The sequence below is a fragment of the Leptodactylus fuscus genome, chromosome 11 (genome assembly GCF_031893055.1).
Source record: "Leptodactylus fuscus isolate aLepFus1 chromosome 11, aLepFus1.hap2, whole genome shotgun sequence".
NCBI lineage: Eukaryota > Metazoa > Chordata > Amphibia > Anura > Leptodactylidae > Leptodactylus > Leptodactylus fuscus.
Genome location: NC_134275.1, coordinates 25,381,984 through 25,454,072, shown reverse-complemented (window position 1 = coordinate 25,454,072; position 72,089 = coordinate 25,381,984). Strand labels below are relative to the sequence as shown.

General features: G+C 43.4%; 1 protein-coding gene across 1 annotated transcript; it reads right to left on the bottom strand.

Moving 5' to 3' along the window:
• Positions 1-14,822: 14,822 nt before the first annotated feature.
• On the bottom strand, positions 14,823-64,131 carry KLF8 (KLF transcription factor 8). The gene is made up of 6 exons (XM_075259389.1): positions 63,641-64,131; positions 30,491-31,004; positions 21,386-21,499; positions 18,894-18,993; positions 17,589-17,731; positions 14,823-16,147 (listed from the first exon to the last, which is right to left on the bottom strand). The coding sequence occupies exons 1-6, from the start codon at positions 63,659-63,661 to the stop codon at positions 15,966-15,968; spliced, it is 1,074 nt and encodes a 357-aa protein (XP_075115490.1). The 5' UTR covers positions 63,662-64,131; the 3' UTR covers positions 14,823-15,965.
• Positions 64,132-72,089: the final 7,958 nt, after the last annotated feature.

The following is a 72,089-nucleotide window of genomic DNA, read 5'->3' as shown; positions in this document are numbered from 1 at the left end:
ATCTTTCACATCTCCATCTGTAATAAGTGAGAAACAACAATCTGAATCACCAACATTGGGGAATGATCCAATAAGCCTCTAACTTGATGAGACACTTTCTTCACCTGAGGCAATATTTGGAAACATGAGGGCAATACAAAACTAGAACTAGAGTAGCATGAGTAATAACATGCTTCTGGATTGCTCAATCTCCATTAATCCTTAAATGGGTTTTCCCAACCCACCCTCTCACCAATTTGCAGGCTGTATGCTCTGTTTACTTCCTCGTTTTCCTGGAATCCCAAATCTACAGGACTAAGAGTCAGCAATAAACTCAGTTTTAGGTCTGTGTTTACACACAGAGGTAACAGACTCCCTGTTTCAGCCCATATCAGCAAAATTCAATTAGCAGACTGATAACTGGAAGAGGAAGATAAAACAGCTCAGAAATACAAGCACCAAGCACTCAGCTCCCCTCCTGAGAGTAGTGAGCTGTGTCACTTGTCCTGGGCAGAGAGATAAAATCATCCCCAGGTCCATGGTTATGGAAACACAGTATAAACAATAAAGTGAATAATCACAGATAATAGCCAAACAAAGCAGTTTTGTTTTGTATTTAGGGAAAGTCTTGAATCTTGATCCAAGATAGGATCCTTGAGATGGGACAACCCCTTTAAATGCAGCTTGTCACCAGAACCCAGCATACCAGCCTAACCCAGCAGATAGGTTATGGTCATATGAAACTGTTTTTCCCTTGTTATCTTGTTGCCGAGACATCGCTGCTAGAGATGAGCGAACACTAAAATTTCCGAGGTTCGAAATCCGATTCGAACAGCCGCACACTGTTCGAACGGATTTCGAACCCCATTATAGTCTATAGGGGGAAATGCTCGTTTCAGGGGTACGCAAAATTCGATAAAATTATACTTACCAAGTCCACGAGTGATGGTCAGGCTGGATTCTCCTTGAAGTCTTCTCCCGGCGCAGCGTCCCCACGTCTTCTTCCGGCTGGAATTCACTCTGCCTAGGCATTGGGGCCTAGGCAGAGCTGACTGCGCATGCGCGGTCATGCGCGGACATGCGAAGTCGGCTCTGCCTAGGCCGGATGCCTCGGCAGAGTGAATTCCAGCCAGAAGACGCCGCTGGGATGCTGCACGGAGAAGACTTCTAAAGGTAAGAGAAGAACCAGCATTGATTGGCAATGTATAGCATTCTGCCAATCAACGCTGGTTCTGCATCGAACCTTAAACTTCAAACAGCTAGTAGTGTTCGATCGAGTACGAGTATTTCGAATACCGTAGTATTCGATTGAACACCTACTCGATCGAACACTACTCGCTCATCTCTAATCGCTGTGTTTCTTTATATACAAACAAGCTCTTTCGAACAACAAGTGTATTGCTCAAAAATAAATTGACTAACACTGACTAACATGGATTCAAGGATCAGTAAGGGTTGGTTCACATCTGCGTTTGGTAATCTGAACCCCCCCCCTTCCAGAATGGACTAACGAATTCATTTGCAAGTGGTATGCAATGAAAATACACGGACCAATTTTTTTATAGTCCTGTATGATGGAAATAATTCTCATTGTGTGGTCTTATTCAGTAAACAAGCTTTTGCTTTGATTACTGCTTTGCACACTCTTGGCATTCTCTTCAACAGGTAGTCACTGGAGATGAGCGAGTACTGTTGGGATCAGCCGATCCGAACAGCACGCTCCATAGAAATGAATGGATGCACCTGGTACTTCTGCTTTGACGGCGGCCGGCCACTTAACCCCCCGCGTGCCGGCTACGTCCATTCATTTCTACGCGAGCGTGCTGTTCGGATCGGCTGATCCGAACAGTACTCACTCATCTCTAGTAGTCACCAGAAATGGTTTTCACTTCACAGGTGTGCCCTGTCAGGTTTAATAAGTGGGATTTCTTGCCTTATAAATGGGGTTGGGACCATCAGTTGTGTTGTGCAGAAGTCAGGTGAATACACAGCTGAATAGACTCATAGAATTTGTATTATGGCAAGAATAAAACAGCAAAGTAAAGAAAAATGAATCCAATATAGGGGAGATGGAGGAGTAGAGGACTTCCATAGCCCTGGGATGAAGGCCGAGCCACATTGACCAGATGCTTCAAAGAGGACTTGCAATAAGCCTGGAGGTCTGAAGGAAGGTGTTTTAGGGAGGTAACCTGATAGACCTTACAGATAGTCCAGTATACCTCACCCCAGAAGTCCCTCAGCTCCGCACTGTTTCTAGTATTGTATGGCGAGTATAATTCTCCTTGCTTAATCAGACACAAGGAGTAGCTACTACAATAACTAGGCTACTACTCATACCAGTTTGTAGCCAAAATCTAATATTTGTACATGTGAAAGGAATCATTACTGGTCTTACTATACTTACATTTTCTGTTGTCTCTGAGAGAAGATGTATAGCTTTGGTGCCACCAAGTGGAACATGAAGGGAGCAAAATTTACCCAAATTTTAGTGCGATTACGTTTTGACATTTTATTTTTTTTAAATTCGGTGGAAGCATGGGTGAAAAGTTATATCTGACTTTCATTTGTTCATTTTCATTGAATTTTTATGTTTTATTTTTTTTGCCAGATTCACGTTATTTCTGTGACCATTGTGGGTTTTTCTTTCATTAAACAAGGAGTACCAACAATTTTGTCCACGTGTATAAGGGGTTACAAACTACTGTTTGGGAATACACCAGGGAGCAGAACAGAAGCAGTGCTATTTAGGTTTTGAGGATGGTTTTTGCAGAGTTCCTGGAATGACAGCAAAGCAGAATCCGCTGACATATGACCCCATTTTAGAAACTACATCCCTGAAGAATTTACACAAAGTACAGTGAGCATTTTTACCCAAGTGTTGCATTATTTTTCCCCACAAATGAATGTACTGTCAGCTGAGCAGACAGTACATTCTGTGATTCTGACAGTACAATATGTGATTTCCAAGAATATGTGATTTCAATGCACAATATTTGTGTCAGAGACAAAAGTTCCAAACATGGATAACCCACTTTTTGGAGTGTGTGTCTCTGCTGTCACAAGCTGGGCACAACATCTCCAAAAAAAAATCCCAGTTTTAACTTTTTATTTCTGGGAAAATGTAAATTTTCATTTTGCACCACCAGCTGTGTATTTCTTTTTGGAAAGCAACTCTGGGTTCAAAATCATCACTATACCCTTTAAGGGAGCCTACACACGGGGTATACGCTACACTGATTCTGAACATAAAACATGTTCAGAATGAGCGCGTAAAAACCAGCTCCCATTGACTTGAATGGGTGCCAGCATACAAGCGCTCCCCATTGAAATCAATGGGAGGCTTTTTTCCCTATTGCTTTCAAAGTGATGCCGGAACCCATTCAAGTCAATAGAAGCTGGTTTTTACGCACTCATTCTGAACATGTTTTACGTTCAGAATGAGCGGAGCGTATACTCAGTGTGAAGGCTCCCTAAGGGTGCAGTTTCTAAAATTAAGTCACTTCTTGGTACTCTCTACTGCATTAGCACCTTGGGGCCCCCTGAAAATGATTCTGCCCTCGAAAAGCCTAATGGCGCTCCCTGCTTTCTGTGCCCTGCTGTGTGTGAAAACAACAGTTTTCATCCTCATCTGAGGTATTTCCGTAGTGAGGAGAAATTGTGTAACAGATTCTTGGATACATTTTCACCTTTAACCCCTTGTAAAAATGAAAAAATTATGGCTGACAACATTTTAGTGCAAAATGTTGGGCATTTTTTACATCATCTGTGCGATGATTTGAAGCGGGCTGTCCATGCTCGGCGACCATCAAACTTAACTGAACTTGAATTGTTTTGTAAAGAGGAATAGTCCAAAATACCTTCATCCAGGATCCAGGAACTGATTAAAAGCTACAGGAAGTGAATAGAGGCTGTTATCTTTGCAAAAGGAGGATCTACTAAATATTAATGTCACTTTTCTGTTGAGGTGCCCATACTTTTGCACCGGTCAAATTTTGGTTTAATGCATATTGCACATTTTCTGTTAGTACAATAAACCTCATTTCAATCCTGAAATATTACTGTGTCCATCAGTTATTAGATATATCAAACTGAAATGGCTGTTGCAAACACCAAAATATTTAGAACTAACCCAAACTTTTTCATAGGACTGTAGAAGAACAGTGCACTAATTACATCCTGGAGAATAGATTTGCATATTTTTTACCCAGAATCCCTAGCGGAACAGAAATGACTTGTAAGTCTCCGTACTGCCTATGTAGGCACACACTCTCCCTGATGTGTACGATTATCCCCTGAGCATGTTACAGCAGCATAGTAATACAGATACAGGATAATACACAGTAATATATTACAGACGTAGGCACATATATGCTGAGAAGAGAAGATATACTAGGAGTCCATAGCAGCTAAGGAACAGAAGAAGAAAGAAGGAAGACTTCATAATCATAATCATTAGTTTTCTGTGCGGAGTGATCTTCGTTTAGACTGTTTTAGATTATACAGCCTGGTCGCGGTTGGAAGGAAGGACTTGCGATAGCGCTCCTTCTCACACTTGGGGTGAAGCAGATGGTCACTTACAGTACTGCCAAGTCCCATCAAGGTCCCATACATGAGGTGGAATTTGTTCTCCCACATGGAGGTCACCATGGACAGCATCCTTCTGTCACCCACCACCTGTACTGGGTCCAGGGGGCTTCCAAGGACAGAGCTGGCCCTTCTGATCAGCCTGTCAAGTCTATTTCTGTCCCTGGTTGATACACTGCTCCCTCAGCAGGCCACACCGAAAAAGATGGCTGAAGTAACCACAGAGTTGAAGAAAGCCCTAAGAAGTGGCCCCTGGACTCCGAAGGCCCTTAGCCTCCTGAGCAGGTAGAGTCTGCTGTTGCCCTTTCTGTGCAGCACCTCCAGGTGATCAGCCCAGTCTAGTTTATTGTTGAGGAGCACACCCAGATACTTATAGGTCCTGACTATCTCAATACATGTCTCTTGGATCTCCACCGGGGTCGGAGCACTCCTCCTTTTCCCAAAGTCCACCACCATCTCCTTGGTCTTCCCAGCATTAATCCTGAGCTGGTTCTGCTGGCACCATTCAACAAAATCCCGGATTAAGTCTCTGTATTCCCTATCGTCGCCATCAGTGATAAGGCCGACTATAGCAGAGTCATCGGAGTACTTCTGTAAGTAACAGCTGGATGAGTTGTGCCTAAAGTCAGCAATGTACAGTGTGAAGAGAAATTGGGAAAGAACTGTACCTTGTGGTGCCCCCGTACTACAGATCACAGTGTCAGACACACAGTCCTGGTCTCTCACATACTGAGGGCGGTTTGTCAGGTAGTCTAAGATCCAGTTGGACAGGTGATGGTCCACACCACCAAGGTTCAGTAGCCCTGGCTGAATGGTGTTGAAAGCACTGGAGAAATGATATATACACTGGAGAAGTCATATATACATTGTCTACACCTTAATCCATTATTTTAAATGTATTTTGTATATGAATCTGAGATTGAACATGAGTTTTAGGTGCAAATAGGTGTTTAAGGGCATTTTTTCAAAAAATGATTTGTGTTTGTCACAAAGTGACATGGTGGACACTTTGACATGGTGACAAAGGTGGATGTGGCTGTTGATTACCCATTGAGACCTATGTAATCTTCAGGTTGTCTACTTTCAAAAAATATATAGGGTTTAGGGGTTCTTACTTTTCATGGTGTGTAATCCCTACGTTTTTTAGGATGATATTTTTTTAACATTTCCAGCTTCAAAGCAGATTTTTGTTCCTTCCAGTTCCAGTGATTTTCTGAAGACTCGTGCAGACAGGTGTAGGCCTTAATGATATCAATGAACTCTGCACATGTTGAACTCTTATTTTTAGGAGGTTTGGTGCATATAATTTATTGTTTGGTTTCCGCTTCTAACAACTAATATACACTCACCGGCCACTTTATTAGGTACACCTGTCCAACTGCTCGTTAACACTTAATTTCTAATCAGCCAATCACATGGCGGCAACTCAGTGCATTTAGGCATGTAGACATGGTCAAGACAATCTCCTGCAGTTCAAACCGAGCATCAGTATGGGGAAGAAAGGTGATTTGAGTGCCTTTGAACGTGGCATGGTTGTTGGTGCCAGAAGGGCTGGTCTGAGTATTTCAGAAACTGCTGATCTACTGGGATTTTCACGCACAACCATCTCTAGGGTTTACAGAGAATGGTCCGAAAAAGAAAAAACATCCAGTGAGCGGCAGTTCTGTGGGCGGAAATGCGTTGTGATGCCAGAGGTCAGAGGAGAATGGCCAGACTGGTTTGAGCTGATAGAAAGGCAACAGTGACTCAAATAGCCACCCGTTACAACCAAGGTAGCATCTCTGAACACACAGTACATCGAACTTTGAGGCAGATGGGCTACAGCAGCAGAAGACCACACCGGGTGCCACTCCTTTCAGCTAAGAACAGGAAACTGAGGCTACAATTTGCACAAGCTCATAGAAATTGGACAATTGAAGATTGGAAAAACGTTGCCTGGTCTGATGAGTCTCGATTTCTGCTGCAACATTCGGATGGTAGGGTCAGAATTTGGCGTCAACAACATGAAAGCATGGATCCATCCTGCATTGTATCAACGGTTCAGGCTGGTGGTGGTGGTGTCATGGTGTGGGGAATATTTTCTTGGCACTCTTTGGGCCCCTTGGTACCAATTGAGCATCGTTGCAACGCCAAAGCCTACCTGAGTATTGTTGCTGACCATGTCCATCCCTTTATGACCACAATGTACCCAACATCTGATGGCTACTTTCAGCAGGATAATGCGCCATGTCATAAAGCTGGAATCATCTCAGATTGGTTTCTTGAACATGACAATGAGTTCACTGTACTCCAATGGCCTCCACAGTCACCAGATCTCAATCCAATAGAGCATCTTTGGGATGTGGTGGAACGGGAGATTCGCATCATGGATGTGCAGCCGACAAATCTGCGGCAACTGTGTGATGCCATCATGTCAATATGGACCAAAATCTCTGAGGAATGCTTCCAGCACCTTGTTGAATCTATGCCACGAAGAATTGAGGCAGTTCTGAAGGCAAAAGGGGGTCCAACCCGTTACTAGCATGGTGTACCTAATAAAGTGGCCGGTGAGTGTACATTTATTTGCATTTCTTTCATAAAACATTCACTTTAAATAAAAATTGCATGAAGGTGCCTGTTCGTATGCAGTACCAAGTGGCATTCTGACAATGCTGCAGGTGTCTACTTTAAGAAAATATATAGGTATGGGGGGGTTGGATGATTTTTTAATGTTGCAATTTAGGTTTGATTTGTCCATCTCAAAACTGTGAAAATTGCTCTGGCTATTGGAGGTGCAAAATTTCCAGAGAACCTTGGCAATGAAAGGGTTAAGAGAGAGTACCCAAAGAATCAAGTAAGACAGGCCATTGAGAGGGCTAAGCAATTGGATTGAAATTAATTTTTAGAAGATGGAATGAAGAAAAAGGAGAAATGTAATGATTAGATCATTTACCTTTAAATTTAGCCCACAAGCATTGGAAATTAGGTTGGTGCTATCGATAAAGTATAGCTTGCCTGCTCAAAGAGCTGCATGATGGGTAATTTCTTGCAGAGCAAATTGTACTTCATAATAATACCATAATATATAATATTCTGTACGATGTACTGCAAATAGCAGAAGAATATACGAGGATAGTTTGAAAAGTTTCTAACCTCCACATGTACGTACACATATAAATACATACCAATGCCAGTATACATTGGTAAATACTCGTACACAGACAACAGAGTTATCATTATTGCATATCATTTCCTAATAAATATAGTTGTGTATTCCAAACAGCAAAGCATAAATGCAGATGTTATACCAGCGCCAGGATATTGGTATGTGCAAATGTACTACAATTAAAATCCAACTTATCCTCTCACAGCACTGTATCCATTGAATTTACTCACTAGTACCACGTAATAAGGTCCTGACTCTGGTGAGACTCTTATTCTTGTGTTCATTTCCAATGATCTTGATGTGATAATCACCACCTCTATAGGGTTTATATAGGCTTTCTTTTCCCATAGCAAAAAACCTTTATATTGCCTCCATGAATTTGGGGTGCATGCAAGAGGGGGGAATGGGGGTGCAAGCTGTGTGCACCCCTATTCCCCCTTCTTTCTCACACACAGCCTGCGACCCCCACGTCACCCTCTTTGCTCACACACAGCCTGCACGTCCATATACCCCTCTTGCTCGCACACAGCCTGCATCACCCATTCCCTCCTCTTGTACACATAGAGCGGAATGAGGGGTGCAGACTGTGAGCAAGAGGGGTACATGGGTGTGCAGGCTGTGTGTGAGAAAGGAAGGAATGAGGGTGCAAACTTTCTCACACACAGCCTGCAAACCCATGTACCCCTCTTGCTCACAGTCTGCACCCCCCATTCTCTCCTCTTGCTCACAGCCTGCACACCCATGTACCCCTCTTCCTCACAGATAGCCTACAACCCATTCCCCTTCATTGTACACTGACCTGTACAATCCAGATAGCTCTACCCACAAAAGACACTGATTCTATCTTAGTAGGTTAAAGGACCTTTGATGACATCATGTCACAGGTCCTGTAATCTACTAGTATAGATGCCGGCACAGGGCTTGGGGACAGCGGGACGGAGATAGAAGTTTCTCCTGCCCGCTGTCACCATGCAAGTGCCAGGAAGCAGGGGCCCGGACAGCAGGTGGCCCCTCCTTTGGTACAGTAGTGAAGCCAGGTAACGGCCTATTAAAAAAAAATAAAAAAAATCTGCTGTAAATCCGCCCCTGTGTATAGCATGTATTTCGTACAATTGATGGTAACTGGTACAGACGATAGATCTAAATAATGCATCAAATTTCATCAGACTGTGGCCTCATGAGAACGATGGCTTTTTTGTTCTCTGCTATTTCTTAACAGATCACTACATGGCAAAGCTTTAGCCCTAGATTTATCTTTTTGCATAAATGTGCTCAGAATATAACCTGGATTTAACACCGACATACAAGTCTAAAGACTATTTTTAAAACCCATTCACCATATTGAATGTTGGCAATAACAGGTCACGGATGGCATGAGATTGCCAAAACTGAACTGCCCAGTTTGCTTCCTTCCTGCACTTGATCTTTCTCCCTATAAAAGATTGCAATCTGGAATTTAAAGCTGAAAATTTTGCTTCCGAATGAAGTAGATTATTTCTGCTTGTCAAAAATAGGCAAGGATTTTGATGCTGAATTAGGTTCTCAACGCACAGCAATATCTTGTAGCATTTAATGTGTACTCCACATAATACAGAAACAATATATTTTGAGGGATACATAAGTGTATTACTTAGACTGTAGGAGATCAAAAAGAAAAAAAATGAGAACACAGATTTATGACAGTTTAATTTATAAAACAATGTTCAAACAGTGCCAAAGGCTGTGTCATAATTCCATTGTTAATTCACCAACATTATCACCATTGCAATATTGGCAGAGCCTTGTCACAGTAAAGTGTTCCGCAAAAGTGTCCCTTTCTTATGCATTCCTTAAACAATTCTCGACAGAAGGCAAACAGAAGAAATATGCATTTGTATAGTAGTATACCAGGTCATAGCAGGGAATGAAGGTGTAAAGACAAAATAATATTGGAAAGGTACAAAAATTCCTTGTAAAAAGGGAATTACATTTTTTAAATATTCTGACACATTCCACAATTTCTAATGTTAGAATCTCAATTGTGACTTAAAATAAGAGAGTTGGCAAAGCTTCTTATTTGTGGGTCAGTCTTAGGAAAAGTCTTGTATCACTCCTGATACGTCCCATTTACTAAACATTTGTATTCCCTGTATAATAACAACTCGAGAGCAACTTCTCTTATGGTGTAGTATGTAGTATTATGATGTAAACTGTGTATATAAGTCGGCAACTGGGTGTCTGCACATAGACTGGACTCATTGAGAAGAGATGCACTGTGATACATTGCCCACTAACACTGGCGGTGTCAGACTGTGCATGGATGGGTATTAATCAGTAAGCAATTGCTACATATATCAGGAACAGCATAACACAGAGTTTCAGAGTTTTAAGAACAGATGCTTAAGAATTGCTAACTTATGAGAATATGTATCAGTAGAGATGAGCGAACACTAAAATGTTTGAACAGCCGCACACTGTTCAAACGGGTTTCGAACCCCATTATGGTCTATGGGGGGAAATGCTTGTTTCAGGGGTAGGCAACGTTCAATCAAACTATACTTACCAAGTCCACGAGTGAGGGTCGGGCTGGATCCTCCGAGAAGTCTTCTCCTTGCAGCGTCCCCGCGGCGTCTTCCGGCTCTTCATTCACTCTGCCAGGCATCGGGCCTGGGCAGAGCCGACTGCGCATGCCTGCACTACAAGCGGACATGCGCAGTCGGCTCTGCCCAGGCCCGATGCCTGGCAGAGTGAATGAAGAGCCGGAAGACGCCGTGGGGAAGCTGCACGGAGAAGACATCTAAAGGTAGGAAAAGAACCAGCATTGATTGGCCGACTGTATAGCATTTGGCCAATCAATGCTGGTTCTGCATCAAACTTTTCCATTCGAATAGCGAGTGGTACTCGATCGAGTACGAGTATTTAGAATACCGTAGTATTCGATCGAATACCTACTCGATCAAATACTACTCACTCATCTCTAGTATTAAGCAGTAAGCAGTTGCTACATATATCAGGAACAGCATAACACAGAGTTTCAGAGATTTAAGAACAGATGCTTAAGAATTGCTAACTTATGAGAATACGTATCAGGGGAGTTGACAAGACCTCTTTGACTGACAATACAGAGTTTCAAACTTAGAAATGAATAAAAGTGGATACAGCATTTGTCACTCTGCAGGATTTTCTGGACAATTCTCGTATAAATCCTACAGAGAACCTCGCTGTTAATTTCCTGCTGATCTGTTCCATTTTGGCTGGTGAATAGCTGAAAAGCAAAGCTTATAAGGGGTTATCCAGGGACGGTTTAAACACTTTCTCCAGGTTTTATTTTATAAAAACTCTGGTTTCGTGTGATCGAAACACATGCCTATAAGAAGGATGGGTGAAATGGCTCATCACCTGGGACACATAGATAACATTACTTTATAGATCTCTCAATTTGATTCAGTGAAGAATTTAGGCAGGGTTCACACTACCGTTGGATTCTGTTATGTAGGTGTCCGTTTAAAAGAAAAAAAACTGACACCTATCATAACAGACATTAACTGACACTAACTGATGTTAATGTGTCCGTTGTTTTAACTGATCCATTTAATGGATTTGTTAGAAAACAAAAAAACCACACATTAGTATCAGTTAGCATGCCATTCAGCTCGAAAGGAAAAGATCTGATGAAGGGGTGAAGCCTCTTGTGTGACTTCAGCACCCCAAAACGCGTTATCTTATTCCTAATAAAGCTTATTCTACAAATTTATTCTGAGTGAGTGTGTAACCTCCTAATTGCTTGGATATAATCCATGACTTACCTGTGACCCTGTGTCGTATACTGGTTTACACTGCCATCCACAACTAAGTTGTCCAGAAGCACATTTGTGCATACGTGCCTCATACCTGATGTTTGCCTACAACTAAATCCTGGAGAAGCGTGGTTACCCTTGATCTAGTTTCATTTTTCATAGCATTTGTTTTTCTTTGGAGAGTGTTGGTGTTCCTTTCAAGGTGCCTATTTATATGTGACTTAGCGCTAGTCAATGGGGTTGTCCTATACAGAACCAGAGAATCAGGGGGGGACTGGTTGAGTTAGTGTTAAAAGAATAAAGTATTGCGCCATAATTTGTGACTTTTTTTTTGTTTTCTTCAATATTTCACAAATTTAGTGGGGTATAGCAGAAGAGGATGGGGCCATCCATGGACTAACAAATTTGCCTGTTCACAGCTAAAAATGTACTACGTCTATTAGGAGGCAAGCACGCCCATTAGCCCCACAATTTAAATAGCAGAATTTGCAAGACATCTGCTGTTGGTAGAAAAACACCCAGAAGTGAGATCTTATCTCGGCTGAATATTTTTACAATCAAGATACAATCAACGCTCTGGATGTGAACAATAAGGCTCCCAATTACTGACAAAGCGAAGACCTTGAAAATGATGGGAAACTGCCTTAACGGGTATAATACTCATAGGATAGAGAAGAGATACCTGATTGTTGAGGATCTGACCCCTGAGACCATCACCAATGTAGAAAAAAGGAGGTCCTTTTATCCCATTGTGTAGTTACCCTGTCCAGAGCCAGACTGAATATAGTCATGTCTGGTGATAGAAGGCACCCCCATCTACTTCACTGGTAGCTCTGGGGAGTGTCGTACTACAGCTACTCCTATTTCGGGGAATGGGAGCACCCTCCACACCAACATTCAGCCTGGCTGCACAAACCATTGAATCCTAACAGCATTTCACTGTCAAGGGTTTACGTCCTATTTATACGATCCAGGAAAAATCTGCATGGGGTTGTGTCAAGGTTGTGGTTTTTTCTCCTTTGAAAATACAATTATGCCAATCAACATCAGAAATCTACTTAAATATGTATTCAGTAAAAGAAATCCATCATAAGTGCAATGAATTGGGCTTACAAACATGGTTGAAAATTGTTTTTCATGTTATTTATATAAAAAAAATTCCTAAAATATTCCTCATTTCACACTAGCCACTGGAGGAGACACAACAGGCTGATACACTCTATAATATTACAGTGCAGGGGTATTCATGATGGAGGTCTAGGATAAGGATAGCAAAATTATACCCACAGACAAGGTACCGTATGCAGCTCTCCAGTCACTCCATGGTCTCTGGATACTGTGTAAGGTCAGAGCCACGCAACACATATTGCAGCAGGTTAGCTACTAAAAATTGCTGGTGGCTATCCTGCCATGATTGATAGTAGCAGGCTGGTGGAAGAAAGCTTTACAAATCTCATCCACATGCTGCAGCCTGCACTGCAAAGGAACTGCTTGTCAATTACACTATGTGTCCCAAGTCTAAGGCTAGATAAACACTATGTTTGGAGTCTACATTCGATACTCAGACAGGAAAATCTGACATACACATCTAATATGTCCACAGTCTTCCACTGGAATACATTTAACAAGTGTCCTTTTGTCATGAGTGTGGCTGGCATAATCCAGTATACCTGATTTTCAAGTTTATTGACAAGAGTGGTCACTTTCTTTTCACATGCATTTTGCTAGATAATTTCAAAAATCCCTGCTAAATGTAATCCCCCAAAAAAGTGTAAGGCTGGGACCCCACGTGGTGTAAAAAAGCAACGTTTTTGTTCTAGCGAATCCCATCCACACATTGCAGAAAAATATGTGCAGCGGAAATGCTGCAATTTCCAAAACTATTGCGTTTTTAGAAATCGCAGCATGTCAATTATACCGATGGAAAAGCCAGTATAATATAGGTATAATTGAAGCAGAAAGTCCACAGAGAAAACCTCAGCGGACTTTTTTTTGTGAAAAACGCTGTGGCTGGCTACGTGGGGCCTTAGCCTAAACCTAGTCTTGAATGCTTATCTGACCACCTCAGCTGTCACAAGGTACATGCACTTTGCTGCACTCCATACACAGACAATATATTAGAGATGAGCGAGTAGTATTCGATCGAATACGACTAGGGTTAAGCCGATCCTGACTTTTCAGGATCGATTTTAAAATCCGATTTCCGATCATTTTTCATTCGAACCCGATCTCGATCCCAATTCCGATCCCAATGCAAGTCAATGGGATTTTTTTTATTAATCGGAGATCGGATTTTAAAAACAATCCTATTCACTATACAGAATGGAATCTAACAATTGCTAGAATCCACGCTGTGTAGTGAATCACTAAGTAGCCGGAGGATTTTTTTTTTTTAATCCTCTGGCTACTTAGTCCCCCCTGGTGTCCACTTACCTGCAGAGATGGCTGCTCCGGTGACCGGTGTTCTTCACCTAGCTGCCGCTCCAGCTGCAGTCTTCTTCTCCCTTCGCTGCCAGGTTAGGAGAGTGGGGGCGGGTTAGGAGAGTGTGGGCGGGTACTGGGAGAGGAGACGTGACGTCTCCCCGCCCTGTACCTGCCCACACTCTCCTAACCTGCCCACACTCTCCTAACCTGGCAGGGAGGGGGCAGCGAAGGGAGAAGAAGACTGCAGCTGAAGCGGCAGCGAGGCGAACAGCAGTGGAGCAGCCATCTCTGGAGGTAAGTAGCTACGAGACATGTTAGTTTAGTCTCCCATTAGAATGAATGGAGGCAGCCGGCGCGCAGGGGGTTAAGGCTGTGTGTTGGCTGCTTCCATTCATTCCTATGGAACCGCAGCGGAGCCTTCACACGGAGTATACACTATATACTCAGTGTGAAGGCATTGTGGGAATTACTACCGATCCCGATCCCACCTAAAAAGAACACGATCGCTCAACCCTAAATACAACTATTCAATCGAATACTCGTATCGGTCGAATACCACGCGGGAAAATTCCATTGAATTCAATGCAAAAACCTCCTCGTGCTCCTTGTCCTGCTACTTCCGGAACTTGGAGGATCCAATGTGTCGAACTTTGCTTTCCATGGAAACCGGAACAACATTCCTATTTTTTCCCATAGACTATAATGTTATTCGATATTCGATCGAATACTACTCGCTCATCTCTAATAAATATATAAAAATCACAGAAGATTTTCGGTTTATTTCACCTTCCTCAGCAAATATTTAGGAGTGCATGGGGAAAGACCCAGGATCAGTAATGGTTATTAGAGCAGGACTTCACTAGTCGTTCCCCATGCATTCATAAGGAAGTTGAAATACAATGAAATGTTCACAAATACTGAATATCTTCTATGGTACTTCATGTCAATAAAGTGATCACATCTTTGCACGTATCTGATAAAGGAGTACAGCGATTTCTTGTAAACATTGGAATGACTGTGAACCATCTTTCACTGGCACCCTATATAATAGGAAGGTGTACTTGAATACTACGAGTGTCCCTTGAATATGGCAGACCTTAAAAAAAGAAACATTTATCTTCTTCAATTAATGGAGGACATTAATATGAAATAAAAGATACAATCCCTTTAACTTAAAAAAGGACATAAAACTGGAAAGCCCCTTGAAGACATCAGGTAATGAAGACCACCATCATATTCTGAATCTGTGACTGTGTTGAATTTCTCATGCTTGTTTATGTGTGAGGGTCTGTGCATTTGTGCACATGCATATAATACATGTCTATACACAACCTTATTTTCAGAGATACATACACACATTTTGCAGTCGGTAAGGGTAAAACAAAAAAAATAAAAAAAACCCTAAAAGTAAGAATACTAAAAATTAATATGTTAAATAAGGGAAAAATCCCATTTCTGTTTAAAGTGACCCTAAATAGAGGCATGTAAGATACATTTTGCATTACCTATATATTGCAGCCGTTCCAAATGAAGTACAAAAAAATTTCTCTACAAAAACAGCTTCTGCCATTCCTCGTGTGGAAAGTAAATCTTCCAGCTTCACTCGAGTGAGGACAATACACAGTGCTTTAATTCCTCCGACGACATATCACTTTAGAGAAAAAGTTTATATTAACTTCATAATGTCCCAAGTCAACATGATGCAGGGAAGTACATTTCCATAATATCCTTGGAGGAAAAGGGGAACACAAGATGCTGGTGGAGTAGAAACATGTCTCTTCAGTACTGTGCTTTCTGTTGTAGAAGGTGACTGGAGAGGACAGGATTTTCAGCATACAAATAAATAAGAGAGCAGACAACTAGAGCAGAAAATAAAACATCAAAAAAAGATATACATGACACAGGTCGGATGCTGAAAAGAAAGTGAGCGGTAGAAGCTGCAAGAGATACTAGCAAAGACATTTGAGCAGATAATGCAATGAGAGGATTACGTCATGAATCTGAAAGAAATGAAATATCAAAGTTTCCTTCGGTTCCACCATGTCCATAAAACACTGTCACATCATTATGTGCCTCCTACGGTGAAGGGCCAAATGATCTGAGCGGGAAAAGGTTCGGTCGCAGTCCGAACAAATGAAAGGCTTAATGCCCGTATGTTTGCGAAAATGTCGAGTCAGCTCATCTGATCTAGCAAATTTCCACGTACATCCTTCCCATGTACATTTATACGGCTTTTCTCCTAAGAATAAAAAAAGAAGTATAAGTATTAGACGTGGGCAAGAACACTGAGGTTGGAATTACAGACAAAGAAAACATACAAGCTTTACATTTACAGTCACGGAATGCGTTGTAAAATGAATATTGATGTGCAATGATATGCACTGAGCTCCTCCCAAGAAAGTGGTTTGAAGGAGGGCAACCCCCCTGTCATAGTGACTACTGTGTTGGTGGAAGCAGATTGGGCTCCTCTCCTGAATACCATTTTGTGAAAGGAGAGGTCTGGAGTCCAGATGGGACTACTGTGTGAACAAAAGGTGCTTTTGGGGTTGTCCTCCTGTGACTACCTGCGAGGAAGGTGTAGGTTACCTGCAAGTATGTGTGTGGGTGGGTGGGTTCATGAATGGGGAGGGGGGGGGGCTAGTCCAGCTACCACATCCTGCTAAGATAAGGAAGGAAGAGTTGAGGCCTGGTTTAACTATAAGGGTGAGTTCACACTAAGTATACGCCAGCTTATTCTGAACGTAAAACACGTTCAGAATCAGCGGCGTATAAAGCAGTTCCCATTCATTTCTATGGGAGCCGGCATACGAGCGCTCCCCATAGAAATGAATGGGCTGCTTTTTTCACTACGAGCACTCCCATTGAAGTGAATGGAAAGTGCTCGCATGTACGGCTAGCTCTGCTCATGCTGAGCCGTACACGCGAGCACTTCCCATTCACTTCAATGGGAGTGCTCGTAGTGAAAAAAGCAGCCCATTCATTTCTATGGGGAGCGCTCGTATGCCGGCTCCCATAGAAATGAATGGGAACTGCTTTATACGCCGCTGATTCAAAACGTGTTTTACGTTCAGAATAAGCTGGCGTATACTCAGTGTGAACTCCCCCTAAGAGGGCGTTCACACTACTGCTACTGTCCGCCTCAGGGTCGTAAACCCCGGGGAAACTTGCCGGCGGTAAGCTTTAAAACCCATTCATTTGAATAGGTTTTAAAGCTAACCGCCAGTGTCCAGCCTCTCAAACAGAACTCAGAAAAATTGTTAGTTTGAAAGGACCCTTAGTTGGCCTACTTTAGGCAAGAATTATCACTTAAATTGTCACATTTAAACCACCTCCATTTACTGAATAAAAAGAAAAATTTGATCTGACACTAGATGCACCAAAATGTGCTATGTTTTGGTGCAGTGTATACCACAGTTAAGTAGTATCCACAATGGTAGTTCTGATCCAATGTGTAGGTAACAAAAGATAGGTTCACACCTGTACTGGGCTCTTCAAGCCAGACCGCTAGAACAGTGGTTGTCTATGAACACCTTAGACTATAGCGGGGTCCGCCGATTTTCTGCAGTGTTGTCTCCATCAGAGACTCAGGGCAGATGTGAACCTAGCTTAACGATTGAATGTACAAATTTAGCTCTGAAGATGCAAAATTGCAGTACACAGTTTACTATCTGAAAAGGTACCTGTGTGTATCCTTCTGTGGGCTTTTAGATGTGAACTCTTGGTATATACTTTATTGCAGCCTTCAAAATCACACTGATGAACTCTCCTTTTTCTTAGATCTGGCGAGCCTGAACCACTGTGCTGCATCCGAATGATGCGGGAACTGCTTAAAAAGCAGCAATTTTGAAATCATGAACAATATAGAAAGAAAAAAAAACTAATTAAAAAATTAAAACAAAATAAATAAAGGTGAGATTCACTAAAGTTTATTCTTTAATCACTATGGGAGTGGCAGATATATAGACACTTCATTTCACAGGCGTTGACTTAAGGCATTGTCAAAAATTGGACAACCTTTTAAAGGGATTCTACCATTAAACTACTATTTTTTCTAATGAACACGTTGGAATAGCCTTAAAGGATATTAGTCTCCTACCTTTAGACGTGGTCTCCGCTGCGCCGTTCCGTAGAAATACCGGTTTTAACCGGTATGCAAATGAGCTCTCCACAGCAATGAGGGCGGGCCCCAGCGCTGAAACACCGAAGAGCGCGTCCCCATTGCTGCCCAGAGCTCTTTCCTGCGCCGCCTCCTTGCTCTGCAGCAACTCTGCCTCTTCTGGCTTCTCTTGCTCTAGTAGTTCGATACAGGAGCATAGAGAGGCCACCCCAAAATGGCCGCCAGCCAGCTCCTGTATTGAACTGCAAGAGCGGCTACCAAGAATGGCGATTTTTGGGTAGCCGTTCTTGCAGTTCAATACAGGAGCCATCTAAGAAGTCTAAAAATATAAAATGTAATGCACAGTGAACTTCATAATGAAAAAGAAATTACACAGCCTGATGAAATTTTTTTTGTCAACTCATCAGAAAATAAAGAAATATAAAAAGCAATGTGAAAATGTTTGCAAAATAATAACTCTAAATAAACATGTAACTCAATCAACGGCATGAGCCAATGTTATATAGCATTTTCATGTGCGCAGTATATATCTAGTCTTACTGGAGAGGTATGGGCGTTAAAAGTACATTGGTGGGGATACATAAAGACTGTTGTATTGTACAATTGTCTGCATCGGTGGAGGATGCGCCTAATTCATGACAAATCTCATCATGAATTAGGAGCATCCTCTGGAAGCACATGTGTAGTATACGGTTGCCATTTATACCAAAACGTATACATGATAGTGAAATCAATGCAGCCGATGGCTCCATCCAGAAATGTTAGTGAGGCTAGTGCAGATATGGCACTGCGACCATTTTACACCATTTTCTATTATTTACATCATAAGTGGCATAGATTCTTAGTGGATCTGTCCTATTATTCTTACCTGTGTGTTGTATCCTGGAAGGAGGATGATGTCTCCACAAGGCTCTCATCACTGTCGCTGTTTATTTCAACTGGAGACATTGAATCTGGATCCGGTTTTACTACAAAAAAAAACAAAAAAAAAAAAAAAACACAACAGTAAAGATTAAACTATTGACTTAATTGATCACATACAGTTATGCAGCAGTTATACAGCTATTATAAACCACAAATACACTTCTTGACAAAAACAATAATGTATCCAGATGTGTTGGACTGCTGTAAAACTACTGGATCTTGCCTCAAGAGTATGTAAAAGTGCTTTCACTTATGTCCTATAAAAAGGCTACTTTTGGGTAGTGAACCTCTTGGTGAGCGATTGCTGACTTCTAGACATGCCTTTATGACCCACTCGGAAACATTTTGCCCAGTTGACAGATGGTGCATCCCCAACTGATTTTGTGATAATCTGGGGAGCCCTACGTGGGACTCTGTTACAACCTGGGAACCTACCATCACCCACCTACCCCATGAGTTTATGGAAGCTTGGCAAGAGAGCAGCACCCTGTCTACCTGGATGGCTTCAGACTTCTTTGGGCAGTAGAACACAGTGGTAAGACGAAAGGAGGAGGAGGGCTTGTGATGAAGGATATTTGGGGCATTTTTTTGTGGTTAATGGACAATAGCGCTGATGCAAGATACCGAACTATCAGCTGTGAGCATGAGATCTCACCACCTACCAAAGGAATTGCCACATGTTATCATGATAGCTACATATGTCCCCCACCTCTCCAAAAAAAAACGTTTTTTGCCTGTTGTATCTACATGCTGTGACCCCCCCTCCTCATGTCCTCCAACCACGGTCGGGCTGTATTATTAACATCACTTCACACAGAGAACTAAATGATTCTGCAGTGTGTCTGTGTTTCTTTCTTTTTAGTTGCTATGATTCCTAGGATTTCTCTATCTGCCATGAGCTTGTATGTGTTTTCACTCGTGTTATATACTACTGTACCATCTATGAAACTGTATCACTGAAATTTCCCCATTGTGGGACTATTAAAGGATTATCTTATCTTATTTCTAAAGCCTCCTTTCAATTGCATGAATTCCCCCAATAAATGTATCTATTATTTGTAATATTGTAATCACTTACATTTAGCATTGACAGAAATATAAAGTTTGATTTCACTCTAACCCCCCTTCTCCCTGGTGCAAATTCTACTCTAAAATCTTGCCGCAGATTCTTGCCCGATTTTGACTCCCATTGCTTTTGTGTCATTCATCCCTGGCTAGTAATGGGTGGGATCGCTAGTCTTAGTTACACAGAGAGGGTGGGAGGGGCTAGGCTTAGTGGGACAGGGAGGGTTTTGTAAGGGATTGAGAGAGGGGGGCTGAGAGAGAGGGGGGCTGAGTGAGAGGGAACTAGTGTAGCAGCAACACAGGAACCTGGACAGCAGGACGCTACACAAAGTAAATAAAGGCAGAGGATGCAAGTAGCTGCCAGAGACACTCAGAAATGACTCCAAACACTGCTAAAGGTATTTTACTTATTAACCCATCACTAGCCCTAACAGACCCTTCAAAACAAAAGATTTTCTGTCTGGAACACCCCTTAAAAAAAAAAAAGTACAATAGGTTAATAAAAAGCAAAAAAAGTGATTCACGAGACTGCGACTGTACCAAGAGGGCAAAGTTCTGCAAATTTTGCATAATTTTACATAAATGCAATGTACTCATACCATGTGAGTAAGAAGTAAATGTCATAGTTGCAAATGGTGTGTGCATGAGGCCCTGTCCACAACTGTATTGGAAACTAGAAGAATATACCACTACATGCAGAGCTATTTTCCTGGAAAAGCAATGGATACCTCAGTGGAACCACGCAGATACCATTATAAGTCAATGTGGTCCATCAGTCACAGTTGGGTTGGGTCATGCTGTAAACGGAAGCCACAATACAGATTTGAAGTTCCTATGAAATCTAAACGTTTCATAAAATGACAGAAACATTTATAGACTCCAGGAAAAGAATGAGCAAAAGTTGCTTCCCTAGAAACCAGGGAGTGGCAGTGAAGTTGCACAGGGCCTTATCTGTTTTTCTAGTGTTGCTATCCTGCCCCATCTACTACAATATCCGCTTTCTTTACATTCCCTGAATTCAAGATCACATTGATTCTCTGCAGACAACAGATCAGACAAAGATAACTATCTGTAAGCAAATGTGTTATTGTAGGTCACTGAAACACACTAGGATACATTAGTGTCAATGGGAACAGACATAGAATCAGTCTGTGAATGTTCTATGTGACAATTTAATGTCCATTACTGTCATCCTATAATGGAAGACAGCAACGGCCCATTAGCAACCGTAGTGTGAATGCCCCTTAATGTGTAAGGCTAGCATGGATCTTGTCCAATATCTGATAGGGTAAGCAATGGCTACCAAAGTTACAACTAAAAGGGGTGAATATAAATGAAAATGATTTGTTGTCATGTTTAAGATCATTTTACCTGAATTATGTGATAAGCCAACTTGTCCAAGATCACACGGTAACTGATCAGTTCTTGAGTCTGAATCTTCTACTTCAGGCGCTGGTGACCGTATCATTAAACCCGGAGTCCCTCCTATTTTTAGATACATAAAACACATATACCACAACAATCAGCTTTTTTTAAGTTTACATTTTCTGCATCATTCAAAATTTCAAGTTATTAAAGAGGAAATGTGATATATCTCATCTCCATCTTTGTCCATTAAGATGGACCTTTTATTTTCAGAAGATTCATCCTGCCTCATCTTGGCACAGATTCCATGGCCGATTTGCCCCATTGTACCTGAGGCTAATCGATGTGCAAACCCACAGTATATTAGGAGGCCGCATCTGTATCAGATACAAATCCATTTTCATATTTCTAGGACTTTTTGTACACCCCAACCTGATACAGATGCGGCCTCCCAACACTACTTACTGTACTCTGAGGCGTATATAAATGTGTGATGTTACGGAGATACTCCGGCCACTTGTATTTTTATTTTTCCTTTTAAAAATGTGCATCAATCACTTTTCAACAAAAATTTCAAAAATGATGCACTGTTCCAAAGAACAGTCCTATAAAACTAAACTTGTAATGTCAGTCAGCAGCAGGGGGCAAGCTAATATTATCATATTGCAAACACACATCTGAACTGAAAGCTGTAAGTGGATTCAATCTTCATATACATGATGACTTTTACTGCAGCTAGTTATTTATCCACAAATTGTTTAGTAAAACACATATTAAAAACTTAGCAATCTAAAATAATCATCATCACCAGCGCTTAGCATATCAATCCAGCTCCACATATGGATAGGTTACACTCACCTGATTCCAAGTATTGTCCCTTTGTGAATTGGTGCTTTCATTGAAAAAGATATCGCCATTTCTCTTAATATGCAAATTAGCTCTTTGGAGCACTGAAGGCCCTCTCACTTAACTCTTTGGTGCAATTGTGACACCCTCATTCCTGCATATAGCTCATAAGCATTTTATCAGTCTCCGCCACAAAGGCACCAATTCACAGTTTTCGATTCGGGGGAATTTAACCTCTGGAGCTGTGTTGATGTGCTCGGTTCTGGTGATTAACTGCCTTTTAGTAACTAAGGCCATCGTGACAGATGACCTAAAACATTACCCATCAACGTCCCATTATCTGTTCTTCAATTTCACAGCAAGAATAGCCATGCATACAGTCCACAAAATATTTAGCTAGTACAGCCATATTCACATAGTAACTTCATTTTTGTTGGTCTCACATCTAGAGATAGAACAACTCAGGAACAATACTCAGACTCTAGGAGTGGCAAAACTGTCCGAGCTCCCTGTTGAGGTTCAGAGGAATGCTTAGGATACTTATTAACCCTAGGGGTGGTAAGTAGTGTATTCTGTTTCAAAAGTACATATACATAGTGGAGATATATATTATTAATATAGCTCCAAATGGACGGAATGAGGATATTACCGTATATACTCGAGTATAAGCTGACCCGAATATAAGCCGAGACCCCTAATTTTACCACTAAAAACTGGGAAAACTTTTTGACTCAAGTATAAGCCGAGGGGGGGAATGCAGCAGCTACTGGAAAATTTCAACAATTAAAATGGTCGGAGTTTTTGGGTGCAGTAGTTGCTGGGGAAGGGGAGGGGGTGTTTTGGTTGTCTGTCTGCCCCTTCCCTGAGCTTGAGGACTGGGTTCCCCCCCCCCCCCACGTTGAATTCAGCTTGGCTGAATATAGGGTATCTGCAGTGCTCCTATTAACCCCTTCCCGATGGAACAGGAGCACTGCAGATCCTATATTCAGTAGGCACTTTCAGACACAGGGATACCTAATGTGTATGTGTTTCACAGTCTTTTTGTACTTTTATATGTATTCTAGGGAAAGGTGGGATTTAGAACTTTGATTTATTTTATTTTTTTAACGTTTTTTTTTTTTTTTTTCGCTATTTTCTGGGAGATTCTATATATTACTAGAGATGAGCGAACACCAAAATGTTCGAAGTTCGAAATCCGATTCGAACAGTCGCTCACTGTTCGAACGGGTTTCGAACCCCATTATAGTCTAGGGGGAACATATACTCGTTAAGGGGGAAACCCAAATCCATCTCTGGAGGGTCACCAAGTCCACTATGACACCCCAGGAAATGATGCCAACACCCTGGAATGACACTGGGACAGCAGGGGAAGCATGTCTGGGGGCATATAAGTCACTTTATTGCATGGAAATCCCTGTCAGCTTGCGATTTTCGCAAGCTAACTTTTTCCAATAGGAATGCATTGGCCAGCGCTGATTGGCCAGTTTACAGAATTCGGCCAATCAGCGCTGGCTCTGCCGGAGGAGGCGGAGTCTAAGATTGCTCCACACCAGTCTCCATTCAGGTCCGACCTTAGACTCCGCCTCCTCCGACAGAGCCAGCGTTGATTGGCCGAATTCTGTAAACTGGCCAATCAGCGCTGGCCAATGCATTCTATTGGCGTGATGAAGCAGAGCTGAATGTGTGTGCTGAGCTCAACTACACCGGTGGTGTAGCCAAGAGTTCATTGCTGAGGGGGAATCGAATTTTTTTGGAGTTTGCCACGTGATATTCGATTCGAATCGAACAGCCTAATATCCGATCGAACATGTGTACGATAGAACACTGTTCGCTCATCTCTATATATTACTATTGCGGCTGGTCATAGACTCTCCCTCCCCAAAAAAACAAACAAAAAAAAAATTACTTTTTTTTGCTTGACTCGAGTATAAGCCGAGGGGGGCTTTTTCAGCACAAAACTGTGCTGACAAATTCAGCTTATACTCAAGTATATACGGTAGCTTTGTTCTATGTGCAAGCTGTAGGAGAGCTGTGGTCCTGTTCCACTGTGTGCTTGCATCTTCATGTATCTACAGTATGAATTGTCTCCACGCCTCATAGATATTTATCGGTTTCCAGTCGGGACTGGGTATGAAATTATATTAAGTAACTTTTCTGATGTTCATTTTTTGTCGAATCTAGATATGCAACTTATTGTGGGGAAAAAATAAAGACAAGAATGGCTGCAAGAAGAATGTAAAATATATATGAAGTGCTTAAGTCTTCTAACTTTGCTCTAAACTTCTACATTTGGCTCAATTCACTCATGGGTTTAAGTAAAAAAAACCACAACAAGATTTGCAACAACAACAACAACAACAAAAAAAGCTGCGTACAGTACCTCCAAAGTCGATAGAATGTGGCTAATCCCATTCACACATTGCAGAAGAAAAAATCAGCAGAGGAAAAGATGAGTTTTCAAAAATGCTTGTGCTTTGTACATCACAGCATTTCAATTATACGATGGCGCTTTCCCTATAGGTATAATAGGGGCAGAAAATCCGCAGAGGAAAAATATATATAATACATACTCATTAATAGAGGTGAGCGAACACTGTTCGATTGAATAGATCAGGGGTCGGCAACCCCTGGTACGCGTGCCAAGAGTGGCACGTGAGGCATATTTTGTCGGCATGCCAGCCAGCCCGCAACCTTCATGCACTAAATTGAGAGAGAGCGTCCCTTTCAGTGCTCTGCTAAAGCTGAGGTGTAGGACACGCCCCCTTCTCTCCCTGCCACCAATCAGAGGTGAGCCTCTCACTGCACAGGATAAGGGCTCCCTGGACCTGCTGCTACACGTGAGGAGCTCCTGCTGCCTGCAGCCCTGAGGAGGAGAGGAAGCAAAGTGAAAGCAAACATAACACCAGGTACGTGTGTGTTACTAACTATTCTTATTACTGTCAGGCATTTGGGGTTATTACTTTAGTTTTAGTAACTCCATGTGCCTCACATTAATAGCAGTTAACCCCATCATGTCCCTCACATTAACCCGTGTGGCTCACATAAGGGTTACTGAGGTGTGAGACATATGGAGGTACTAATAAGGGACCTATATAATGAAGATATTCACTTATTACCTCCATATGGCTCACATATCAGTGTCCCTTATGTAAAGCACACAGGGGGTTAACGTGCGGAACATGATGGGGTTAACTGCTATTAATATGAGGCACATTGAGTTACTAAGCTGTAATGTACATGACCGGACTTTTATCCACAACTTTGGATAAGAGTACAGACTTATACATTTCAAATGACCCATATATACAGCCATTTTTTGTGGCTGTGTATCTGGGCCAAAATGAACAGGTTTTGTCGGGTTTTGCTGTCCGCTCGAAAAGTCAGACATCTTTACAAAGGGACAGTTAAGGACAGGCACGGAGTGCAAAAGATTGCAACCGATCGCCATTTAAATGAATGAAAAGTATCACAGACACAGCTAGTGTCCGCTGCTAATGTCCATGCGAGATTTTGAACGGACACTAGCAGCGGACACTACCTGTCGGACAATGACGGTAGTGTGAACGCTCCCTAAGAAGCTTCCTATATAGTTCCCATTCCTTCTGTAGCCATTCTTGGCTTTGACGGAAAAAACACAGCTAAATCTGCAACAGAAAAAGCTGCATTTTTGTAATGTTGGGCCTCAGCCTTAGTGTGATTCTATTGGGTGGTGACACTGTAACTAGATGCAATTATAGCCAGTTTCTGGGCACCAGTGTGGTCACTTTGGTGTAAGTGTGACAGCCATTAATTCCTGGCTGGGGTTTTGCGGTTACTGCACCGCCAGGAACTAAAAGTGACTGAAATTAATCTGCGTTTTGCTTACAGAAAACTGAAGTTACTAACGGCCGAGGACTGGATGCAGTATCCAGGTACATTGTGTGTCAGCGCTTTACAGGTGTTACCTCACTCTGCTTGTAGTCACATACATTACCACTAATTGTGGGTTACGCATGTACTTACATTGCTTCTAATGGAAAGGAACATGTATATCCAGGCAAATACTGGTAAGCGCATGTGGCTGGGAGCACAGAATGACAGCACCCCTATGTTTATGCTATATGACTTTAGTGTAGGTGTCGTCAGCTTTACAATTATTGACCGGCACTCCGAAGACCTCATCTTTGATTTTTTAATTTAAATTGGCACGCCGAACAAAAAAGGTTGCCTACCCCTGGAATAGATATTCGATCGAATATCAGGCTGTTTGAGGTATTTGATTCCAATCGAATACCACGCAGCAAACGCACTAAAAATTTGTATCCCCTCCCACCTTCCTTGGTGCTTTTTTTGCACCAATAAGTGTGCAGAGGAGGTGGGACAGGAACTACGACAGCAGAGGCATCGGAAAAAAAATCGGAAAAAGTAATTGGCTGGCTAAATCAGGTGACCTCCACTTTATACGAATGGTGGATTTAACATTCGGTTAATTTGAGACTGTGAACTAGACAGGGATAGATGTACAGGCAGGGTTAGCTAGGTATTACCTTTATTTAGGTGGGAATGTTACTCACACAACTCTTTGGGGCTCTATCTGGTCGGGATCCCTGTCAGCTTGCGATATGCGCGAGCTGACTTTTTCCCATAGGAATGCATTGACCAGCGTTGATTGGCCGAATGCCATACAGAGTACAGCATTCGGCCAATCAACGCTGGTTCTGCCAGAGGAGGCGGAGTCTAAGATTGGTCCACAGCGCACACTCAGCTCTGCTACATCTCTTGATGTAGCAGAGCTCAGTGCACGGCCAGCTCTGCTACATCTCTGGTGTAGAAGAGCTGTGTGTTCAACACTGCTACATCTGAGATTGGACTGTGGACCAATCTTAGACTCCGCCTCCTCCGGCACTCAGCTCTGTACATCTCTGGATGTAGCAGAGCTCAGCGCACGGCCAGCTCTGCTATATCTCTGGTGTAGCAGAGCTGTGCGCTCAACGCTGCTACATATGAGATCGGACCAGAATGGAGACTGCTGTGGACTGATCTTAGACTCTGCCTCCTCCGGCAGAACCAGCGTTGATTGGCCGAATGCTGTACTCTGTATGGCATTCGGCCAATCAACGCTGGTCAATGCATTCCTATGGGAAAAGTCAGCTCCCGCATATCACAAGCTGACAGGGATCTCAAACGAGATAGAACCCCACCTAAGTAATCCCTAGCTAACCCTGCCTGTACATCTATCCCTGTCTCACAGTCACATAGTTCACAGTCTCATATGACCCGGATATTAAATCCACTATTCGTATAACTTGGAGGTCACCTGATTTCGGCAGCCAATGGATTTTTTCAATTTTTTTCAATGCCTCCGTTGTCGTAGTTCCAGTTATTGGTGCAAAAAAAGCGCCAGGGAAGGTGGGAGGGGGATACAAATTTTTAGTGCGTTTACCGCGTGGTATTCGATTGTAATCGAATACCTCGAACGGCCTGATATTCGATCGAATATCAATTCGATCGAACTACGTTCGTTCATCTCTAGTAATAGTGCATCAACGGCACTACCTAAACCTACTGCTACACACTGTATGGAAAGCGACCAGCATGGCTCCTAGAAATGTTACCATTACCTGTAGCCATGTTGTCCTGGAAGAGCTGATCTGTAGAGGTCCTGGCTGTTGTATCATCACAGGTGTAATATTGATGGCCTATCCTAAGGACAGACCATCAATATTACAGATTTGTCCAGGAATTGGAGCAACCCATGTGCTGGGAGGGAGGTGTAAAATAAAAAATAAATAAATAAAAAGTGCAATCACCTGTCCCCGTTGCTCCGTTGTCTGCCGCCAGTGTCCATTTAGTCTCGTGCCTGCACCTCCTTGCTGGGAGTCCTGCACCTCACGTGACCGCTGAGACTAATTAGGTGCAGGATTTCCAGAAATGAGGCCATGAAACTAAACAGACACAGGCGGGGACAACAGGCGGGCTGGGGACAAAACCTCAATGAAAAACACTGCAGAAAAAATACATTGTGATTCACAGCTATTTTTTTTCATGGTGTTTTTTAGCTGCGTCTCGCTGTTACACCTAATCCTTAAAGAGGACCTTTCACCATTTGGGGCACTTGCGGTTTAATACACCGCTAGCAAGCCGACAGTGCGCTGAATTCAGCTTTCCCGTTCTGTGCCCCAGTGAAGAGCTATCGGTGCCGGTACTGTAGCTCTTCAGTGTCAGAAGTGCGTTTCTGACAGTCAGTCAGGAACGCCCATCCTCACAGTAGCATCTATAGTGTTGTACTGCGAGAGGGGGCGTTCCTTACCGCCAAGCGATGACGCTGAGCTCACACAGTACAGCGCTATAGGCGCTACTGTGAGGAAGGGCGTTCCTGACTGACTGTAAGAAACGCCCTTCTGACAGCGCACTGTCGGCTTTCTAGCGGTGTATTAAACCGCATGTGCCCCAGGAGGTGAAAGGTCCTCTTTAACATCTCAATATATTGTACATCACACAATAAGGATAAGGCCTAACACAGCGTCCCATAGTAAAAAAGCGCTGCAGGAAAACCCTGGAAACAACACATCAATTTTTCCTGAAGGGCTTTTTGCAGAAACTCCACAGAGGTTTCTTCTGTGGACTTTCTGCTTCTATTATACCTAATACCTATAGGGACACTGTAGGTATAAGTGACATGCTGTGATTTCCAAAAACTGCAACAGTTACCTACACTCTCATGCATATACATTTACACACATTATATATATATATATATATATATATACATACACACACTAGCATATATACATTTATATATATTCATATACTATATCTAAGTCAAATATATACTTATATGAATGTATGAATACCATATATACTCACATATATACAGTACATACACTCATACACATTATTATAGCATACTGTATATACTCACACATACCTGTATACAAATATACAGTACTCACACAGTATACAAGTCACATAAACACATACTCACATAATTTACCCCTTAAGTACTATCATGGTGTCTATCATAATCATATGTGTATGGTAGTAGTGTATAATAGACACCATGATAGTACTTAAGGGTTAAACAAATGTACACATATACATATTAAATATCACATTTTACCAAAAAGAAAAGAAAAAAATACTCTCACATTTGTGAAGCATCACAGCAGACTTGTCTCTGTCTACAGTTCGATCTAAGCGATGACTCAATGCTAGGAGGAGGGAGGGGAAGTCCGGGCTACACAGAAAGCTCTTCTTCATAAGATGGCATCAATAGCTGCAGCTACTGCCCCTGATGTCCTCAGTCCTCCCAATGTATACTCCCTATATTAATAGGGAAAGTATACCACTAGCAGGGGCCTCTGTCTGTGTCAGGGCCCTGGGCAACTGCTGAAAGCCGTCCATCTTTAATCATTACAGCGCTGCCAGCAGCCTGGGGCCCTGAGCTTACCGATCCGGCCCCTGACCACTCTCAGTCCTCATTTTGTCAATGCAAATGCATTGGACAGGGGCCCGACCCGGCCCCTGAAAATCCTGATCGGGCCCCTGAGCAATGCATCTGCATTGGGAAAATGAGGACTGATAGTCAAGGCTCAGGGGCCCACTGGGGGATTCACTGGTTCCCCCAGTGGGCCAGTCCGACCTTGTATATAACACAGCTAATGTCAAAGGACATGAAAGGTCCTCTCTAAAGCCAGATGTGCAGGACTGCTGTCATGTATTGCGCTCATGAAAATGTGGTAGTCTACCATTGAGGAGAAAGACTCACAACATCATAGATTGTTATAATACTGCGAGTCTGGGTTTTCAGAGACCGTACAATACAGCTAATATACAGACTATAGTTCCTTTGCAGAAAAAGCAGTGTGAATGTCAGTCTAAAGGCTCGCTCACATCTGCGCCCGGTCTCCGTTCATGCAGGTTTCCGTTTCCTGTACAAAACTGAGCAGGAGACGGAAAGCTGCAGGACTCTTTCATACCCATTCATTTGAATGGGTTTGAAAGATGTCCGTGCGTGAGCGCCGGTGAGCGTTTTATGCACTCCACCATGAGAATGTTTTTTTTTTTTTTTAAATCGGACACAGAGTCGAACTATTTTGTGGTATATTAGTCTTTTCTGCGGATGTTCACGTTTTCGATTTTATTTTTCTGATATTCCAATAAAGTGGATTATGAAGGATAGGTCCATTGACACAGCAGTTGTTTCTCCAAAACAGAGCGAAGGCAAAACCCACAAATACATAAGTTCCAATTGTAGTCATTACACAGATGTATGCATGTACTCACCCGTTGTCTTCCCATCAGCTCCTATGAGTGGAACAGTGATGGCGGCAGTAACACCATCTGTGGGCAGTGCTGCATATACAACAGGTAGTGACTGCACTACTACAGGGATGGTTTGCAAACTGCCCATTTTACTGGGTAAATTCACTGAAGGAATAGTGTGAATAACATGAAGAATCTGCTGCCCACCACTGCCTTGTGTTGATGCCAAAATTGAACCAGGGGAAAGTACAGCGGGAACCGCTGAACCCAGGCCAGACAAGGAGACTACTGAAGGAGGTGCAGAGAGAAGTGTACTGGGAGATACAGAAGTAGTAGAAGGAGGACTCTGCGATCTGTGAATAGAGCTTTTAGGCTTATGTAGAGAAAGATCAACGGGTTCAGCCTGTGGCATACTGCAGTCACTGTCCAGAAGTTGCTCAGGTGGCTCCATTTTGATGTCACTTAGAAGAGAAGGAGGAGATGTCTCGGTGCCAATTTTGCAATGGGATGACATAGGCGGTGTTAAACTGTAGGCCTGAAAAAGAGAGAATGGGAAGAAAACACTTTTACTAAAAATCAATGTAAAAATATTTAATGATCCAAGAACAACCTATTCAACAAGTATCTATTGTATCATGTATCTGAGCAATAAGACGGCACATATACGGAAATAAACATGATAGCTTTGAGCAAAAGCATGAATTAGAGGCAGCCCTAGCCTGGATATGGGGTCACTGGAAGAGGTCGCCCAGTATATTTTGGCCTTTTCTTCCCTGTGGGAAAGTTCAACCCACACCGGGCCCCCCCATGGTCACAATAATGTGACTGTAGCAAGTCATTAGTAACCAGTCAATGGGCTAATGCATCACCCTCTCCTAAAAGCAAATGGAGGTAAGAACTAAAAGTCCAAGCAGTAGGAGTAACATTGTATGTCTGTATAGTTTATACAAGTCCAGTACAAATGTCCGCAAGTAGTGGTATACACGTAAAACTAACAAGACATACAACAAAGAGTGGAAATGAAGTTTAGAACTTGGTTGCCTTTTGGAAAGCCTGTGTGTTTATTATGTGCTGTGACTCTTTAGGGATCTGGGGAGAGCTGAAACCAGGCACACCCAGGGTGGGGTAGACTTGTTTAAATGGACAGGGAACGCCTGCTGCTTACACACCCTGTTTTGCTCTTTCAAACCCCCCCCCCTCCTCCTCCTCCTAGTACAGGGTTGGGTGAATATGCTCTCAAATTGTGAGGATTATCTCTGTACTTCTCTATTTATTTATACAATATATGCAGAAGAACGCCTGTAGTTTTAAGATTCCACTGATACGTTTATGGTAGTGTTAATTATCTGCTCCGTATTAGTAAAATGACTTGTTTATGGCAGTGTATACACTGTGATTTTTACATCAAGAGTTGCAAGCTGTTTTTTTCCATAATAAGTAGCAGTGATGCCGCACAGTCTTCGAGCGCAGTTAGGGTGGCTCCACCCGATGTAACTGGATGTGGCTATAGCAGATGCTTTCACTGCTCCGTAAGCAAAAGGCCAGTTATATTTCAGCAGTAAATTCTTTAGGCTGGGCTCACAGTGCAAGCACTGTATGAACACGGTCTTATAAACCCAACCACATTACCTTGTATTGGTGATTCTACAGTTTCCATATACGCCTCTGTGTTCAGCTTTGGAACCCCATTTATTCCCAAAGTAAATGAGGGGGGCAAAGTGCTTTGGGGATTGTCAGTCTCAGCTCTAGATTGCCAGGCAGAAGACTTTTCCCCTCATCTGAATATAAATAAAACGGCATTTTACATGAATATCTAGAAACTGTAGAGTGAAATATGGCTGAAAATAATTGATAGTTGACTAAAGGGGCATTCACACTACCGCTGCTGTCTGACCCAGGGTTTCTGTCGTAAACCTCAAGAAAACTGGACAGGGCTCCATTCATTTGAAAGTATTAAAAAGAGGCAATTGCACATTTTTTTAACAAAAAAAGGGTCAAAGTACTCATCCTATCCTACTAATCCTACTATCCTATTATAAATGTGAAAGTTTGTGTGTTTGGATGTTTGTTCCTCAATCACATAAAAACCACAGAACAGATTTGAATGAAATTCGGTACATAGCTAGATTGTAACCTTTATTAAAACATAGGCTACTTTTTATCCTGGTATCCCAACAACATGCTCGTTATAAGGCGTCCCAGCGAACTGCTGAGATGCCAGAACAATCACAGGCATGGCATGAGGAACAAGTTCAGCAGCAGAACAGTTTAAGAGCTACTGAAACACCGGAGCAGGCAAACCATCGACGGCAGCAATTTGCTTAATATAGGTGGCTCATCGACGCCAACAACATGCATACGAAGTCGCAGGCAGAGACACATACACAAACAACATACAAAATACACGAGTGCAAAACTGGGCAATTGTTATAGGGCCACTGAAAAACAAAAAATGAAATATATCCGTGCGAAGCTGGGTACTCCTGCTAGTAGTTTATAAAGGCACATCTAACCTCACTAACACATGCACAACATTTAACAAGTAGATGCACCTATACCTAGACACCACAGTAAGGCTAAGACCCCACGTAGAGAGCTCAGCCAAAAAGCGCTACAGAAAAGCATTGCTGTTCTTTCCACAGCATTTTTCACGGAAAGTCCACAGACTTTTCCTCTGCAGACTTTCTGTCCCTATTATACCTATATGCTGCGGATATTTGTCTACAATGTGTGGATGGAATTAGCCAGAATCTCATATTCTTGCAGGTATCATAAAACACAGCGTTTTCTGCTGCAGCAGTTTCACAACTTGGGGCCCCGGCCTAAAACTAGTTTAGAAAAAGCCACACATGAAAAATAAACCCCAAAAAAGGGCAAATGATAAATAACCCCACTATCTTAGGCTCTCAACTCTCAATGGCCTCATGTACAAAGTTTGTACAAGATTAATTATTGATTTAACCCCTCAACGACCAAGGAGGTAATAGTACATCCTTGATTGCATATGGATGCATGGAGAGGGCTCAGGAGCTTAGCTCTCTCCATACATGGCGAATGCCGGCTGTATAATACACCAATCACAGCTGCTAGCACTATAGTGGTTGCGGTTAAATGCAACCGAGGCATCTAAAGTGCACTGGCACCGTAGGCACCACCATCTTTAACCAATCGTCACCATGACAGCCAGGATCCTATTGAAGGCTCTCAGGCTTGTCAATACATCAGCTCTATTATGGCAGCATGTAATAGAAGTCAAGAGATTTTACTATTTATTGCAATTCATTAATTATGGCTCTTGGAAAAACACCAATGTAAATGCAAAGATTGCCTCGGTCCTTAAGGGGTTAAGATCCATTTATACAATGTGTGGATGGAATTAGCCAGAATCTCATATTCTTGCAGGTATCATAAAACACAGCGTTTTCTGCTGCAGCAGTTTCACAACTTGGGGCCCCGGCCTAAAACTAGTTTAGAAAAAGCCACACATGAAAAATAAACCCCAAAAAAGGGCAAATGATAAATAACCCCACTATCTTAGGCTTTCTACTCTCAATGGCCTCATGTACTAAGTCTGTACAAGATTAAACAAATTCCTTAGCATCCAAATATTTCCATTTACTATTATTGATTTAACCCCTTAGGGAGCGTTCACACTACCGTCGGTGTCCGACAGGTAGTGTCCGCTCAAAATCTGGCACGGACATTAGGAGCGGACACTAGCTGTGTCCGTGACACTTGTCATTTATTTAAATGGGCATCGGGTGCGTTCTTTTGCACTCCGTGCCCTTCCTTCACTGTCCGCATTTAAAGATGTCCGACTTTTCAAGCGGACAGAAAAACCCTACATGTCGGGACAGTGAAGGAAGGGCACAGAGTGCAAAAGAACGCACCCGATTCCCATTTAAATAAATGACAAGTGTCACGGTCACAGCTAGTGTCCGCGCCAGATTTTGAGCGGACACTAGGAGCGGACACTACCTGTCGGACACAGACGGTAGTGTGAACGCTCCCTAAGGGATTGGGCAGTCAAGCTCCAAGCATTTAACCCGTTTATATCTAGAGTTCCATTATTGGAACTCAAAAACTACAACTCCGGCATAAATGTGCTAAGCCCTGTCCAGTGGATACGAGATATGTGTCCATAACAACACAAACTCTTTAAAGGTAAGTTCAGATAGGGTTTCTCAGTCCGGAACCTGAGGTGGAGGCCACCTCAGGTTCCGGACCAAAAAACGGGTAGCCGCGACTGAATGCCAGTGCACTGCACCGGCATCCAATTACGCACTCCGCTCCGGATTACGCCCAACGGAGGAGGAAGTATCTTCAGGCAGAATCGTGAGGCGAAACGGCCTGAAGAATGAGCATGCGCTTCTTTTTTCTTTTAAGTCAATGAGAGCCTTTTAAATCAATGAAGCATTTTAAATAGTAAGGCGGCGTTCACTCTGCCTCTGTTGTCCACTGTTGTCTTTTGAATGGGTTTTAAAAGGTGACTGCCCGTAAGCATTTTCACCCTCTCCGCCTGGAAACCGACACAAAGTTCTGCATGTAGGATTCTGTGGCTGCTGAAAAAAAAACGGTTTCCAGGCGGAGAGGGTGAAAATTGCTCAAAGGCGGTCACCTTTTAAAACCCATTCAAATGAATGGGTTTTAAAGCTGACCGCTCGCAAGCCGTCTGGTTTCCCTGGGGTTTACAGCTTTTATTTTTAGGAGGTTTGATGCATTTAATTTTTGTTTGGTTTACACTTTTAGCATCTAATATACATTTATTTGCATTTTTTCATAAAACATTCACTTTAAATCAAAATTGCATGAAGGTGCCTGTTCATATACAGTACCAAGTGACATTCTGACAATGCTGCAGGTGTCTACTTTAAGAAAATATATAGGTATTGGGGGGGGGTTGGATGCTCTTTTAATGTTGCAATTTAGGTTTGTCCATCTCAAAACTGTGAAAATTGCTCTGGCTACTGGAGGTGCAAAATTTCCAGAGACCCTTGGCAGTGAAAGGGTTAATAGTCCCACAGTGGGGAAATTTCAGAAAACTGGAGATGTGGGCATCGATCTGGCTATCTCTCGCATGCTAAAGGAGCACTCTACCATTTGAGCTAATCCTCCTCAGTAAATATACATTCTTGATTAATAATCTAATTTAGTAAGTAGAAGGGGGGGGGGCTTTTAGATTAGTGTACGGTTTTATAGTTAGGACAACCCCTTTAATGCTTGCAGGACAAATTGTACTTTTTAATAGGACCATTTAATATTCCATACTGGGAATATTGCGTACTGGGAAGCCAGAAGAAAATTCAGAATGGGTGTAGTAGTAACAGAAAACTGTGTTTGTGCGATTTTCTTACAAGCTTGGATTTTACAGCATTCACTGTGCAGCCAAAATGATATATTACCTGTATTCTATGGGCCGATATGATTACAGTGATACCAAATCTATATCGTTTTTATTACATTTTAAAACCAAAAAAAAAAAAAATCCAAAACTTTAGTAAAAAAGAATTCTTGGAATCACCATATTCTGAAATCCGTTTATATTTATGTATTCAGGGCTGCATTTGGCATCTTTCCTTGGGGGGCCAGAAGTATTTTTTAAACAAACCTTTTTGGGGAATGTCTCATTTTTTTAAATCACTTTTTGTTTATTATTAATATTTAGAGATGAGCGAACAGTAAAATGTTCGAGGTTCAATATTCGTTTCGAGTAGCCCCTCAATATTCGACTACTCAAATCGAATATCAAACCCTATTATAGTCTATGGGGGGGAAATGCTCGTTTCAGGGGTAGGCAACATTCGATCAAATTATACTTACCAAGTCCACGAGTGAGGGTCGAGCTGGATCCTCCGAGAAGTCTTCTCCTTGCAGCGTCCCCGCGGTGTCTTCCGGCTCTTCATTCACTCTGCCAGGCATCGGGCCTGGGCAGAGCCGACTGCGCATGCCCACAATACAAGCGGACATGCGCAGTCGGCTCTGCCCAGGCCCAATGCCTGGCAGAGTGAATTCAGAGCCGGAAGACGCCGCGGAGAAGCTGCACGGAGAAGACTTCTAAAGGTAGGAGAAGAACCAGCGTTGATTGGCCGACTGTATAGCATTCGGCCTATCAATGCTGCTTCTGCATCGAACTTTTACATTCGAATAGCAAGCGGTACTCGATCGAGTACGAGTATTTCGAATACCTTAGTATTCGATCGAATACCTACTCGATCGAGTACTACTCGCTCATCTGTATTCATGTTATATTATTGTTTTTCATCTTCTGTCATACACTTAAAGAGGTTTTCCAAGAGTTAAAGGGGTTGTCCAGACCATTATTAAGAAATAAATGTTATTGCTTGAATAATGAAAAGTTGTACAATTTTCCAATATTCACTTTCTGTACTAACTCTTCACGGGTTTCTAGATTTCTGCTTGCCGTCAATCATCATTTAGCTGATCTACTTCCTCCCATACTTTAAGGGATGATACCCTTCATTTTATTGGCATTCGTTGTTGTTCAGAACACAAGACGGGATAAAAGCTACGTTTTATTTACAAGACCTGCTGATGCTGGATCTTTTTCTTCTTTTGCCTGTGGATTGCATTGCATCCATTGCATTGTCTTCACAAGAGAGACCTATAACTATTGAAGATTGATAACGTCCAAACGTGAGTGGGCTGTATAGAGCCCTTTGTATTTTGTCATTCATTGTGCTTATTTTCAGTGGATACAAATCTGTGCATGGTCATGTTATCTACAGTCCATGGCCATGTGATATACACACAAGTGCACAGCTTGATACAGTCACATGTGCCTGGTAAAGAGCTGTACAATACCAATATAGCAAGAACATAGCCAACAATGGGAAAAGTCTTCTCTAAACAAGAAAACATGAAGAATGGACATCAAACCTTCTACTAAAACAATAGAATTTATACAAAATACATGGGATTTTTTTTTTTTTTCACATGCAGAAACAAAACACCTTGAACAGTTAAGGCCGGGTGCAGATCTGGCAGAATCGTTGCAGGTTGGTGGTTTGGATTCCGTATTGGAAAACCACAGCCTTCTACAGTACAATACATGTGGATGGTAAGAAAAAAAAAAGAAATATGAACATGTTAGGACTTGCGCAAAAAAAAAAAAAAAAAATATCCGTAAACAACCAGTGAAGTGGTTAACAAGACATCTGCACCTAATCAAGAAACCTCCTCCCAATATGCCTGCTATACTCACCCCAAATCCCCCTCCCTAGCATCATGCTCTCCTCCCCCAAGGTCACTGCAGGGGACCAGGGTGGAGGGGCAGACTGAAGCACCCTTTTGTGATGTAGACAGAGCAGCGATAGTAAATATCACCGACTGCACAGACAAATGAAATAAGTATAATGATAAAGAATGTAAGGCTCACTATATAAAGGTATAAGGAAAATGTATGTTCTCATACCGTGTATATAAAGGTATGTAACCTGCAGTTGGAGCTACATGCAGGAACACGTGTTCACAGGTTAAAATAGTTAGATAGAACTACATTGCGATATTTGCCTGCATAACATTAGGATCACAAATGTCACATCCCTAGTTACAAGTGATACTGAAATCCAGCAGATTTATGACAATATTCACTATTATTAGGTGTAATGTAGTAGCCGAACACTACAATCCAAATTTTACTCAGTTTGTTTTGAAAAAATATTAACGCAGGTTTTTTTGCTAATGTTATAGTAAGATGTGCTGTTCATTATTGTAGTTATCACCAGGGGGTGAACCATGGCTTTCTGCCGCCTGAAGCGGACGTCAGAAAGCCGCCCCCCCCCCTCCCCCGAAGGAGGGGGCGGAGCGGGCCAAGCGGAGGGGGCGGGGCCGAACGGAGCGATTGTCTTTAGCAGGCAAGGAGAGGACCTGCTCTCTGCCTGAGCGTGAGGGGCGGCCGCTGGAGCAGTGGTGCTCCAGCGGCCGCCCCAATCCACCGCTCAGTGACTGTGACCCTAAGCCAGTCCAGGACAAGCTGTCCTGGACTGGCTTAGGTCAGCAAAAATGCCGCCCTTCCCGTGGCCCTGGAATAGCGCCGCCTGAAGCATTCGCTTCAGGTCGCCTCATGGGAGGTGCGGCACTCACTAGGGTTACACTAGCGTTCGGGCACTCTATCCCAGATTCTGATTAAAATTGGCTGAGAAAAAAGTCCTGCAAGGAGGACTTCTCTCTTCCCCTGGTTTCAGTGTAAAACCGGTGGACCCCATAAAATCCCCACATGTAAACACTTTTTAAGCGAATAGGATTTGCTTCTTTCAGGTCCCCAAGCGGACCAGACAGATAGAAACCTGAACACTAGTGTGAACCTAGCTTTAGTAAGTTCTCAAGTTTTAAAAAAAAAAAAAAAAGCACAAACAATCCAAGCCTTATGTTTTATGATCGTGAGATAGAGAGCAGCAAACCATTCATGCTTCTGCAATCTTTTCTGTACATAAAAGTCACCAGCCATTTTATATCCAGATGATAAGGAATCTCCAGAGATACAATTAATGGGATGGGGAGAATGAGATTCCCCAAATACCCCCGAATACCCAATGTGACTGATGCAGTGGTGCACGTGTGTAACAACCGCTACAGTCACGTCTGTGGGACACCCAAAATGGCGATCTCTGCAAGTCCTACAGATGTGAATGGAGTAAATGACATTTATCGTCTATCCTGTGGATTTTACTCAACTCACAGGCTGTTTCTACCCATGGAGAATGAAAATCTCGAATCTCCTCCCTAGACTCTGGTCTTGCATATGGTTCAGAGTCCCCGGAGCCTACAACTCTTGTGTTGTCTACTAGATTAGCCTGCTATTCTACAGATCCGAGATACACTATGGAGAGATCTGCACAAGAAATCCTAAATCTTTATATGACAAGGTCCAAAATGGACACACTACCAGCTGGACAGACGTTCCAGTAGTTGTTCTGACTAGCAACACATACTTTATAGATATTATTAGGGTGAATTCAGACACAGAAGAAGATATTCTCTGCAGAATTACATTGTATTTACAACTAAATTTGCAAGCTTTACATGCAAATTCTGAAGTGAATTCACCAACTATTTCAACATTTGCATTGCATAGGGTGAAATCAGCTGCAAAATGGGATGATGCTGCAATTACATCGCACAGCCATGAGGAAACAGACGGCAAGAGGTCATGGCACTAGTAGGACTACTCTGTGACTATAATATTTTAGCCCGTCCAGTTCAGATCTAATTACAAATGTTACTATCAAAGCCAATGGACCTTGTGCAATAAACACGAGTGAGAGAGAAAAATCAAAGTATAGAAAATCTACTGGCCACGAACAATCACCTAGAATTCTGGTAGCTATAGTAAAGTTCTAAGAGACTTGGATTCCAGCACTAGAAATGGCAATTTAAGACTAAGACCCCATGTTGCAGAAAAGCTGCTTTTTTTGTTGCAGAATGTCACATTATTTCCGCAGCTTTTTTAACTTAAGCTGCGGAAATAATGTGAGGCGTTTCTGCTGCATTTTGCTTCGTGGGGCCTTAGCCTTAAGAAGTTTCTATATCCTAATGAGAGTCCATTCATATTAAACTCAGTTGACTGGACGCGATTTGGAAAGAAAGACCTGTCTATATAAGGTCTCACAGCTGACAATGCAGATCAGATCAAAAGCCAAGCCCTAAAGAGTAAAGAATTGCCTGTATAGCTTAGTGACAGGATTGTGTGGGGGCACGGATCTGGGGATGGGTACAAAAACATTTCTGCTGCACTCAAAGTTCCTAAAGGCACAGTGGCCCTTCTTAACTCATATATTGGAATATATCTGAACATCCAGGACTCTTTCCAGGGCTGGCTGTCCTACCAAATTAAGCAAGGAGATTTGCTAAGACAAGTGACCAAGAACCAAAGACCATGTGTGCAAATAGGGAAAAAAAAATCTAGAAGGTCAATACATGAAGGGACAATACAAAGAACTTCCTAAGGATCTTTTTACTCCTAGGCTTGTGACAGTGACAAGGGGACATCCACTACGTCTGGAGGAGAGAAGGTTTCACCAGCAATATAGAAGGGGATTCTATACAGTAAGAACAACGAGGCTCTGGAACTCTCTGTCCTAGCTAGTGGTGATGGTGGATTCATTAAACAAGTTCAAAGAGAGCCTGGATGTCTTTCTTGAAGAGAAAAATATAATGGGTTATGGTCTCTAGATTTTAAGGACATGATGATCCAGGGTTTTTATACTGACTGCCAGATTGGAGTCGGGAAGGAATTTTTTCTCCTGAAATGAAATTGGCATGAGCCTCATGGGTTTTTTTGCCTTCCCCTGGATCAACACTGTAGAGGACTGTAGGGTTATAGGTTGGACTTATGTCTTCATCCAACGTCATCTACTCTGTAACTATGTAACCATCACAGCAGCCCCCACAATCTGGGCTTATGTCCGAGTGGCCAGAAAGAATTTACAAAAAGAAAAAGAAAAGAACATAAAGTGCTCGCTCTGTGCTCAATACCATCCCTACATGAAGCATGGTGGTGGCATCATCACACTATGGGGTGGGGGGTTTTGGCAGCTTTGACAGGGAGACTGGTCAGTGTTAAGGTAAAGTTGAATGAAGATCAGTACAGAGATATTCTTGAAGGGGTTTTCCAGCCCCAACTGCATGTTCCATACTGGATGCCGGAAGCTATTGCAGTGGGTTGGGATGTCTGGTCCTATTCTAGTAATAGGAGCAGAGCTGCAATTCCCTGGTCCACCACTATACAGTGGCTGGGGATGCAGTAGAGATGAGCGAGTACTGTTCGGATCAGCCGATCCGAACAGCACGCTCCATAGAAATGAATGGATGCACCTGGTACTTCCGCTTTGACGGCGGCCGGCCGCTTAATCCCCCGTGTGCCAGCTACGTCCATTCATTTCTATGCGAGCGTGCTGTTCAGATCGGCTGATCTGAACAGTACTCGCTCATCTCTAGGATGCAGCTCTGTTCCTGTTACTTTAACAAGACCAGACTCCTCTCCCTGTCCACTGCTGCAGCTGTCAGAACAGCTGATCCATGTAGGACATGGGTGTCAGAACCCCCTTCCCTTCCCCCACAGATCAAACAGTAAATGACCTTGAGGACAGGTCAAGAAAATGAAACAAGCATTTGAGGCTGGAAAACCCTTTTAGGCGAAGGCCCTACGGGACAACTCGCAGCTATAAAGTGCTGCGGGGAAAAAACGCAGTGGGAATGCATCGCGGTTCTTCCTGCAGCGCTTTAAACAGAAAGTTCACTGAGTTTTTCTCCCCAGACTTTCTGTTACAATTATATCTATGGGGAAGCCACCAGCATTTCCTTAAATATAATTGACATGCTGCGATTTCCAAAACTGTACCGGTTTTGGAAATTGCAGCTTGTCCATGCTGCGGTTTTTACCGCAAAGTGGGCATGGTATTCGCAAGAATCCCGTCCTCTTTGCCATTACTGTAAACCGCTGTGATTTTTACCACGGCATTTCCTGCCCGTGGGAGTCAAGAAAGAACTGGCTTAGGGTCATCTCTCAAAATTTCATTGAGTAGTCAAAGTCCTGATTTGAAACAAAAAAAAAAACAAAAAGAATTTCTGGAGAGACCTAAAAAAAAGACTGTCCAATGACTATCCCATCCAACCTGAGGAGGATCTGCAGAGAAGAATTTATTTATTATGCTTACTTATATAGCACCATCATATTCCGCAGCGCTTTATAGACATTGACAGTCATTGTCTCATATAGGGCTCACAATCTACATTCCCTGTCAGTATGTCTTTGGAGTGTGGGAGGAAACCAGAGTACCCGGAAGAAATCTACGCAAACACGGGGAGAAATACAAACTCCTTGCAGATGTTGTCCTTGGCTGGATTTGAACCCAGGACTCCAGCGCTGCAAGGCTGCAGTGCTAACCACTGAGCCATCGTGCTGCCAAGGAAATTCTATATGGCAGGAAATTCCAAAAAATTGTGCCATTTTGTGGCTTTTGTCAGGATAGGAATATGGAGAGGACTCAGAAGCTGTGCCTTTTGCAGAATGACCAGTTATTTAACCCCTTCCCGCCGATGGCATTTTTTGATTTTCGTTTTTGACTCCCCTCCTTCTAAACCCCATAACTTTTTTATTTCTCCGCTCCCAGAGCCATATGAGGTCTTAATTTTTGCGGGACAAATTTTTCTTCATGATGCTACCATTAATTATTCTATATAATGTACTGGGAAGCAGGAAAAAAATTCAGAATGGGGTGGATTTGAAGAAAAAATGCATTTCTGCGACTTTCTTACGGGCTTTGGTTTTACGGCGTTCACTGTGCAGCCAAAATGACATGTCCCCTATATTCTGTGTTTCGGTACGGTTCCAGGGATACCAAATTTATATGGTTTTATTTACATTTTGACCCCTAAAAAAAATTCCAAAACGGTGTTAAAAAATTTTTTTTCTAAAAGTCGCCATATTCCGACGGCCGTAACTTTTTTATACATAGGTGTACAGGGATGCATAGGGCGTCTTTTTTTGCGGGGCCGGGTGTACTTTTTAGTTCTACCATTTTCGGGAAATGTTATTGCTTTGATCACTTTTTATTCAAATTTTTATCAGAATCAAAACAGTGAAAAAATGGTGGTTTGGCACTTTTGACTATTTTTCCTGCTACGGCGTTTACCGAACAGGAAAAATATTTTTATAGATTTGTAGAGCGGGCGATTTCGGACGCGGGGATACCTAACATGTATATGTTTCACAGTTTTTAACTACTTTTATATTTGTTCTAGGGAAAGGTGGGTGATTTGAACTTTTAATACTTTTTATATTTTTTTTTACTTTTTTTTTATTTATTTTTTGCATTTATTACACCCCCTAGGGGTGTTGAACCCCAGGGGGTCTGATCACTAATGCAATGCATTACAATGCTAATGCATTGCAATGCATTGCAAAAAAATCATCATCTCTTTTGCAGGCTGCATACACCAGCCTGCAAAAGAGAGAATTTGCAGACCGGCTGGGAGCCTTTAACAAGGCTCTCGGCTGTCATGGCAACATGACGTCGGCCCTGGAGCATGCTCCAGGAGCCGGCAATCCCTGCCAAAATGGCGGCGCCCATGCGCCGCCGGAAAAATGGTGCCTCCGGCGCCTTTGACAGCAGAGCCGGAGGGGTTAATGCCTCCGATCGGTCCGGGGACCGATCGGAGGCATTAGAGCTGGTTGTCTACTGCTTAAAGCAGTAGACACCCGGCGGCTATGACGGCCTCCCGGGCAGTCGCCATAGTTACAGACCCGACACGCGCCGTACTATTACGGCGCATGTCGGGAAGGGGTTAAAGCTCAGTGATGCATTGACGATAGTCAGGAGCCTGTTGATAGGTAGCATGTTTTGTTTTGTTTTTTCTTTTTTTTTGTTTGTTTTTTAGTCCCGTGAATTCCGCAGTTTTTTATTTTTCTTTGTGCAGGATGGGGTGGGGTGCCAGTAGTTCTTTATTTTTCTTTCTAGCACCTCGACTCCAGACATGCAGGTGACTACTCCCCTTTAAGGGGACATGGTTTTTCTTGGTTTGTGACCCTGTTTACTGACCTCTTCAGTCCCTGCCGAGTGAGTTAACTTCGCCCACGATATATTGTATTGTTGTATTTATATGTCTCAATGGTTGTTTTTTCTTTTTTGTGTCTTATGTTGGAATTTTGTGTCTCTTCCTCTTGTGTATTCCCTTCCCTTTTCCCTCATCCCCTTTTTTTCCCCTAAGGTTCCAAGATGGTCCTCAGCTCTATAAAAGATTTCACTGGGGGTTTACTCTCGAATTCAGAGACTTGATAGTTCATTTTGGAGCTTTATTTCTCGCTTTCTTGGGGGTTCCATGGCCCGATGGGTGAGTCCATTTTCAATCTGCTACTGTCCCTTATTTTTAATTTTTAATGGTTAGGTGCGTTTCCATTAATGTTAAGGGCCTGGGCTCCGATGTTAAGAGGCATCTTGTGCTTAAGGAACTCTGCTCTCTGAAGGCAGATGTAGCATTTTTGCAGGAGACCCATTTGGACCGTATGGGCACATTTAATTTTGCTAAACATGACTTCCCAAATGTTTTTTCTGCTTTTCACGATCGTCGTAGGACTAGGGTGGCAATACTCCTGGCCCGTTCGTGCTGATCCTGGTAACGGCATCCCATTTCGATCCAAGAGGATGTTTTGTTATCTTGGAGGGTATGCTCCAATTTACCCCCATAATTTTATGCAATCTTTACGCTCCCAATACCAGTCAGATTTCTTTTTTGCATCGAGTTCTCTCCCTTCAGGGATTTGGTTGGTCGGGGGCGATTTTAACATGATTTTTTCCGAATGTGTTGATCGACTCTCGGCCTCTCCAACTCAGGTCCCTCACCAAGTCCTCTTAGCTCGGGAGTTCCGCCAGCAGATTCGTTCTCTTTCTATGATTTCTGGCGTATAGATAACCCCACGGCTCGCTCCTATACTTTTTCTCTCACCCTCATAGTACGCATACGCATATTGATTATTTTTTTGGAAATGCTCAGGCCCTACGACAACTCGCAGATACTGATATTGGCCCCATATCGTGGTCTGATTGTGCCCCGGTAGTTATCACCCTTTCCTCTGACCCGCGAGCAGTTCGTCGCTGCCACTGGCGTTTAACCGGTTAAGGACCAGGCCCAGAAGTACATTAAGGACCGGGCCTCTTTTTCAAAACTGACATGTGTCACTTTAAATGGCAATAACTTTGAGACGCTTTAACTTACACAAGTGATTTTGAAATTGTTTTTTCGTAACACATTATACTTCATGTTAGTGGTAAACACTAATCAATATTTTTGTATTTATTTATAAAAAAACTAGCAAATTTGATGGAAATTTGGAAAAAATTGCAATTTTCAAAATGTGAAATTCTCTGCTTTTCAGGCAGATAGTCATACCATCCAAATACATGAATAAATATTATCTCCCATATCTCTGCTTTATATCGGCATCATCTTTTGATCGTCTTTTAATTCATTTTGGATGTTACAAGGCTTACAAGTGTAACAGCAATTTTCCAGATTTACAAGAAAATTCCTCAAACTAATTTTTTAGGGACCACTTCAGTTCTGAAAGGAATTATAAAGGCCTATATAATAGAAACCCCCATAAATCACCCCATTTTCAAAACTACACCCCTCAAATTATTCAAAACAGCATTTGGGATGTTTGTTAACTCTTTAAGCATTTCATAAGAATAAAAATAATATGGAGGTCAAATTTAGACATTTCATTTTTTTTCACTAATACATTCATTTAGACCTAAAATTAACACATTCACAAAGGGTTAAAGGAGAAAATGCATCTCACATTTTGTTATGCAATTTCTCCCGTGCACAGAAATACCCCACATGTGGGTGTAAACTGATTTTTGGGCACACGGCAGTGCACGAAAGGGAAGGAGTGACACTGGGTGTTTGAACAGCATATTTTGCTGGAATAATTTTCAGGCACCATGTCACATTTGCAGAGCCCTTAGCGTACCAAAACAATGGAAACCCCCCAAAAGTGACCCCATTTTAGAATCTACACCTCTCACGGAATTCATCAAGGGGTATAGTGAGCATTTAGACCGTACAGTTGTTTCACAGATTTTACTAACATTGGAATGTGTAAAAGAAAAATTACTAAAATGTCACTTTATCCCCAAAGTTTTCATTTTCACAAGGGGTTAAAGGAGTAAAAGCCCCCCAAAGTTTGTTAAACAATTTATCCTGAACACGGCAATACCCCATATGTGGCCATATTCTGCTGTATGGGAACATGGCGGGGCTCAGAATGGAAGGAGCGCTATTTTGCTTTTGGATGGCAGATTTTGCTGGAATAATTTTTAGGTGCCATGTCGCATTTGCAGAGTCCCTACAGTACAGTTACAGTGGAAACCCCCTAAAAGTGACCCCATTTTGGAAACTACACCCCCCACAAAACATATCAAAGGGTAGAGTGAGCATTTTGACCCTACAGCTGTTTCACAGATTTTATTAACATTGGGACATGAAAATGAAAATTTACTTTTTTTCCAACAAACTGTCAATTTAGCCCCAAATTTTTCATTTTCACAAGAGGATAAAGGAAAAAAAGCTCCCTAAAGTTCGTTACACAATTTCTCCTGAACACAGAAATGCCCCATATGTGGTAATAATCTACTGTATGGGAACATGGCGGGGCTCAGAATGGAAAGAGCGCTATTTGGCTTTTGAAGGGCAGATTCTGCTGGAATATTTTTCAGGTGCCATGTCGCATTTGCAGAGCCCCTAGTGTACCAATAAAGTGGAAACCCCCTAAAAGTGACCCCATTTTGGAAACTACACCCCTCATAGAATTTATCTAGGGGTTTGGTGAGCATTTTGGCCTCACAGCTGATTCACAGATTTTATTAACAATGGGACGTAAAAATGAAAAATTACTTTTTTTTCCAATTAATCGTCCATTTAGCGCCATATTTTTAATTTTGCAAGTAGCTGAAGAATTAAAAGCCCCCCAGAGTTTGTTACACAATTTCTTCTTAACACGGAAATACCCCATATGTGGCCATAATCTGCTGTATGGGTATACGGTGGGGCTCAGAATGGAAAGAGCGTTATTTGGCTTTTAGAAAGCAGATGTGGCTGGAATAGTTCTCAGGTGCCATGTCGCATTAGCTGAGCCCCTAAAGTATCAATACAATGGAAACCCCCCATTGTGACCCCATTTTAGAAACTACACAGGTGACAGTAAACTGGAATTCACCAAGAAGTGACCCCATTTTGTAGGGACAATTTTAGGGCCTCTGCAAATGTGATGTGGTGTCCAAAAACAAAGAATATAAATCTGCACTCCAAAAGCACATATTGCTCCTTCACATCTGCGCCCTGCTGGGTACCCAAATAGCGGTGTATGCCCACATGTATGACACTGGTGTACCCCGGATAACGGTCTTAATGCCATATGTGGGTATAAATGGCTGTTTGGGCACAGCCGGGCACAGAAGGGAAGGAGCGCTATTTTGGTTTTTGGAGCACAGTTTGGTTTTAGGACACCATGCCACTTTTGCAAAGCCCCTGAATTGCCAATAAAGTGGAATCCGCAGACATGTCACCCCATTTTGGACACTAGCCCACTCATGGGATTTATCAAGTGGTGTAGCGAGCATTTTTAACCCCTGAGTGTTGCATTTATTTAGTTTCCAGAAATGAAATCACAGCTGATAATGAGAAGTTAAAAATGAAAAATTTCCAGAGATTCGCCATTTTAGTGCCCGATATGTTGTGCCCAACTTATGTCAGCAGAGACACTCCAAAAACTGGTAAGCGGGTATCCTGGGCACAACAGCTTTTAGAGCGTTCATCTCTGATACAAGGTGGGCACAACATATTACGCACTGAAATGACGTATTCCTGGAAAAATGGTCATTTTCACCTTTCACAATGAGCTTCGTATTCATTTATGGATAATAAGTTATAGCAACACTTGGGGGTTAAAAATGCTCTCTGTACCCCTGGAGAAATCCTTCAGGGGTGTAGTTTCCAAAATAAGGTCTCATATCAGGGGATTCCACTTTACTGGCGTTTCAGATCTACAAAAGTGTCATGGCATCCAAAAACCAAACCGTCTGTGCTCCAAAAACCCAATAACCCTTCTTCCCTTTTGCGTCCAGCTGTGCCCTAATATCAGTTTATACTCACATATGACATTACGTCCGATATAACGGGTACACCAGTGTCATACATGTGTCATAAACTGCAGTTTGGGCGCACAGCAGGGCGCAGAAGCGAAGGAGCGCGATGCGGCTTTTGGAGTACAGATTTTGATGTTTGGTATCTGGATGCCATGTCATGTTTGTAGAGCCTGTAAGGTACCAGAAAAGTGGATTCCCCAAAGGAGTGACCCCATTTTGAAAACTGCACCCCTCAAAGAATTTATCAGGGGGTGTAGTGAGTATTAGTATCCGGACGTGACTGCACAGCGGATGGCGAAGAGGGAATATATAAGCTGTGCGGAGAACATTGCAGACACCAAATTCCCTACTATGTCCCAGTAGCTCCTATGATTGGGGGAGTCACTCTGGGGGTCACTTTGGGGGTCACTTCTGGTGTTTTTTCGCTCATAAGCTGTAAATCTGAGGTGTCCCCTGATATTCGCTCGCACAGCTTATATATTCCCTATCTGCCGCAGCCAGTTGTGTTCTAATAATTTGGCGATTTTTGGGGGGTTTTGCCTTGACATTGCTAGATGCTATATTTTCTTTATTTTTCTGGTGACATGGCCATATAAGGGCTTGTTGTTTGCAGGATGAGATGCATTTTGTAATGGCACCATCTTTGGGTGCCTACAACTTACTGATTACATTTTATTAACTCTTTCTTGCTGGATTAAAAAAAAAAAAAAAAAATCAATCCTGCATTGAGTTTTACATTTTAAATTTTTCGCCATGCAGCGTACAGCATAAGTAACATGTGTCCTTTATTCTGCGGGTCAGTACGGTTACGGCGATACCTCATTTATGTTATTTTTTTATGCGATACTAAGTCTGCAGAACAAAAACACATTTGGGGACATAAATCAGTGATTTTTGCATCGCCATCTTCTGAGAGGCGTAACATTTTTATTTTTCGGTTGACAGTGTTGGTTGAGGGCTTATTTTTTGCGGGAAAATGTGCGCTTTTTATTGGCACTGTTGTGGGGTGAATATGACTTTTTGATCACTTTTTATAGCATATTTTGTAGGATGAGATGGCAAAAAATCATTATTTCCGGCGAGTTTTTTCCGTTTTTTTTTTTCCGACGTTCACCGTGTACATTAAATATTATTTCAGTTTTATTGTACAGGTTGTTACGGACGCGGCGATACCAAATATGCATTGCTTTTTTTAATTTTTAGTGCTTTTTTTTATATAATTCATTTTGTATAGAAAAAAGGGATTTTTGGACTTTAGAACTTTATTACTTTTTTCATACACTTTATTTATTTTTTTTTAACTTTTTTTTAACTTTTTCATGTGTCCCTTTAGGACACTTGAATCAGTTGATGCTTTGATGAAAGCATCAGCTGATTCTACACAGTAGCAGACAGGACACGAGCAGGACATGAGCCTGCTCGTGTCCTGTAAGCTGCAGAGGAAGTGAGACACATCGCTCACTTCCTCCACCGCCTGGCAGGATCACCAGGTATGTGGGGCTCCGGTAGTCTGGGGTCACTGGCCAGACCCCAGACTACCTTCTACTGACATCGGCACCCCCCGATCTCGCCGCGGGGGGTGCCGATCTGGTTAACTTGTCGGCGGATCCCTTTCGATCGCGCCGCGATGTTTGACGGCGCGATCGAAAGGGTTAACACGTCCAGTCGGACTCAGTTCCGACTGGACGTTATGGAGGAAGGGGTTAGGTGTTAGTAACACCTAACCCCTGTCCCCCCCGCACCCCTCCCCCCGCCAGAAAGGTACCTAAAGGCCGGACGTATTTCGGCAATAGTCCGGTCTTTAGGTACCAGCACATGAGGCCGTAAATTTACGTACGGCGGTCCTCATGTGGTTAAATGAGACTTTGCTCTAATCCCCTTCTTCGCTAGGAGTTTTGCGTTGTCATCTGATTATTTTAATGATTCGGTAGATTCTCCAACGGTTCTTTGGGAAGTCCATAAGGCTGTGATGAGGGGCCACTGTATTGCGCTGGCGTCCAAACCTAAGAAAGACCGACAGGCCCAGGAGCATCTCCTCCGCAATCAGATTGCTTCTTTAATGGCTTGACAACCTGCCCATCCCCGGGGGTCCTTCGCGTTTGACTCTTGCTAGAGCTGATCTCCGTTCCTTGGAAACCTGCCATGTGCAACGCCTCCTACTTTATTCAAGTCAATGATATTTTGAGCGGGGCAATAAACCCCATACATTATTGGCTAATACTCTCAGGGATCAACAGCTATCCTCTACTCCCCATTCTGTGTTCGATTCTGCGGGCATCCTCCAACATCACCCTGATGCTGTGGCCCAAGCCTTCCAATCCTATTATTCTAAAATTTATAATATGCCCCTCCCAAGGGTGCTTGCACAGGTGGACGGTCCTTCTAGTCTGGCTACCTACCTTGCGGATTGTCATCTACCACGTCTTTCTTCTTCTGCATTAGATTCCCTAAATTTCCCTGTCACGGTAGAGGAGTTGATAGGTGTTTTAAAGGAACTTCCTAATGGTAAGTCCCCAGGTCCAGATGGGTTTACTTACTATTACTATAAGGCCTTCTGCAACGAACTCTCTACTCATCTTTTGACTCTTTTTAATTATTTCCTTTCCGGCTCTCCGATTCCTCCCTTGATGTCTTGGTATTTTCTCACACTAATTCCTAAACTAGGCAAAGAACCTCAGCATTGTGCCAATTATCGCCCGATAGCTTTATTAAATACTGATTTGAAGCTCTTTACTAAACTGTTAGCGAACAGATTATACTTGGCTCCCACTATAATACTTGGCTCCCACTTCTCATCCATAAGGATCAGGTGGGCTTTGTCCCCTGTCATCAGAGATGTGATAACACTAGTAGAACTATGGACTTGGTAGAGGTAGCTAACCATCATTCTATTTTGGCTCTGCTTTTGAGCCTGGACGCTGAAAAGGCATTTGATCGCCTTAATTGGGCGTTTATGCAGGAAACTCTGAAGGCCTTTGGGCTTTCAGGCCCATTTTTAACGGCTATCCGGGCTCTTTATTCTAATCCCTCAGCGTCGATCAATCTTCCCCATGCTTCCTCTCCCTCTTTTTTTTTTATCCGAAATGGCACTCACCAGGTCTGCCCCCTTTCCCCCTTAATCTTTGCACTATGCATTGAACCATTGGCATCTAAGATCCGTAGAGACCCTGATGTCAAGGGTATCCCAGTTCGGGATAAGGTATTTAAGGTTTCCCTTTTCGTCGATTATGTTCTCCTTACTCTTTTGTTTCCCCATACTACTCTCCCTAATCTCCTACGACTTCTTACGACGTACGGCGACTTGTCAGGGTATAAGGTGAACCCTTCAAAAACTGAGGCTCTTCCTTTAAATATCTCATACGATGATCTTATGCTTTTACGTTCTAACTTCGACTTCCAGTGGCGATCGTCTTCAATTTATTTGGGGATTCAGATCTTTCTTACCATATTCTTTACTCCAACTATCGAGACTGTTCCGCGATCTACGATCACTTCTGGATAAGTGGCAACCCCTTTCGATCTCCCTGTTGGGGAGGATAGTGGCAGTAAAAATGACCCATCTGCGCTGTATCCCGTTCTGGGCTTCTGCCTAGGCGGATACTAGGTGGATGGAGATAGAAAAGCTTTGGTTGGCCCCTATGCATCCCAATGCTTTCCTGTGGGTGGGTTCTCCCCCCACTTGCTCGGCCCCATGAGTTTTATTTGGTCTATCTGGTCTCCGTGTAATGCTAAGTTTTCCCTGATGTCCCCGCGCTCATCTATGGTGTCTGTTTTATATAACCCTCTTCTCCCTGATAGTTTGTCGCCCACTATGGTCAGAGTGTGGTCGGCGGTAGGCCTATTCTGGATTGCCGATCTGATTGACCCTACGACGTTGGAGTTTAGGCCCTTTGATTACTTTGTAGCTAATCTAGGCCTCCCTCAGACAGAATGGCTTCATTATTTCCAGGTAGTTCATTTTGTTCGCTCCCTCTATGGCTCTGTTTTTGGTCTTGTCCACTTGTCTTGGGTTTCTGGGAGGAGGTGAAAGCTTTGACGGATGTCCACTTCACATAGGGGGTTCCCTTAGATCCCCTTTTATATTTACTGAACCTCCCTCCTAGACATCTGCGTAGCAAGACTTCAAGACTTTTTCTCCATCTATGCACAGTCGCAAAAACTCTTATAGCTAAACACTGGAGGAGCGTTAACCCTCCATCCGGTACTGAACTTCTTGCTCGTATTAAGGATACACATAGTCTTGACTTTCTCACTGCTAGTCTTAATAACACATTGGATGCTTTCCATTCTGTTTGGTCTCCTTGGGACACCTACTGTGCGCTAAGTGGCCTTTAATCTTGGAACCTCCCTTCCCTCCTATTCTGTTTTTGTATGTCTGTTGTTACCCTATTTTGTTTTGCTTTTACGTTGTATGCCTATTTTGCAGTTGAGATTATGCAGTATTGCTTCTTTTTGCTCTTTTGGGTATTTGTTTTGCCTTGTCTCCTTTTCTGCGGATTGTTAAATGTTTTTGAAAAATTTCAAGAAAAATTACAGTTAAAAAAAATAGAGGCAAAGGGATTCGCTTCAATATTGCAAGATAAACAGAGGAACTTGTATGTACATATGTCTGCTTTTAGCCTTAAAAGGGGTTGTCCAGGATAATTTTTTTTTTTGCTTTATTTTAGGCCAAGTAAGGTGTAAAAAATATAAAACATGTTCATTTGTCCCCGATGCTCCAGTGCCTCCCAGCATAGTCCACTCTCCTAGCAGAAGTCCCCGCCACACGCGATCTCTGAGGACAATCATTGGGACACGAGATGCCCCAGCCAGCAAGACATCTGGCAAAAGAAGAGAGTACAGCAGCAGGACCATACTGCGCTTGGAGGCACCGAAGCATCCAGGAACAGGTTTTTGTTTGTTTTTGTTTTGTTTTTTTAACTTCCCCAGCCTAATTTAAAAAATTATTTGTATCCTGGATAATCACTTAAAAGACTATGTTACTATGCTATATTGTACGAACAATCAGACCCTAGGGTTCTAATTTATATATGGTAAATAAAAAAAAATAAAAGATTTTTTAAAGTTCAATTTGTCCCACAAAAATTAACCCCTCGTGTGATTATGTGAATGAAAAAAAATAGAAAAGTGAAAAGGTGCTGAAAAAAAAAAAAAAAAAAAAAAAAGCAGCCCACCCTGAATGGGTCTAATCAGAGTTAAAGGAAAAGGAGTACCAAGCCAAAAGTTATGACAAACTAACAGAAATGCTATACTAACCAGTATAGTATAGTGCTGCTACTCAAGATTAGAGATGAGCAAGTAATGTTCGGATCAGCCGATCCAAACAGCACGCTCCATAGAAATGAATGGATGCACCTGGTACTTCCGCTTTGACGTCGGCTGGCCGCTTAACCCCCCGCGTGCCGGCTACGTCCATTCATTTCTATGCGAGCGTGCTGTTCGGATCTGCTGATCCGAACAGTACTCGCTCATCTCTACTCAAGATCTTATCAATTTGGGTTTTGTACAGTTGGTTGCAATAACTTGACTGTATATCCTTAGTCAACCTGCCACAACTTATCACTGTCCTCAGATGTCTTAACTTCAGTGACTGCAGCGAACCCATAGGGATACCACACGGATACCATACAGGCACAACATCACTGCAGCCAGGTATATATAACGCCTGGTGGGTAATATTGGAGAAGTTGCAGGGCTAGCCATAAACCCGATCAACTACACATTGTATATTCCATAAGTACAGTGCTGTATACCATAGTGTCTGGCTACCATACTTCCTATTCCAGCTGGATACATATTGAAGGTGATTCAGGTGTGCAACAAGCCATACAAGTGGTGACGTCCCAGGACTTGCACATAACTGTAGGTCATCAATAGTAAAGTAGCAGAGAAACCTTTTAATATGCTGGTCTATGCTGCTTCCCCTAGTCCCTCTGGCCAGAGAGTGACAGGCTGCTGTGTACATGGGAATACACAGCAGCCAGCCTACCGTAAAGACAGAAAAATACAAAACGTTCAAAGTGTTTTATGGTGTTTTTTGAGTTAGAGCCATTTTTTTCAAAATGCAACTTGCTAAGGGAACCGTAATGCCATCGGCTTCTCCATAGAATTTGAAAAACACGTTACAAATATTATAGAAAAAAATACCACTCAAGTTAAATACCTATGAAATGTAGTTGAAATTCAATGTATGCAAAGCAACGTCAACACAGTAGATCACCACATCTCTATAGTCGATAAGGGCTCGTTCACACTGAGATTTTTGGCAGCAGATATTGACGTGGAATCCGCTTCAATATTCACTGCCAAAAACGGCTCCCATTGACTTCAACGGGAGCAGCTCGCTTCTTTTTTCCACTAGCTAGTAGCGGAAAAAAGAAACGACATGCCCTTTCTTCCCGAGACTCCCTCCCGATTAGGCCCATTCATTCGGGCCTAATCCGGAGCAGAATGCCAGTGCACTACATCGGTGTTCTGTCACAGCTAGCGGTGCGGTATGTTCACACGCGGAATCCATTTTACGCCGTGTGAACATACCCTAAATGTTATGGCTTATTTGTAACCACAAAGATTTAGGCTATGTTCACACGGCGGAAAATGAAGAGGAATTCCTCTTCATTTTCCGCCATGGCATCCAGTTGCGGATTAGGCCTGGATGAATGGGCCTAATCTGCAGGGAGTCTCAAGCCACGGACACCGTAGATCAGGTGTAGGGAACGTACGGCTCTCCAGCTGTTGCAAAACTACAACTCCCAGCGTGCATACTGGCTCTGCTGTTCTGGGAACTCCCATGGAAGTAAATGGAGCATGCTGGGAGTTGTAGTTTCACAGCAGCTGGAGAGCCAAAGGTTCCCTACCCCTGCCGTAGATGAATCAGCTGCAGAATCTATGGCAAGATGAAGCAAGACACTTCTTTTTTCCATGTTCTGTTGCGATCTCTGCCTCCAATTCAAAACGGATTTGTGGGGGAAATCTGCCACCAAATCCGCGGCAAATTCCTCCGTGTGAACACAGCCGAGCATATTAGGAATTATTAAAAATTAATTATAAAAAAAATAAAAATTAAAAAAAGTACACTGGCAAGTTGTTACATTTTACACAGATAGCACATCTATGCATGAATAAAATAACACCTATATTCTTGGAAAACCCGTTTTGGGGTACCTGCTGTATTTTAGTCAGACAACTCCCACTGCAGAATCTCCAGTGTATTATATGAGGTTCCATTTTATTCACACTACTTTCCCTGCCTTCTGCTTATGAGAAACAAGGGGGAGAAATACAGCATGGTAAACAAACAGGAGAAGGGAGAGGGAAGAACAGCAACAGCATCTCGTAGGATAAAACAGACTCTGCACGCTGCACTCATTTTCTCTATAGATGTCCACAAAATTTTTTAGCAGCGTTACGAGGCTTTAGTCTGGGCTTACACATATATGGAAGAAAAAAAAAAAAAAAGAGACACTCCTGGTCTCTTGTATAGGCAGAAACATCTTCGACAGCACGCTATACAAATGGAGAGCAAGAGAATGGAGCTAGGTGGGAAGGGAGGTGCCAAGAAGAATTTGAGGGCACATGACACGACATAAACTAAGTGCCATATTTGAAGCCTGCCAAGTTCCATTTGAACCCTGTCAAATTTAGGCTTTTACATTTTTTTTCCTGCTTTCATTTTTACGTATTGTGAGAAGGTGACAAAGTGCTGGAATCACAGTATATCTCGCCCAGGTTTCCACCCAGGGCGGGTCTTGTGTAGGCCTCAGCCCAGGTGTGGGTCCTGAGGCTCATTACTGGGCCATAAAAGGCTGCAGATCCTACACTTCAGGGCAGATCTTGGGAGTGAGAGGAGGCGCTTGGGTTTGTCCTGAAATACTGAGAGTCTGATGAGACTGTACTGTGCTACTTGGTTAGTGTGGTTGGTAGTAAGCCAAACGTATAGTTAGTTTTTACCGTTTAGTTAGTGCTCAGACGTGCAGGGTTTTGTTTAACGTTTTTTGCATGAAGATGTTTTTTATTTTTGCTTATTCTATACCTGAAGTGAAGGTTTAATTATTTTGCTGTTTTTTTTCCAACTAAACCTGTTTGCACCAGACATTGTGTACCTGTGACTGACTGGTTGGGTCCACATCATTGCTGTTACCGAGCTACCTTCCCCACAGTAATTTAAAAAAAAATAAAAATGTGTCTTTGGGTTTAATTTTGTGTGAATTCTAGGAAAGGGGAGAATTATTTGAATCCTCATCCCTTCGGGAGCTTGAACTTGCAATCATTAGATCCACTGTACCATGGACTACACTACTACTCTGCTGCAGTCTATGGTAAAATCTTTTCTTTTCACCTATCAGAAATAGTTCTTCAATCAAAATTTTTTTTACAACACGATTTTAATATCAACATTTTTATTAGAATACACAAAACTAAATCGATTAAAAAAATCCTAACTAAAAACAAGTGATATAAAGGCAAGGTCACAGTGTCACAAAAATGCATCGCATGGAAAAGAATAAATTAACATATATCCATCATCTAATACTGTATAAATATATAAAAATCACCCCTCATACAGCAAAACAGTCATCATCATCCAAGGCCGGCTTATATAAAGAGAGAAACAAATATAAATAAATAGGCACCCTAGAAAGGTGTGCACACCATCCTATCAAATCACTTGTCTCTTGTTACAATTTAAAGCCCAATGTGCAGAGGAATAGCCGAATCTAGATAAATGAATATACAGATAGGTACCCCATAAGGTTTTACACCCCCTCATACACCATATCTCATACAGCTAAATATCCACACAGTCCCTGCTAATACAATGCTGAACAGGGGAAACATTATAAATAAACACAGATATAAACTAATACAGAGAAACTGCACCGGTATCTTAGATATAGTGACACCGTGACCTCCACCAGCAGCCCCAACACGTGTTTCGCCCCCGCTTCGTCAGGGGACTGCCTGTTTAAAGGGATCCTATCAGTCAGACACAATTTTTTGTAGGTACCACGTCAGAATAGCCTTAAGAAAGGCTACTCTTCTCCTACCTTTCGTCATCTTCTCTGCGCCGCCGTTCGCCTACCATCCCGGTTTCTCTCAGTATGTAAATTAGCTCTCTCGCAGCACTGGGGGTGTCCCGAATGCTGCGAGAGAACTCTCTCCAGCGCCACCTCTTCTTCTTCAGCATCTTCTTCAGGCAGTGGCTTGTAACTTCTAAGGCTTCGGGCAGAGCAGTCTGCGCATGCCCACAGGCCACGTGAAAATGGCTGCTTGCACAGTAACGTAAGCGGCCATTTTCTCGTGGCCTGTGCCCACAGGCCACAGTCTGCTCTGCCCAAGGCCTTAGAAGTTACAAGCCACCACCGGAAGAAGAGGCTGAAGATGACACTGTTGAAGAAGAGGAGGTGGCGCTGGAGAGAGCTCTCTCGCAGCATTGGGGATGCCCCCAGTGCTGTTTGAGCTCTGGGGCCCGCCCCCAGTGCTGCGAGAGAGCTAATTTACATACCGAGAGAAACCGGGATTGTAGGTGAAAGGTAGAAGATGAATAGCCTTTCTTAAGGCTATTCCGACGTAATACCTACAAAAAATTGTGTCTGACTGATAGGATCCCTTTAAATGACTATGGTAAAATCTTTGTCTAGCTATTGAAGCCTAGCTGAACAGTTATTTTGCTATGGCAAGTCAGAGGAGGCTCATTGCTGCCATAGCAACTGTACTGCTCCCACAATCTTGCTATGTAACATCCATTAGGGGGGTTGAAAGTAACGGAACCTGTCAAGTCCTGTGGTTCTATCTGACCATGGCACCTAAGGGGTAAAGTGTCGGAGATCATAGTTGTCTCTGATCTCATTGCAGACGCTATCGCAGAGTCTTAGCTGTGTGAAACAACAGAGCCCCCTGCAGCTAACGCACCCACTCAGCTACTGAGCCATATATAAAGTCCCAGCATGTGCCGCACTAGTACAGCAGATGTTGGGTTAAAGTAATAAGAATCAAATTAAGCAATTCTGTTAAAAAACAGAATTGTGAAACATGTTAAGGGTGAATTAATCATATTCATTTAATTAGTTGCCTAGTCCTAATTCTAGCACATGAGAGCATGTGTAAATTAAGAGGCCAGAGCCATTTCGGGTAAGCCAGGGAGAAATTTTCAGAAATTAATAGTACAAGTAAAAATTTGAAACTTTGTAATATGTCTTATTAAAGAAATATGTTTTACTCTCCACATTTCTCAATATTAGTTTATGACAGGGGTCAGCATCCTTCAGTACTCCAGCTGCTGTGAAACTACAACTCCCAACATGCTCCACTCACTTCCACGGTTGTTCCAAGACCAGCAGAGCAAGTATGCATGCTGGGAGTTGTAGTTTTAGGCCCCTTTTACATGGGGCAAGAGGGGGCGGATTTTGACGCGGAATTCACGTCATAATCCGCCCCCTCACAATGGTGGTCTATGTAGACCGCTAGCGTTCTTTTTCCCACTAGCGGCATGTTGCCACTAGCAGAATAAAGAAACGAGCTGCCCTTTCTTCAGGCGGAATCCGTGGATGATTCAGCCACAGCGTCCGCCTCACGGCAGCAAGCTCCGGACTAGGCTCATTCATTTGGGCCTAATCCAGAGCGGAAAGCCACGACTGGATGCCGTGCACTGTACCGGCAACCCGTCGCGGCAGCTGCGACGGAATATGCACACGTGGAATTGCGTGTGAACTAAGCCTTACAACAGCTGAGGTGTCAAATGTTGCCTACCCTGGTCTATGAAGATGAGAGAGGATCAGAAAGAATCTCAAATAATGACTAGTTATACTCTGCTATTCCTTGGGGGGGGGGGGGGGGGTTAAATACTGCTAAATTGTAGGTAAGGCTACATTCACACTAGCGCTGGGGATTCCGTCCCCGGACCCGCTTAGAAAATGTAGAGAAAAATCCTGCAAGCAGAACTTTTTTCTCTGCATTTTTCAGGCAGAAACCCAGTGGACCCCATCATACTCTATGGGGTTCCACAGGTAACCGCTTTTTAAGCAGGTGAGTTTTTCAGATCCCCATGCAGACCCAAAGAACAGAAAGCCAAAAGCTTGTGTGAACCTGGATAAAGAAGCTGATAAGGAAAAAGAATGAGGCAATAAATCAATTAACCAGATGGCAGGAGAATCTCACTCCCTCCTCCATACAGTTGTATGTGTGAGACTGAGTATGGGGACAGATATAATGTAAACAGACTGACGATAAGGAGGAGGAGAACAGCTTAATAGATACTGAAGGAAAGAGAGATTACAAAGTTTCTTATTTTCACCTATACTATTTATTTATGAAAGATTGGCCGATGCATTGAAGACTTCCACTAGAACAAGCCAGGGGGAGCCACTGGATCACACTGCGGTGGGAGACACCGCAGCATCGGGGACAGAGGAGCATGATTTGGTTATTTTGATTTTCGAGTTCCCTGGCCTCTTTATATAAAATAGTAATTCCTGAACAATCCCTTTAGGCCTAGTTCAGACGGGCTAGTGACCGCATATTCTGGTCCTGATTGTGACGCGGGAAGCGCGTCACAATCAGGACTAAAATGCGCCTGCCACGGCTTCCCGCTTCGGAGTAGGCCCAAATGAATGGCCCTAGTCCGGAGGGATTGTCTTGACACGGACGTGCCACGGCAGTCGGCCTCAAGAAGGGGCAGCTCGCTTCTTTTTTCCGCGAGTGGAAAGAAACCGCTAGCGGAAAAAAGATCACTAGCGGTCTACCTAGACCTCTATTGTGAGGGGGTGGATTCCGCGACAAAATCCGCCCTCTCTTGCCCAGTGTGAACTAGCCCTTAATGCCAGGGCCCAACATGGCATAAATGCCATGCTTTGGCTGCGGCATTTTAAAGTCACTGCAAGGTGGGTGGGATTCTAGCGAATCCCATCTACACTTTGTAGAAAAATACGCACAGTGGGCATGTTGCAATTTCCAAAACCGTTGCAGCTTTGGAAATCGCAGCATGTCAGTTATATCTATGGAAATGCCAGTGGTTTCCCTATAGGTATAATGGAAGCAGAAAGTCCACAAAGGAAATTTCTGCGGACTTTCTCTGAAAAGCGCGGCGGGAAAAAACTCTTTTACCAAAGCGATTTTTCTGCAGCCCATTATGTTGGGCTTTGCCTTAGGCTAAGGCCCCACAGTGTAGAGCGCAGCTTAAAAAAAAACAAAAAAACCACAGCATTAAAAACCATTTTTCCCTGCAGTTTTTTTTCATGAGAGTGAGAGTTTCCCAAAGTAAAATTGACACTACATTTTTGAAAATGCTGCTTCTCCACAGAGTTTTTGTTTCCGCAGTGTGTGGATATGATTAGCCAGAATCTCATTCACTTCGCTGCTACTGTAAAATGCTGTATTTTTTTTTTTCTGCTGTGTTTCCACAAAGTGGAGCCTTAGCCTAAGGGAGCCTTCACACAGAGTATACGCTCTGCTCATTCTGAACATATCACATTGAAAGCAATAGTTAAAAAAGCCTCCCATTGATTTCAATAGGTAGCGCGCGTATGCCGGCACCCATAAAAATCAATGGGATCTGTTTTAACGCCGCTCATTCTGAACGAGTTTACATTCAGAATGAGCGGAGCGTATACTCCGTGAGAAGGCTCCCTAATACTGAGGCCCCACGTTACAGAAACACAGCTTTTTTTTGTTGCAAATTTTGCTGCGATTTTTTTGAGCCAAAGCCAAGATTGGCTACAAAGGGAATGGTAAATTTATGTTATGCTCAGTCCACTACCGGCTTTGGCTCAAAAAACTGCAGAAAAATCTGCAACAAAAAAAAAAAAAAAAAATCCTGCCTAAGGCCGGGGACCCACATGCCAGAAATGCCGCAATTTGGCCACAGCGGAAACACCGCGGGGAAAAAATTGTGGCGTTTTACAGTACTTGCAAAGTGGATGGGATTCATGCGCATCCCATACCCACTTTGCGGGAAAGAAATTGCAGTGTGGACACGCTGCGATTTCCAAAACCGTTGTGGTTTTGAAAATCGCAGTATGTCAATTATATCTACGGAAACGCAGGCAGCTTTCCCATAGTATTTCCCATAGTAATTGTAACAGAAAGTCCACGAAGGAAAACTCTGTAAACTGTGAAAAGCGCTGTGGGAAGAACTGCAATCCGTTCACTCCGCTTTAGCATGGCAGTTCCGGCCCGTGGGGCCTTAGCCTAAAGCTCCGCAATAGTAAAGCGCTGCAGGAAAAACTGCAACGGGAACGTATCGCGGTTCTTCCCGCAGCACTTTAAATAGAAACATGAGGCCCCAGCCTAAGGCTAATGCCCCACATAAAAGCACTGTGAGAGGGAAAAAAAAACAAAAAACCAGTGCAGAAATGCATTGCGGATTTTCCCGCAGCACTTTTCACAGATAAACCACGGAGTTTGTCTCTGTGGACTTTCTGCTTCAATTATACCGATAGGAAACCACCAGTGTTTTAGTAGGTATAATTGACATGCTGCGATTTCCAAAATCATTATGGTTTGGAAATCACAGCATTTCCACTGCGCATATTTTTCTACAAGGCGTGGATGGGATTCACTAGAATTCCATCCACTTGCAAGGACTGTAAAACGTCACTGTTTTTGCCACGGTGTTTTCATCACGTGGGGCCCTGGCTTAAAGGGCTTTTCCGGGAGTTGTAAATTAACTACTTATATTTAGAATAGGTTTAAATGTAAGATTTGTTGAAGTCTAATACCAGGGACCCTCCCAGATCAACTGTCTGAAGCAGTAGCCCCATCCCATTCAAGTATACCAAAGAACAACTATAAAGCCTTAAAGAGATTCTACCATTAAAAATCTTTTTTTTCTGGTTGACACGACGGAATAGCCTTAAGAAAGGCTATTCTTCTCCTACCTTTAGATGTCTTCTGCGCCCCGCCGTTCAATTAAAATCTTGTTTTCCGACGGTATGCAAATGAGTTCTCTCGCAGCACTGGGAGTGGGCCCCAGCGCTCAAACAGCACTGGGGGCGTCCCCAATGCTGCCAGAGAACGGGTCTTCTTCCGGCGGTGGCTTCAAACATCTAGGCCTCGGGGAAATCGACTGCACATGCCCGCTGGCCACAAGAAAATGGCCGCTTACACAGTATTGTAAGCGGCCATTTTCTTCTGGCCTGCGGGCATGCGCAGTTGGCTGCCCAATGCCTAGATGTTTGAAGCCACCGCCGGAGGAAGACCCGTTCCTGAAGAAGATGGAGGCGGCGCTGGAGAGTTCTCTTGCAGCATTGAGGACGCCCCCAGTGCTGTATGAGCAGAGGAGCCAGCCCCCAATGCTGAGAGATAACTCATTTGCATACCGTCAGAAAACGGGGTTTTAACCGAACGACGGGGCGCAGAAGACATCTAAAGGTAGGAGAAGAATAGCCTTTCTTAAGGCTATTCTGTCATGTCAACCAGAAAAAAAAGAAGATTTTGAATGGTAGAATCCCTTTAAATACTATTTGTATTCAAGTCAATGGGGCGGAATTGGTATTACATTTTCCAGGCACTACAACCTGATGTTATAGAGCAGGAGGCACTGAATATATACACATATACACCCTGTACAACATTCAACTCATTTAATCCATCTGCTCAATCTTTTCTTAGTCACCCATCATGATGGTGGTCCTAATTATTGATTGACCTCCCTGCATACAGATATAGCTGTCAATCATTGCACGGACCACCCCCATGACTAGATGATTGCCAAGATATTCAGGACTAACTCACGCTGGTCATTGCCAATGGATCCAGATGTGTAGCCATAATGTCTTATGACCAATGTGCCATTTGTTCTAAGCTTCCTTCTGATGGAATAGGGCAGTACCAGATGAAAGTGACTTTTAGGATATATAGAAGCGGTATTCAATGGCAGCTATAAGGGACGTGTCTAAAGGAGGCCGAGAACCCTAAACCCTTACCTTCCACCTATTCAAACAAACCTTTGCCCTGCGGCTTATCAATCCTGCCACAGGCTTCATGCTTTCACACTGCAGGAAACAACTGTCCAAAGGAAAACCCTGAGCAAGGTAAGAACTAGAGATGCCATTGTATGGTGGTATAGTATATTATAGGTGGGCACCTCCATGGCTGCTAGAGAGAAGAACAGGCATCAGCCACATAGACTGAAGACATGACAGTCAGCCAACTAGCCACAGCACAGGTCTTCTGGCCACACACTGCTCTTTACGGCTATGGCTCGATGAACAGCTGCGATCGATTAACCCCTCCTTTACATTCTACAACCAATGCACACTGTTCCCTCCTCTAAAGTGCGCTGCGCCTTTAAGAAGCAGCAAGATGGAGTCTTGTGCAGTAACAGGCAGCTGATGTTCTCCAGCCCCTCACAGATCACAGGGGGTTGTATGTAATGTCTGTGGGAATCACCTGTCACGCACATGCCCCCCATTACCCATAGGCCCACCGCCCATCTGACCTATTAACCATCCCCGCAGAGCCTTGGCCGTCAGCGGGTGAAGGGCTCTGCAGGTAACCGAGGACTTACCGTCTGTGGCTCCGGATGCATCGCCCGCTGTCAGTACACCCTGCTTCACGCTGCAGCCGCAGTCCGTCCCCGGGCCCGATGACTAGAGGTGCCCTGGTAATGTGCAGGAGCTGGCTATGCAGGGCTTCAATAGCCAGGCAGCCTGCGCTCGTTTTTGTCTCCCTCCCCTCCTCCTCAGTACATTCTGGGTGTGTTTATGGGGTGGGGCCCTGCTTCATGCAATGTATACAATCTATAGGAACAATTCAGTCCAAGTCTTCACGTCTTGGTGCGGTTTCTCAAGTTGTTTTGTGCGCTCATGTTGGCCGCTCCGGTTGCCCTGTTCCGGGCTCGGCTCAGTGGGTGTGTTAAGGGGTGGGGTCCTGTGTCCCTAATAGTCCTTGCTGCGGGAATGCTGGCCACGCTCTGGTGCCTCCGGACAGGGGCTCGCACTTGTCCCTTCTCTCTGCTCTTCTCCTCCTTGCTGTTTCCTCACAGTCATCTTCTACTCCCTAGCTGCCCAGACCCCAACCACACCCTACCACCCCACCCTGCTTGTCATTCACTCCTGCACTGCACAACCACCCAGGCGAGGGAGCCACCCCCAGGACTGAGCTAGAGCTGTGCCAGTAGCAGGCACTAGGTTCTCCTAAACTTCTTATCAACATTACATGTGTGAATGCGCCCTGACGCACTGACTAATCCATGCGGCATTTCAAAGTCTGTAATCTCATGATACTGTTGGGGAGCAGCCACTGCAAGCGGTCAAGGAAGTCACTCAAAAGTGCTAAAATACACCATGGTAGAGATGAGCGAACAGTAAAATGTTCGAGGTTCGATATTCATTTCAAGTAGCCCCTCAATATTCGACTACTTGAATTGAATATCGAACCCTATTATAGTCTATGGGGGGAAAATGCTCATTTCAGGGATAGGCAACGTTGGATCCTCCGAGCAGTCTTCTCCTTGCAGCGTCCCCGCGGCATCTTCCGGCTCTGAATTCACTCTGCCAGGCTTCCGGCCTGGGCAGAGCCGACTGCGCATGCCCGCACTACAAGCGGACATGCGCAGTCGGCTCTGCCCAGGCCCGATGCCTGGCAGAGTGAATTCAGAGCCGGAAGACGCCGCGGAGAAGCTGCACAGAGAAGACTTCTAAAGGTAGGAGAAGAACCAGCGTTGATTGGCCGACTATATAGCATTCGGCCAATCAATGCTGGTTCTGCATCGAACTTTTACATTCGAATAGCGAGTGGTACTCAATCGAGTACGAGTATTTCGAATACCGTAGTATTCGATCGAGTACTACTCGCTCATCTCTACACCATGGCATAGACAACGTAACATATATAAGGGCCAAAGTCAAAATAGTGGTGAATTTCTTAAAGGGGCTCTATCACTAGGAAAAGTCATTTTTAACTAATCACACCTTTGCATAGCCTTTAGAAAGTCTATTCCACACTTACCTTTAGTATATAGATTGCCTCAGTGGTTTCTGAATAAGTCAGTTTTTATTCATATGCTAATTAGACTGGTGCACGATAGATCATGCACACATCTCCCTGTTGTTTCCTATGCACAGGCTACTGATGATGATTACTCAGCTTCCTGTTTGCCTCACACACAGATAGGAGAGAATAGCAGAGAGGAGGCTGCTGGGAACTTCCTGAGCTGGCTGGAGGCTCATTAGCATATGAATAAAAACAGACTTATTCAGAAACCACTGAGGCAATCTACATACAAAAGGTAGGTGTGGAATAGACTTTCTAAAGCCTATGCAAGCATGTGATTAGATGAAAATGACTTTTCCCAGTGATAGAGCCCCTTTAAGACTGGCAAATCTGTTACCAACAGTCACAAGCTTGAGACATTGCAGCACTTAAAGAAGACCTTTCACGACCTCTGGCAAGTTCTTGCATCATTGAATAGGCGCTGCCTCTGTTTCCAGCAGAGTTGGAATTTGTTTTCTTGTCCCCATCATTCCTGAGAAATAAGTGCTGTTAGTTTTGATGCCTGATATGTTACTGTCAGGAAGGTGGTACTATAGCACTGCAGTATCAAAATCCACCACTACAAATCATACAGCGAGTGAGCAGTAGAGCTCCGGGCATGCAAACATAACTGGGAGAAGCATTGTACCTGAACAGCAGATCTGCGGGTGTAGGGCCGCTTCAACCATAGGGCCAATGTTGCATCCACATGAGGTCCTATAGTAGCAGGGATCCCCTCAACTGCTCCAGATCAAGCGGGACAGGTCCACATTTCGGTGCCGTCTACTGTTCCAGGTAGCAGGTAGTGATTTCATCTCTGTGTCCTGAGGACACAGATAAAGGTTGAATACAATAGTGAAGCACATAGTGATCAGCTCTGTCCTCTGTTATTCAGCCTTCAGTGTTGTCTGCGGCAAGGAATCGCAATGAGCACTGAACCGCATATATTACAGCCAGAGCCCGCAGGTCAATGGGAAGGAGCTTAGGTGAGTATTCTTTGTTTTGGGGATTTTTTTTTTGTAAAATTGGTGGCCTAACATAGAGCTTGGGCAGAGGAGATTAAATTATGTGGAGGAGAGGGGGGGACACTAACAAAAGTGTGAATGTATTAAAATAGCCCTGTGCGAGGGTCTCATGTGTCAGAGTCCCACCAATATAATATTGATCAGTGTAAAGCTAAGGCCCTACATTGTCACGTTGGCCTGGCTGGTGTTACAACGCATAAAAACGCCGGCCTATCTTAAAAAACAGTGTTGCTCACCTCTCCTGGGATCCAGCATGACTCCCAGAAGTCTCTTTGGGGACGTCCCCAAAGAGACTTCTGGGAGTCATGCTGGATCCCAGGAGAGGTGAGTAACACTGTTTTTTAAGTTTTCTCTTCTCCCCGGGCCTCCGATCATTATACTCTGGGGTCTGAAAAGACCCCAGAGTATAATGGCAGCAGTATTTGCCCTTACTCTGGGCCTGCGGCCTCACTAAGGGTGTGTTCACATGGTGAAACCTTTTCCGCGCGATTAGCCGCAACAGGATGCAGATGCAGTGCACCGTTATGTCATTGCGGCATCCCACTCCTGATTAGGCCCAAATGAATGGGCCTAATCGGGAGTGAGTCTCGAGCCATGGCTGACTCAGCTGTGGAATCCACGGGAAGATAGGGCATGTCTCTTCTTTTTCCCGCTAGATGAAAAAAATCGCTAGCGGGAAAAAAAGGGAGCAACTCCCATTGAAATGAATAGAAGATGTTTTTGCAGGAGGATTTTGAGGCGGATTCTGCGTGAAAATCCCCCTGTAAAAAACTCATTACTAATCTCTGCACCTTGTGAGAGAGTGAAGGATGTGGTCTGGAAAGACAGGTACATTCCAGCCAGGCACCTAAAGGGTGTATGGTAAAGGTTCACACCAGGGAGGTCAGCTGACTAATCAGGCCCTAATAACAGTCTGAGTGTGAAGACCAGCAAGGCGGCACCACACAGACAGAGTTGAACTGTCCAGACCGGACCTCCAAAGCAGGTACTGTGCCACCCGTTGTTATTCCCTGACTATCTCCTGTATAGTCAGGGAAAAGTTTCCTTACGTTTAAGTTAGTTTTCTCAGCCGAGAAGGGTTTTGTTTTTGTTTATCCTGTGGCTTTGCAAAAGCAGTGTATGCGTTACATGTGAATAAAGCCTGAACCTGTGTGCAGTCCAGTGTCTGTGTCCCTGTTTCCTGCACTGCTACAAGCATCTACCTGAGCAGGTTCCCCACAACCTGCTTACAGCGGCATCTGTTTCCCCTTCTGCCTCCTAGCGACATTATGGGGAAGCGGAGTTGGCTGTGAGCAAGATCGGGTATTGGTAAGTAAATGGGGCCCGTTATCAGCTGGTGTTATTCCAGCAGGTAACAATTAAAACAAAAACATCAAGGGCCTGCCACTACACACCACTGCTACTGCCAAAGAAGTCTGGCAGCTGTTTTTTTTGTTTTTTGTTTTTTTTTCTCTTCATATGCTTATCTAAGTGTATGCAGGGGCGTGTCTGGCCATAATGCAACCCAAAGAATTGCGTGGGGCCTTAGAGATCAGAGTCGCGTCTCAGATCATCCACTACCTATTGTACTGTCAGGAGGACAGTACTATAGCACTATTCAAAAGGTAATGCTACTATTTTACTCCCCCATACCAGTTCTTATCCAAGTCTACACCACTTCAGCCTCCAAGGGGTTGCAGTATATTTTGTCTAGCAAGAGCTAACTGATTTTTACAAGCTTCAATTTAAGAATAATGGAGGCCATTGTGTTCCTGGGAACTTTCAGTGCAGCAATGCAACAAATGTACTTTTATCAAGAATAGACACAAATAATCTAGAGAAATTGGAGGTCCTCAAAGCTAAATTTCTAGTGTATTTCATAGGGTCTGAATTTTTATGTCCATGTGAAGCTTAAATGTTTCTATAAATGTGCAACAATTTTTGCATTTTGGGGTATTGTCTGCAGATTGGTACAATAAGACTTTCATGTTTTAAAGGGGCTCTATCATTGGGAAAAGTCATTTTTAGCTAAGCACATCCTTGTATAGGCTTTAGAAAGGCTATTCCACATCTACCTTTAGTATGTAAATTGCATCAGTGTTTTTTTTTAATAAGTCCATTTTTATTCATATGCTAATGAGCTTCCAGACAGCACAAGAAGTTCCCAGCAGCACTCGTCTCTGCTATTCTGTCCTATCTGTAGGTGCAAGCAGGAAGTCAGCAGCAGCCTGTGCTGTATACACTCATAGGAAACAATAGCAAAGAGGGTGCACGATGCATCGTGCACCAAGTCTAATTAGCATATGAATAAAAAATGGACTTATTCAAAAACCGCTGAGGCAATTTACATACAAAATGTATGTGTCGAATAGCCTTTCTAAAGGCTATGCAAGGATGTGATTAGTTAAAAATGACTTTTCCCAATGATAGAGCCCCTTTAACTTTATTACAAAGCCTCAACCTAACAAAATGTGAAACTTTCTGAATGCCTTGTAATACAGTGACTGTACTGTATGTTGCTTGTATAAGGAGTAGGGGACTATTGGCCAGTCTCAGCCTGGAGGTGGAGCTCTTCATTGCTTCAGAATTTCCATGTTACTGCTGGTTGGAGCCATCAGATAGGTGTGTAAGAATAAAGCAATAAAAAATGCAAATGTATTAAATATATTGTGGAAGTGCAGCTGCCTGTGTGATATATTTACGTCAAAAATAGGGTTGCGACGATTTTTAGATTTCAGGATCGTTTTTAAAATCCAATTCTGATCATTTTCCATCCGATCCTAATGCAAATCAATGGGATTTTTTAATGATTGAAAATTGGATTTTAAAACCTATTCTATTCACTACACAGCGTGAAGTTCAAAAATTGAAGACAATTTTTCTGTAAGGTCATCCCTGGTTTCAAACTTTGGATTCCAAAGGGGGAGAAAAAAAAAGCATCCAAACATAAAGCAATAATTGACATGCTTTGTGTTCAAAACCTACATTGCAAAATACTGCAGGTTTTTTCTGGGAGTTTGTAACCCCTTTAGGCTTTGCGCCATACTTTTATGTTGTGTTGACCATATAGTTAATGCTCAGCTTGTTAATGGTAAATATTCAGACTGGATCACAGTCACCAGAGGGGGCCACAGGGGTCAATATTGGGTCCTCTCTTGTTTAATATCTTTATTAGAGATGAGCGAACACTAAAATGTTCGAGGTTCGAAATTCGATTCGAACAGCCGCTCAATGTTCGTGTGTTCGAACGGGTTTCGAACCCCATTATAGTCTATGGGGAACAGATACTCGTTAAGGGGGAAACCCAAATCCGTGTCTGGAGGGTCACCAAGTCCACTATGACAACCCAGGAAATGATGCCAACACCTCTGGAATGACACTGGGACAGCAGGGGAAGCATGTCTGGGGGCATCTAACACACCAAAGACCCTCTATTACCCCAACATCACAGCCTAACAACTACACACTTTACACACTCAATACCACCTCTCTGACAGTAGGAAAACACCTTGAAACATGTGTATTTGGCACTTGCAGTGAGGAGAGCTTGTCACCAGCAGTGAATTTGGCCCTTGTAGTAAGTTGAGGTTGGCACCAACATTTGTTTTGAAAATCAGGGTGGATTGAGCCTCTAACCAGCAGAGTTTGGGCAAATTCATGGTGGAGGGAGCCTCTAAAAACCCCAGTTTGGACCAATTCATGGTGGAGGGAGCCTCTAAAAACCCCAGTTTGGACCAATTCATGGTGGAGGGAGCCTCTAAAAACCCCAGTTTGGACCAATTCATGATGGAGGGAGCCTCTAAACAGCCCAGTTTGGGCAAATTCATGGTGGAGGGAGCCTCTAAAAACCCCCAGTTTGGACCAATTCATGGTGGAGGGAGCCTCTAAAAACCCCAGTTTGGACCAATTCATGGTGGAGGGAGCCTCTAAACAGGCCAGTTTGGACCAATTCATGGTGGAGGGAGCCTCTAAAAACCCCAGTTTGGACCAATTCATGGTGGAGGGAGCCTCTAAACAGGCCAGTTTGGACCAATTCATGGTGGAGGGAGCCTCTAAACAGCCCAGTTTGGACCAATTCATGGTGGAGGGAGCCTCTAAAAACCCCAGTTTGGACCAATTCATGGTGGAGGGAGCCTCTAAACAGGCCAGTTTGGACCAATTCATGGTGGAGGGAGCCTCTAAAAACCCCAGTTTGGACCAATTCATGGTGGAGGGAGCCTCTAAACAGGCCAGTTTGGACCAATTCATGGTGGAGGGAGCCTCTAAACAGCCCAGTTTGGACCAATTCATGGTGGAGGGAGCCTCTAAAAACCCCAGTTTGGACCAATTCATGGTGGAGGGAGCCTCTAAACAGCCCAGTTTGGGCAAATTCATGGTGGAGGGAGCCTCTAAAAACCCCCAGTTTGGACCAATTCATGGTGGAGGGAGCCTATAAAAACCCCAGTTTGGACCAATTCATGGTGGAGGGAGCTTCTAAACAGCCCAGTTTGGGCAAATTCATGGTGGAGGGAGCCTCTAACCAGCCCAGTTTGGACCAATTCATGGTGGAGGGAGCCTCTAAAAACCCCAGTTTGGACCAATTCATGGTGGAGGGAGCCTCTAAACAGGCCAGTTTGGACCAATTCATGGTGGAGGGAGCCTCTAAAAACCCCAGTTTGGACCAATTCATGGTGGAGGGAGCCTCTAAACAGCCCAGTTTGGACCAATTCATGGTGGAGGGAGCCTCTAAAAACCCCAGTTTGGACCAATTCATGGTGGAGGGAGCCGCTAAACAGCCCAGTTTGGACCAATTCATGGTGGAGGGAGCCTCTAACCAGCAGAGTTGGTGGAAATCAGGGTGGAGGGAGCCTCTAACCAGCAGAGTTGTGGGAAAGCAGGGTGGAGGGAGCCTCTAACCAGCAGAGTTGTGGGAAAGCAGGGTGGAGGGAGCCTCTAACCAGCAGAGTTGTGGGAAAGCAGGGTGGAGGGAGCCTAGTATTAGCAGAATTGTGCAACGCTTATGGTGGATGAGTATGAGGATGCGGAGGAATTGGAGAGGTTGAGTACAGACATGGAGTTTCATGTTGGGGTGCTTTACACAGGTGGGCACAAAAATGAAGGCTCTATCCAGTGGTGGTTCATTTTTATCAAAGTGAGCCGGTCGGCACTCTCAGCTGACAGACGGGTGCGCTTGTCAGTGATGATGCCACCGGCTGCACTGAACACCCTCTCAGATAGGACGCTGGCGGCAGGACAGGACAGCACCTCCAAGGCATATAGGGCAAGTTCAAGCCACAGGTCCAACTTCGACACCCAATACGTGTAGGGCGCAGAGGGGTCGGAGAGGACAGGGCTGTGGTCGGAAAGGTATTCCCGCAACATGCGCCTATACTTCTCACGCCTGGTGACACTAGGACCCTCCGTGGTGGCACTTTGGCGAGGGGGTGCCATCAAGGTGTCCCAGACCTTAGACAGTGTGCCCCTCGTTTGTGTGGACCGGTGAGAACTTGGTTGCCTACTGGAGGAACTGCCCTCCCTGCCGCCAACGTCACATGCTGGAAACATCTCCATCATATTCTGCACCAATTGCCTGTGGCAAGCATTGATGCGATTGGCCCTCCCCTCTACCGGAATAAAAGACGAGATGTTGTTTTTATACCGGGGGTCAAGGATAGCAAAGATCCAGTACTGGTTGTCCTCCATGATTTTGACAATACGCTTGTCGGTTGTAAAGCACCCCAACATGAACTCAGCCATGTCTGCCACAGTGTTAGTTGGCATGACTCCTCTGGCCCCACCGGAAAGTTCACTCTCCATTTCCTCCTCATCCTCCATGTCTACCCATCCGCGCTGCAACAATGGGACGATTCGAAGTTGCCCGGAAGCCTCCTGTATCACCATCACATCATCGGACAACTCTTCTTCCTCCTCCTCCTCCTCCTCCTCCTCCTCCTCCATTAAACGCAGTGAAGCGGACAGATGTGTGGAACTACTCTCCAG

Excerpts from the sequence above, each read along its gene's own strand:
- KLF8 (XM_075259389.1), bottom strand. The coding sequence starts at position 63,661 with ATGCATCCGGAGCCACAGACG. Across the intron at positions 18,994-21,385 it reads TGGCTTATCACATAATTCAG|TAAAACCGGATCCAGATTCA; the intron begins GTAAAATGATCT and ends TTTTTTTTGTAG. Across the intron at positions 16,148-17,588 it reads CCACAGAAGGATACACACAG|GAGAAAAGCCGTATAAATGT; the intron begins GTACCTTTTCAG and ends TTTTATTCTTAG.